Source organism: Bubalus kerabau, chromosome 4, assembly GCF_029407905.1.
Source record: "Bubalus kerabau isolate K-KA32 ecotype Philippines breed swamp buffalo chromosome 4, PCC_UOA_SB_1v2, whole genome shotgun sequence".
In the NCBI taxonomy this organism is placed as follows: Eukaryota; Metazoa; Chordata; class Mammalia; order Artiodactyla; family Bovidae; genus Bubalus; species Bubalus kerabau.
In genome coordinates this window covers 71,745,006-71,817,094 of record NC_073627.1, presented here as the reverse complement: position 1 = coordinate 71,817,094, position 72,089 = coordinate 71,745,006, and positions in this window count along the sequence as shown.

Here is a 72,089-nt window from a genome sequence, read left to right as displayed (position 1 = left end):
TTATTTTGGAGTTATATACATGTTTGCTCAAGAAAGCAAGGAGAGTTATACTTGGAATCCTTTTTATGGTGTTATTGATGGGATAATAGTATCCATCTATCCATCTTAATATTATGATTAAGTATAATTAATCATAGTAATTCCTTTTGTAGCTTTTATGTTTTGCCTTCACAGGTCTGAATGCTATGTATAAGATGATAACAAAAGTTAATACTCATTGAGCATTTACATTTTCCAAATGCTATGCTGAGCACATTGTATATTTCTTCTCATTTAACTCTCACAGCACTTTTACAGATAGGTACTATTATATATCAGAAAATGTAAGCAGCATCTCAATAGTACACCATATGTGTGTGTTAGTCGCTCAGTCACGTCTGACGCTCTGTGATCCTACAGAGCGTAGCCCACCAGGCTCCTCTGTCCATGGAATTTCCCAAACAAGAATACTGGAGTGGGTTGCCATTTTCTTCTCCACAATAATACACTATAGATGGTAGCAGAACCAGAATTGCAACAAAGTGTGTGCGATTCTAACACCTATATTCTGAATCACCAACTTAATTGCCTCATAACTGCACCATTTTGGCCATTAGAAAGTGGTGAAAGTGATGTGGCTCAGTTGTGTCCTACTCTTTGAGACCCCATGGACTGTAGCCTACCAGGCTCCTCTGTCCATGGGATTCTCCAGGCAAGAGTACTGGAGTGGGGTGCCAGTAGAGGACCCGACAAAGTAAGAAGGGTTAAGAATTTTATCAGGAGGGCCTAAAGCTTGGGAAGAAGGAAGGGAGGGGACACAAAAGAGAAAACAGAAGTAGTTTCCCTATCTCCCGTGCTCTGTTAGAGATTTCTGCTCATCCACTGCTGGGCTGTCCTAGCATGATCTTGGCGCAGGAGTCCTTTTGGACCTTCCCTAAACCACTTAGGACATGTGTCAGCACTTGGAATACAGACAGAGACACAAGTTGCCTCCTGCCCTGGAAGGTGTGAAGGGAGCAGAGTGATGATTAAATGTTGGCATAGCTGGATCTCTCCAGGCTTAGGACACATGGTGACGAGATGATCGGAGGTCCAGATTGTGGTTGTTGTTTTTTTTTCGCGGAGGCTTAGTGACACCCCCTTTACTGGTGCTCTTTCTAATATAAATAGAATAAAAGAGGCGTTCATCCTCTGAGGTCTTTAGTTCCTTCTATTCTGTGGGTCTTCACTTCTTTCAGTCTTTCATTTATAAAACTCTGTGGAAAACCACAGAAACCAAATGAACCTCTCTGATAAACATTCAAAGCCTTTACCAGTGCCTGTATAATATAAATTATAAGTGAAAAAGTCAATTTAGTAGAGAGGGCTTTTATTAACCTAAAAGTCTGTAAAGCCATAAAAGCAACATCTTCTGGTGCATGTCTTTAAAAAGGAAATTTGCTCCTAGTGAGGAAGAAAAGCTTTATTAAACTGTTATACACATTTCAAACTATACTATAAGCTAAAACTAGAAGTTGAAATGGAACACAGCCCTGCCAGCGCATTGATTTTAGCATAGTGAGACATCTGTCTGATTTCCTTACTGTAAGATAATAAATTTGTGTTTTTTAAGGCAAAAAAAAAAAAAAAAAAAAAAAAAAAAAAAAAAAAGGAAATTTGAATCTACATATATTTTCTCCTTCCTACATTTCTAACAAAAATGTAAAAGATTTTGAAAAGACATTGCTAGAGATATTAGAATTATAGGTTCAAAAGAAATGTTGATTCTTATTTAACTAACACTATAGCAAAGTGATTTAGTAAAAAAATCTTCTGCTTGATTCATTAATCAGTACAATGGAGCTAATGACTCAGATTGAATTATCAACAAACTGCTCAAAAATCAATAAAAATAGTATATAATATGAACGGTCTCTAATTATGCAATCATTTATACTGTTAATGGGATTGCATGCATGCTCAGTCACTTTAGCTGTGTCCAACTTTGCGACCCTATGGACTGTAGCCCACCAGGCTCTTCTGTCCATGGAATTCTCCAAGCAAGAATACTGGAATGGGTTGCCATGACCTCCTCCTTCAGGGGATCTTACCCATCCAGGAATCGAACTCACTTCTTTTGCATCTCCTGCATTGGCAGGTGGATTCTTTACCCACTGGGAAGAGCCACTGGGAAGCCCGTTAAGGGAACTATTTTGAACCAAATTTAACTGAGACTTTGTGTTAGTTGACTACAATTCAATGTAGAAATTATCTGTTCAGTGTGTGTTGTATCTATGTAATACATATAATTTTGAAATGATGATTATATTGACTTTAGATATTGTAGCTTAATATTCTTTTGTATAAAGCTGATGAGATCAACTAGGGGTGAAATTTAGGGCCCTGTTCATTATCCTAAAAAAAGATCTTTTCTTTAATTGAGTAATAAAATGTCTTTGCAGTTATCCTTATCAGGACCACCAGGGGATAAAGACAATTAGGGTTGCCAGTGTCACGGGATCAAAACAAAGATAAAAGATGTCAGACACGTGAAACTACATTTTCCAGAAGAAAAAAAGAAGAGATGTGACCACAGATATTAAATGGCTAATATCAAGTAGTAAGAGCATCATCCTGGTGTGATGTCTATATACAGCACACAAAATGCTGTAGAAAGTTGTGACTTCATATTTTGCAGCCTGAAATATTTGGATAGTTTATTTTAAAAAGTTTTGTTTTTTCCTACTCTGGTTGTTTAAATTATCTGGGTAATTGATAAAACTATTAGCTCTGCTTTTATGAGAAGAGGCAATCCATCAGCTGAGATAGAAATGCTAATTTGGGACCTCCATTAGAAATAAAAGTTCCAAGATAAAAAAAAAAAATATGAAAGCACATGCAACATTAAGAAGTTTATACTTTGGCAGAGGGAACTGACTGTAATCTGTTTTAAAACAAATAGATTGTGTTCAGCTGTCCCCATATTCCTGGCAGAATGATGATTTAATGTTGATTAAGAGAGAAAACCTTTGAAGTGCAGGAGGCAGCAGCTCTGAGTATGTCTTTAGTGATCATTATCAGTCTTCCCTGAAGGATGCCTTGGTGCCAAAAGCTCTTTTCTCCAAACTGGTTAAGGTGGATTCGGGAGCGAAGTCTTTGTATGTCTGAAAAGGCCTTCTCATTCACAGGCCTCTGGTGTCTTATTCCTTTAGGATTGTGAATGTCTGAGAATAAACAGATGCAGTCCTTTTCACAAGCAAGGCAAGGTCCACAACTCCACAGCATCCTGGCATTATTTATTCATCATGAGGAGGGCACATGAACATGGATCCTGCAGAAAAATCAAATCAGTGTTCATTCTGTCGAGCAGCTGCCTCTGGAACAGAATAAGCCTTTGGATCTGACTTTGGTAACTGGACAATTAGAGGTGTTATTAAATTGAAGATGCAAATGAGTAACCCTGTTTTCTTCTGAGTTCGCTGTGTTTCACTTGTAGTGCTTAAATTAAAACCAGCTCCAAAATTTGTAAGAGCTGACTCCTGACAGCTCGGAACAGTTCTGGGCTAGTTCATGTATCAGTAATTTCATTGAAAATATTTACATATCAGTTAACCTCAAAGGACCAAATCTGTACTTCTTCACATTTGCAGATTAAATGGATTTAGTGCCAAAGTTATCATGTTTATGGTGCCTTGCACTGAAGATTTGTCCACAGGCAGAGATTCAGATAGTGTGAAACATAGGCTTTTACACTTATAAAATAAGTTAATAAGTGTTAATAAGTGTATATGGTAAGAATATCTATAGATAATTAAAAGTCTCTGTAATTTCAGTGTGTGTGTATATATATATACATATATATATACATATAGTCTGGTTTGTGAGATAGACCAATATTACATTATATTCTGCAAACTTTTCATAAATTGCTTAGTTTTTAAACCTGATCCTCCATTTACAAGTTCTGGAAGGTTGGACAGGCTTTACCTCTGTATCCTCAATACAAAATGAGAACAAGAATAGTATCTACATCTGAAGTTGTGAAGAGGATTAAATAAGCTTATATTTATTTATTTATATAATATATATAAAGTGTTTAGAATAATATATATTATTTATAATATAGAATTAAAATAATTCTGTTATGTGTGGTGTTTAGTAATTTCTGGGGTGTGTATAAATTTAATAGTTTTGTCAAAAGATAGGTTGACATATAATAATGACCTCTCTCTCTCCTATTTTCTTATCAATCACCTGCCTTTTCCTCGATATTTCAGTTTAGTACAGTTACTTTTGAGAAAATGTTATTCACATTATATTTCACAATGTCAATGAGCTTGTGTTTATGCAAATTACAAATGTCCATTTTGATGTATGTACTGTAACTTTCAAACTGTAATCCAAAGTCTGCCCTGACCGCATAAATCCAAAGATTAAAGCTAGAAATTTTTTTACAGTATTTTATCCATACATTCTCACCCTTTGAAGTCCATTACAATATGTAAAAAAAAGAAAGAAAGAATAGTTAAATAATGATGAAATTATAGCAAAGTAAGCCCACTGAACCAGACAGAAGCCCCAGGCTCTTTGCCTGCTTCCCATGGGTGTCCACTGGCACGGTTGACCTCACCAAGTTCCAGGAATAAACCCTCACCAAATTCCTTTAAATGACTGGTTCCTTTAGTCTAGGCGCTGAGCTGGTGCATAAATCTCTCCTGTAGCATCTAAGGATTTTCAATGACTTTGCTTTTCCCATGGTTTATTTCTTATCCTCAACAACTAATCAGTCTTCTTCTTTTTTTCCTTTCATTTGCAGTCATTTGGGTCTCATCTCTGAATTTGCCAGGACTATATTTTACTTTCACTTTGAGATTAAGCTTGAAGCTATCAGCATGGAAAATCCCCAATAAAATGCTCAAGAAAGTGTATATTGTAGAGTTGACTCTAAGATGTCCTTAAACAGGGGAATGCAAAGCATTTATGTACAAATGGAAATATTTTAGAATTGTACACAAATTAAAACAGAGCATCTCAATCCCTTTGTGGAGAGGTGAAAAAAGGCTACTGCTGAAATGTGCATCCCAGTGTTGGCACATATTTGTGATGGTCTAGCTATGAACATCTCTTAAAAGTGCTGTCCATACTGTTACCATTTTGTGTGATTTTTGGATTTCTCAGTGATTTCTCTTGGTGACCAGATAGACATGTATTTGCATATGTGCCCCCTGAAATGTGAGTTTATTTTATTTCCTTGTTTCAATTTGCATTTTAGAAATTAATTTAAAATCAAAATTGTTTTATCATTATTAAGCCCCTTTATGTTCTTATGCTTTCCAAAGAAAGCCCAAAATATTATCTTAAAAAAACACACATTCAGTCTAAAATTAAGGCTTATTATCTCAATAAATACACTTCATTTAAGAGATGGAGTTGAAAGATGATTCAGATCTCTTTTTAAAACTAGATGTTGTTACGGATAAACTGATGTTTAATTGTTGTTTTTTAGAAGTCCAGCAATACAAATTCCACATCTGCTTCAACTGCAGACATATAAAACCAGTGTGACAAAAAAGGATCATTAAACAATCTGATTTTCTTGTTGGGAGGGTTTAAAGCTGTTGGGTATAGTATTAAAATGTAGAATTTGATAGCATGTCTTAAACTTTTAATGATGTGTCCATGAATATAAAACATGCTTCTCCCAGTAACTTTATGACTTCTCCTCTGCATAATTAGTGGTATCTGTTTTATGAGCTTACTGTTGTTTCCTTGATCCCATGAAAATGTGAAACCACTGTAATGATTTACACCATTCCAGAGCTTAAAAGATACGAGCTGTTCTTAAACTAAATAACCAAAAACAAAAGAAAAAAAAATCAAAAAGTACAATACTAAAATTAAAGTCGTAGTGGGTTCTTGAACGTTAAAAAATCCACTTATGATTTGGAAATCATTCTTGACATTTTCTTTAGTAACATTTGATTTTTAGTAAATACTAATACAAAATATTTTATCTTTTATTGTTTACATAAAGCTCTCCTCTTATTATGTATGTTTTCCTTCCTCACAGTTGAAACATTTAGGGAAAATTTTCTTGAAAAATGTTCTAAAAGTGATTGTTTAGATCATTTGTAACCTTAAGAATTGTTATTGTATAATGGAGAAACATTTCTACTAAGCATTAGTGAAAGTCGCTCAGTCATCTCTGACTCTTTGTGACCCCATGGACTCTACAGTCCATGGAAGTCTCCAGGCCAGAATACTGGAGTGGGTAGCCTATCCCTTCTCTAGGGGATCTTCCCAATCCAGGGATCAAACCCAGGTCTCCAGCATTGCAGATGGATTCTTTACCAGCTGAGCCACAAGGGAAGCCCAAGAATGCTGGAGTGGGTAGCCTATCCTTTCTCCAGAGGATCTTCCTGACCCAGGAATAGAACCAGGGTGTCCTGCATTGCAGGCAGATTCTTTACCAAATGAGCTATCAGGGAAGCTCACTAAGCATTAGAGATCCACAATATTTACAGCAAATTATATTATTCATTAAAAAAGAATTATAATTAGTAAATGCAAAAATTGGTGTTTCTATGCCTTTGATTTTTAGATTTAATCCGGTTATTTTACTTTTCATTGTTGTTCAGTTGCCAAGTCGTGTCTGGCTCTGCAACTCCATGGACTGCGGCACGCCAGGCTTCCTGTCCTTCACCATCTCCTGGAGCTTGCTCAAACTCATGTCCATCGAATTGGTGATGCCATCCAACCATCTCATCCTCTATCACCCTCTTCTTTCACCCTCAATCTTTCCTAGAACCAGGGTATTTTCCAAAGAGTTGGCTCTTTGCATCAGGCAGCCAAAGAATTGGAGCATCAGTCCTTCCAATGAATACCCAAGGTTGATTTCCTTTAGGATTGACTGGTTTGATCTCCTCAAAGTCCAAGGGACTCTCAAGAGTCTTCTCCAGTACCACAATTCAAAGTACCAATTCTTTGGTGCTCAGTCTTCTTTAGGGTCCAGCTCTCACATCCGTATATACTATTGGAAAAAAACATAAAGCTTTGTCATCTTGCCTCAATAAATGAGATAGCATGGCTTTTTTTTTTTTTTTTTTTTTGGTAAATTTTATTATTGTTTAGTACCTTGAAGTGTAATTTTCCTTAAAGATTCTTAATTAGATTATGTTTTTTCTTAGTTTTATTACTGGTAGGGAAATTCTACAAATAAATAAATAAAGAAACATATATTATAGATTCACATAAGAATTTTGTACAAAAGAGGAAAAGAGATAAACAGTTGGCTTAATTTGAATATATGTTGGATTATTGTTAAACTTTTTCTATCACTGTTGAAACTAGCTGTGTGTCTATGTCTCAGGGAAATGTGTAATCAACATGCTTTTGCTACTGTAAGACAATTGGTTTGGATTGTTTTATTTGAATTGATTTTTTTAAATGTATTAATCAATTATTTGATAACTCATGCAACCTATTTAATAATTTAAATGTTTTTATAGCTATTGTAAGTAATCCTTAAGGTGGTATTTATTTTTTCAGATGAAATCTACAGAATAGGCTTCAAGTGGTGGGTTTTCATTACACCCACCAAATAAATATAGCATACTAACTCTTAATTTTAAATATTGAGACTTCAATCAACAGGTATTCATATAATTGCAAGACCTGTGCACCTTTTGTCCTATCTTTATAGATAATTTGTCAGTGTTATATTGAAATATTTGGTTGAAACAATCACAATGGTAAGAAGTAGGGATCCCCTGCTTTCAATAGTACAAATGTTCCAGCAAGAATGATTATAAAATAAATATTGGAAACGTGAATGCATTTTCTATTTAGTTTCCATTAAGGATATTTTCATTCGAAAAACAACTTCCAGCAGATTGGCTTAAAAGCTTTTTGATGTAAAAATCTTTAAGATAGAAGTATTGGTTCATTTATTCTAGTTTCATGTTCTTGGAAGTCTTAAAACATTTGGGGGGATCGTTTCTTTGGTCTTTGCTCTGTATCAGCCAAGGCAATATTCCAGTACCTGGGGTCACAGGAATCTCCTGCTTTTAAACTAATAACTGTTCCCACTCATCTTTTATTTGGAAATTTACTATCATTGCTCATTTACTAATAGGCCATCTGAAAATGTCCCCTTTGAAACTTAAAGAGATTAGAGCTTTACATTTACTCAAAAGAAACATATCCAAATTTAGTGACATGATGACCAAGGAGATTTGTGTGAGCTGTTATTTTTTGGCTCCAACCTCCAGAATTTATTTCGTTATGCCTCACTCCCTCTTTTACAAGAACATTGAATGACCATTGTTCAGGCTCATTATAACATACCTTCAACTTATCCAGGTTCTGAGTTTCGGTCTTGAAGTCTGTCTTTATGACTGGAGAAACAACAGGAAGAAAAGAAAATTCTAATGACTATGATACAAGTTCAAATGAACTTTAAGTAAGATTTGGGTTCCATTGAAGTGGGCTGAATTTTATGATAAATAAGTTATTCACCAATTTCCAGCACCCTGACTTCAAAATGCAAATTTAAATGATAGAAAGGAGTTATATTTTTAGTACCGTATAACGTTTTCATTCTAGTCAATCTTTATATTGTGTTACCATAATCCGTGGGCTTCCTTGGTGGCTCAGCAGTAAAGAATCCTCTTGCCATGTAGGAGATGCAGATTCAATCCCTGGGTTGGGAAGATCCTCTGAAGAAGGAAATGGCAACCCATTCCAGTAGTCTTGCCTGGAGAATCCCATGGACAGAGGAGCCTGGCAGGCTACAGTCCATGAGGTGGCAAAAAAGTCAGACACAACTTAGTCACTAAACACAAACAACCACATCCCGTACATTTAATTTTGTTAAAATAGACTAAGGAAAAATATTTTGAGCTAATTTCTGTTCCAATATACACAAGCTATACACACTTCTGATTTTCAAATACCAGTTATGTTTCTGACAAAGTATATATGTAATAAAAATGTACTCTTCCATTAAATACATGATTTTTAAATTTTTTCTAGAGGAACCTGGTGGGCTACAGTCCAAAGGGTCACAAAGAGTCAGACATGATGAGTGGACTGAGCGCGCAACTCAACAATTAATTTTGGAACCCCTCTTACATTCAATTTTCTAGGTACTGAAAAAGCTGTTGCAAGAGATATAGAAGTAACTCTCTTGTCAATATAGATCTGAGGTTGTAACAATTAGCTTCAGCCCTCTGTTCTCCAAGCAGCAGCCTAATGAATGGTACCCTTGAATTTCCCACCTATAAGGGGACTGGGACCATGTTTATTCATCCTCTATTGGAGTATCTGGCACAGTGTACACATTCAACACATATCTGTCTCATTAGTGTGTGAATGACTTCATTGGTTCCTCTGTATCTCCTGAACTGAACGTCACACACATAGTGGTTCATGATAAATAATCACACTGACAGAACTATCTCCTGGGACTTCATACCATTTTACCTGTGTGTTCTTTATCGTCCCTCCTAGAAGAATGCTCTTTTAAATAACACCTGAATTTCCAAACACCATCCCACTCACTCCTTCCAGAGTTACCTGAAGATTTACCATCTGTGTGAATACATATTTTATTTGAAGAAAAATGAGAACATTAAGCTTATGAATTGAGAAAAATTGCCCTAGATTGAGAACCATAAGAAAGTACAACAGTTGTTTGAAATGGGCAATTCATTCAAATGATAGATTAACACAATAGAACCAGAGATAGATAGTAGACTCTTAAGGGTACCTGATATTTGATCAATGGGAAGATTATATTTTGGAATAGACGTCATGGTACCTGGAAATGGCTGATACTAACCTGACTTTTAATCTAGTGAATCCAACAAGCCCAACAAATTGGATCACCATTAGAATCTCATCTTTTTGCAGATTTTCTCTCAGATTTGGTCTTTCTCCCTGTTATTGTGTGACCTGCTTTTATATGGATTTCCCTGATTGCTAGCTCTATACAGTCAGCAAAAATAAGACTGGGAGCTGACTGGCTCAGATCATGAACTCCTTACTGCCAAATTCAGACTTAAATGGAAGAAAGTAGGGAAAACCACTAGACCATTCAGGTATGACCTAAATCAAATCCCTTATACAGTAGAAGTGACAAATAGATTCAAGGGACTAGATCTGATAGAACTATGGATGGAGGTTCATGACATGGTATAGGAGGCAGCGATCAAGACCATCCCCAAGAAAAAGAAATGCAAAAGGCAAAATGGTTGTCTGAGGAAGCCTTACAAATAGCTATGAAAAGAAGAGAAGCAAAAGACAAAGGAGAAAAGGAAAGATATACCCATTTGAATGAAGATTTCCAAAGAATAGCAAGGAGAGATAAGAAAGTCTTCCTCAGTGTTCAATGCAAAGAAATAGAGGAAAACAATAACAGTCTTATGGACTCTGTGGGAGAGGGAGAGGGAGGGAAGATTTGGGAGAATGGCATTGAAACATGTAAAATATCATGTATGAAACGAGTTGCCAGTCCAGGTTCGATGCACGATACTGGATGCTTGGGGCTAGTGCACTGGGACGACCCAGAGGGATGGTATGGGGAGGGAGGGGGGAGGAGGGTTCAGGATGGGGAACACATGTATACCTCTGGTGGATTCATTATGGTATTTGGCATAATTAATACACTTTTGTAAAGTTTAAAAATAAAATTAAAAAAAAAACAATAGAATGGAAAGACTAGAGGTCTCTTCAAGAAAATTAGAGAAACCAAGGGAACTTATCATGCAAAGATGGGCTCGATAAAGGACAGAAATGGTATGGACCTAACAGAAGCAGAAGATATTAAGAAGAGGTGGCAAGAATACACAGAAGAACTGTACAAAAAAGATCTTCACGACCCAGATAATCACGATGGTGTGATCACTCACATAGAGCCAGACATCCTGGAATGTGAAGTCAAATGGGCCTTAAGACAAAACGAGTGGAGATGATGGAATTCCAGTTGAGCTATTTCAAATCCTAAAAGATGATGCTGTGAATGTGCTGAACTCAATATGCCAACAAATTTGGAAAACTCAGCAGTGGCCACAGGACTAGAAAAGGTCAGTTTTCATTCCAATCCCAAAGAAAGGCAATGCCAAAGAATGCTCAAACTACCACACAATACAGTGACAGACTTTATTTTTTGGGGGTTCCAAAATCACTGCAGATGGTGGCTGCAGCCATGAAATTAAAAGATACTTGCTCCTTGGAAGAAAAGCTATGACCAACCTAGGCAGAATATTAAAAAGCAGAGACATCACTTTGCCGACAAAGATCCATCTAGTCAAAGCTATGGGTTTTCCAGTAGTCATGTATGGATGTGAGAGTTGGACCATAAAGAAAGCTGAGCACTGAAGAATTGATGCTTTTGACCTGTGATGTTGGAGAAGACTCTTGAGAGTCCCTTGGACTGCAAGGAGATCAAACCATTCAGTTTAGTTCAGTTCAGTTCATTCACTCAGTCGTGTCTGACTCTTTGCAACCCCAGGAATTGCAGCACGCCAGGCCTCCCTGTCTATCACCAACTCCCAGAGTTCACTCAGACTCACATCCATCCAGTCAGTGATGCCATCCAGCCATCTCATCCTCTGTCGTCCCCTTCTCCTCCTGCCCCCAATCCCTCCCAGCATCAGAGTCTTTTCCAATGAGTCAACTCTTCGCATGAGGTGGCCAAAGTACTGGAGTTTCAGCTTTAGCATCATTCCTTCCAAAGAAATCCCAGGGCTGATCTCCTTCAGAACAAACCATTCAATCCTATAGCAAATCAGTCTTGAATATTCATTGGAAGAACTGATGCTGAAGCTGAAGCTCCAATCTTTTGGCCACCTGTTATGAAGAACTGCCTCATTTGAAAAGACCCTGATGCTGGAAAAGATTGAAGGCAGGAGGAGACAGGGACGACAGAGGATGAGATGGCTGGATGGCATCACTGACATGGACATGAGTCAATGGACATGAGTTTGAGTGAACTCCAGGAGTTGGTGATGGACAGGTAGGCCTGGCATGCTGCAGTCCAAGGAGTCGCAGAGTTGGACATGACTGAGCGACTGAACTGAAATAAACTGACCTTCCTTATTGCTACTTCAGCACCTTTGTTTAGTGCCTGGCTGAGGACCACGGCACTTCCTATGGACTATGAGATTTGAATCAGGTGGGCAATTAGGAGGGTATTTCATTCACTGAGGCAAAAGACAAGGAACATGCATTATGGGAATGAGAAGAGTGGACAGGATTGAGAGCATCTATGCTTAGGAGCTGGTATCTACCTGATATGGTACGTTTTAGACCCTATTACACTGACCTTCCCTATGGCTCAGACGGTAAAGCGTCTGCCTGCAATGCGGTAGACCGGGGTTTGATTCCTGGGTCGGGAAGATCCCCTAGAGAAAGGAATGGCAATCTACTCCAGTATTCTTGCCTGGAGAATCCCATGGACAGAGGAACCTGGTGGGCTACAGTCTGTGGGGTCACAGAGTCGGACACAACAGAGCAACTAACACTAACACTACATACTGACATTAACCAACTCTTGAGAAAGTCAATATTTCCAATATTTCTTTCATAAAGTTATTATTCCAAAATATTTCAAATGAAGATAAAAATCAAGAGACTAGAACAATGAGCCACATGGAATACATTTCCCAGATGTAGCAGTTGTCAAGATTTTGCAATATTTGTTTCTTTTCTTTTTTCCTTTTTTTTTGCTGAAGCATTTTTTGGTAATTTCCAACATTATGTCGTTTTATTCCCACATTTTATTAGGTGTGATTATGCATAATCACACCTAATAAAATTAACAGTAATACCTGTGTCATTTAATATGCAGTCTGTAATCAAATTGAAGAAAATAATGGCAACTCACTCCAGTATTCTTGCCTGGGAAACCCCATGGACAGAGGAGCCTGGCAGGGGCTCCATGGGGAAGTCCATGGAGTCACAAAGAGTCGGACACATGGCTGAGCAATTGAACAGCAAGGATCTAGCGCCTTAGTTATAGAGTAACTAAAAGGTCTCTTCAAGTTATTTTGGTTTTTTTTGGTGGTAACACAACAAACTTATTTTTAAAATATTTATTCAATTGATTTCATTTACTTTTTTTGTTGTTCAAATAGCTCCAACTTTGACCAATGAAAGCAGTATTCTTAATTCATGTTTATTGCATGATTATTTCCCTTTTGTACAGATGGGTTGAAGCGAATATAAAACATGTATTCTTCCATACAGCTATCATAATACTCAGTTCAAGAAGAAATAATAGCTTCTAAAACACATGATCCACCATACTGTGTAATCATCATTTGAGCTTCAAAACTTTGTTAAAATTTTGATAAAAAATTAAATAATTTAAGCCTACAGAATAATCAAATTAGAGATGGATCAAAGTGAAATAACAAAGGTCTGAGGTCACATTAGCGAGTTTGGTCTCTATCCTGAGAACAAAGGCAAAACATGGGGAAAAAACGTTAAAATGTTAAAGTCAATAGAGACAGGATTTTTTTTTTTTTTTTGGAAAGTGATAGCATGGAGAGCAGATTGAATGGGTGCCAGCCTGGAAGCAAGACCATCCCAGGGGCTGAGCAGTAATGTGAGTTAAGGAAGCTGGGGGAAGTGTGCCTGATCAAACCAGGGAAGTGGCCAGGCCAATGGTATAAAGTGAAGAGACTTAGGAAGTGTGCAGGAGGTGCTGTAAATTGGACTTGCATGGGGTTTGATATTTAGGTAGAGATGGGCAGGGCAAAGAGAAGAGTTCAAAATGACACCACATGTCTGACTTGATCCATTTTGTGGATGGTGGTGCCTTGAAACACTGGAGGAAGGGCAGGTTCTGGGGAAGAAGATCAAATTTCTTTCAGAGATGTTAATATTTAGGCATCTGTTTGGAATAATGTTAGGGGAGTAGCAGGAAAAGGGAGAGAAAGGATGAGAGAGGATGAAAGAAGAGAATGTTGTTAGTTCTGGGCTGGAGACATAGATTTAGAATTTATTAGCATCTTAAGATGGTATATAGGACTTCCCAGGTTGACACTAGAGGTAAAGAACCTGCCTGCCAATGCAGGAGATGGAAAAGACATGGGTTCAAGCCCTGAGTTGAGAAGATGCCCTAGAGAAGGAAATGGCAACCCACTCCAGTAATTTTTGCCTGGAGATTTCCATGGACAGAGAAACCTGGCGGGCTACAGTCTAAGAGTCGGACATGACTGAAGTGACTGAGCACACAAGATGGTATATAAGACATTGAGCGTCACTGGAAACATCACATAAGAAGGGTATGTGGAGGGACTTTCTTGGGGTCCAGTGGTTAAGACTCTGTGCTTCTACTGCAGGGGACACAAGTTTGATCTCTGGTCAGGGAACTAAGATCCCACATGATGGCCAAAAGGAAAAAGAGAGAAGGGTATATGGAGAGGACAGAAAAAAGAGCAGAGACCTGGAAACCCAATACCACCATGGAGGACAGGAGGACAAAAGGACAGAAGGACACCCAAAATGGAGCAGAGAAAGAGTGCCAGAGACACCACAGGGAAAGGTCAGGCCTGTGAGGCACCCGCCACCACGAGCAGCAGTAAAAGGTGTAGCTCAGATTTGACTTGTGAGATTGCCTATCACTTCCTTCAGCCAAACGCTCAGGAAAGTGGAGAGGGAGAGGACATTTGATTGGGGTGGGAAATTGGTACTTTGTTTGGGACCAATGAGTTTGAGGTTTGTGAGACATCCAGGTGGAACCAGTGAATATTTGAGTCCCCAGAGGAAAAAAGTCTTGATCCTTATGTGAATAATGTGGCAAAATAATATCCTTGATGTAAAAATATTTTGTTGAGAAATACTATAACTCTGTTGTAACATTTCTTAAGTCATTGTGATTAAAACTGCAACTCCTCTCACAAACATGCAAAAAACAAATAAGCATTACAGCCCCTGTGAAGTATGAGAAGTGCTTTCTGGGGCAGAGCTGAAATCAGGAACATGGGGTCTGGCAGGTCTGGGTGTGTGTGCTGACTGATCACTTACTTTCATGGTGACCTTGGACAAGTCAATCTCTGCAAAGTTAGATTATTTTCATCTGAAAAATCAGGCTAGTAAAAGCTAATATTGTTCAGTGTTGATGAAAATGAAATTAGATGATATATGAAAATATCTTGTATAGTAGTTTACACCTAATCAGAGCTTAGTGAATAGTGACTTTATAATTATTGAAAATCATCAGGCACAAAAAATTTAACTTCTCACCCTTACGTTAATGACTTCCACATTTCTTCATGACATTGACTTTCTCTCTCACCTAGAGGTAGTTGTTAGGCTCCTTCTAGAATTAGCTTCATTCCATGCATGATAAGCTCAGGATTTTGTCACTCTTAGAATTTGTTCTGGGGAGAAATTACTACTTGTGGGTGATGGTGAGAAGGGTACGATAGAGGAGATGTAAGGAAGCAGCAAATAGCACCACTGCCTCTAACGTAAGCTGCCTCCACCACCTTTAGGTATAAACCTATGTATGTTCTTAACAAGCATACCTCAGCTTACTGTTTCTTCATTTGCATCTAGACTGTAGCCATGATTTTCCTCCAATGTCTGGAAGGATGTGGGTATAGACCAGTATTAGAAAGATGGTTTTGCTTAAAAAAAATAACCTTTATATTAGTCTAATATAAAGGTTCATTAAATCTGGAGGCTGCTGCCAAGTATTGGGTTGGCCAAAAATTTCATTCGAGTTTTTTCTGTAGCCTCTTATGGAGAGAACTTTTTGGCCAACCCAATATTTCTCCATCATGGCACCTTCTGGTTCAGACAGGGTTAACTAACTTCCAGTAGAAATATGGAGGCAACCTTCCTATGTTTTCTGCTCATCTGCCCTCGTGTGTGTGTGATCAGTTGCTCAGTTGTGTCCAACTCTTTTGCAAGACCATGAACTGTAGCCTTCCAGGATCCTCCGTCCTTGGGATTTTTCCAGGCAAGAATACTGGAGTGAATTGCCATGCCCTCCTCCAGGAGATGTTTCCAATCCAGGGAGCAAACTGGCATCTCCCACATCTCTTGCATTGGCAGGTGGACTCTTTACCACTGAGCCACCTGGAAAGCATCTACCCTTATCCTATCCCCTGCTCCAAGCTCCTGGCTTCCCTTTAGCAACATGTCAAGATGGAAGCCTCTGGCTCTATTTGTACAGATAGATGGATCTCTTATAGGAAAAAGCTTAGGTTGTTCTTTGAGATTTCTCCAGAGGGAACTATTTGCAAAACAAAAACATCAACAACAATAAAACAACCTCTTTCTCAGGCTAAGTTTTATCATGTCTAATGGTTTAACTGTAATGTGTTTTTATGCTAAAAAAGTCTTCTTTCTATAGGTAAAGAAAAGAAGAAATGAAGTATTTGATGGGCACTTAAAATTTCATCCTATTCCATAATATTCTGAAAATGGAAGGAAGAACTTCTTGATTCTTGCCTCTGACCTCATTCAAGGAGACATCCTGTTCATTACCCCATCAGAAGTGTTTAATAAAATTCAGAAAAAAAAAACACAACAAAAAATGTCAATAAGGGACTTCCTTGTTGGTCCGGTGGTTATGACTTCACCTTCCAACACAAGGGGTGTAAGTTAGATCCCTAGTTGAGAAGCTAGGATCCCACATGTCTTGTGACCAAAAAGCCAAAACATAAAACAGAAGTAACATTGTAATAAATTCAATAAAGATTTTAGAAAACAGTCCACATAAAAAATATTTTTTAAAAAAGACAGTAGAAAACTTTTTTCTCTATACTCTGAAAATAATACCAAGGAAAGTGGTATTTTCTAGTAGCTCCAAATGGGATAGGAGAGTACTTCATTTATGAAACGTGCTATGGAAAATACACGTCCCCTTTGCAATGAAAAGCAAAGAGTAAGATAGAATCATCTGGTACATTTATTGAAGGCACACACAGTACGTTCAATTTCATCAAGGTTTTCAAAATGCCTATTATATGCCAGTGTTAGTGGTAGGTCCTAAGTTTAGTAAAGATTAGTCTCTGTCTCCTACAATTAACAATCTAGTGATACAGACAAGTAAACCTACATTATAAAGGACTGAAGTTTTAAATAGAAGTATTATGAAGATACAGGGTGGCATAATGAAATGCTAGGTACAATTGTGTGCATGTCAGGGTGTCTACCAAAGATAAAGAAAGGAGTTGAAAAAATAAACTAATAAAATACAGTGATAACATGCTTGAGAAAATTATTTCTCATTGCATCAGCAATACTCGCCATGATTCTCATCTCCAGTCCTTCTGTGTGTATTTGGAGGGCTAATGTAGACACTATTCCTTGTTTATCCTTGTCTCATATATTTTCTTTTATTTATTCTTTTAATTTTTTTTGCAGCTCTGTGCAGCATGGAGAATCTTACTTCCCTCACCAGGGGTCAAACGCATGCCCCCTGCGGTGGAAGGTGAAGTCTTAACCTTTCTACTTTTAATTTTCAAAAGTCCTTTACTTCCCTCACCAGGGGTCAAATGCATGCCCCCTGCGGTGGAAGGTGAAGTCTTAACCTTTCTAATTTTAATTTTCAAAAGTCCTAATCTTAAGTTTTTCATTGAAATAGGGTTGATTTGCAATGTTCTAGGTGTATAGCAAAGTGATTAGGTTATACAAACACACACACACACACACACAGATATTCTTTTCCATTGTAGGCTATCACAGTATATTGAATATACTTCCCTATGCTATGCGGTACTTCCTTATTGTTTATTTTATATATAACAGTGTGTATCTGTTAATTTCCAAGTCCAGATTTATCGTAAATTTTCTATTCTCTGGTTTGAAGGAAATACTGATTTTCCTCCACACTTAATTTCAGATATGACATGCTGTGATGTCAATAGTGACCACAGAAGGCAAGAGTATAATCTCCAGGCTGGCTTCTTAGAGCAAATCAACATGTTCTTGCATGAACCACTCATGCTCTCTAGGAAGCTATCTGCTACTCCTGCTGCTGCTGGAGGAAGGGATGAGGGACAAGGCTTTGGTATGGAGGAGGCCAGATTTCTAAATGAAAAGCCTTTCTGCAGATAATTCTTGACACTGTTCAAACAATGGTTTGAAGAAATGGTACTGTCTTTCCATCACATTTGGAACAATTCATATATTATTTTAAGAAAATTTTCTTCCTTTTGTAATTAAAAAAATCTTAACATTCTTATTTCTAGCTGTGAAAAGAAGGGAAGTGAAAAGCAAAGGAGAAAAGGAAAGATATACCCATTTGAATGCAGAGTTCCAAAGAATAGCAAGGAGAGATAAGAAAGGCTTCCTCAGTGATCAATGCAAAGAAATAGAGGAAAACAATATTATGGGAAAGACTAGAAATCTCTTCAAGAAAATTAGAGATACCAAAGGAACATTTCATGCAAAGATGGGGGTAATAAAGGACAGAAATGGTATGGACCTAACAGAAGCAGAAGATATTAAGAAGAGGTGGCAAGAATACACAGAAGAACTGTACAAAAAAGATTTTCACGACCCAGATAATCATGATGTGATCACTCACCTAGAGCCAGACATTATGGAATGTGAAGTCAAGTGGGCTTTAGGAAGCATCACTATGAACAAAGCTAGTGGAGGTGATGGAATTCCAGTTGAGCTATTTCAAATCCTGAAAGATGATGCTGTGAAAGTGCTGCACTCTATATGCCAGCAAATTTGGAAAACTCAGCAGTGGCCACGGGACTGGAAAAGGTCAGTTTTCATTGCAATCCCAAAGAAAGGCAATGCCAAAGAATGCTCAAACTACCGCACAATTGCACTCATCTCACATGCTAGTAAAGTAATGCTCAAAATTCTCCAAGCCAGGTTTCAATAGTACATGAACTGTGAACTTCTAGATGTTCAAACTGGTTTTAGAAAAGGCAGAGGAACCAGAGATCAAATTGCCAACATCCGCTGGATCATTGAAAAAGCAAGAGTTCCAGAAACACATCTATTTCTGCTTTATTGACTATGCCAAAGCCTTTGACTGTGTGGATCACAATAAACTGTGGAAAATTCTGAAAGAGATGGGAATACCAGACCACCTGACCTGCCTCTTGAGAAACCTATATGCAGGTCAGGAAGCAACAGTTAGAACTGGACATGGAACAACAGACTGGTTTCAAATTGAGAAAGGAGTATGTCAAGGCTGTATATTGTCACTCTGCTTATTTAACTTATATGCAGAGTACATCGTGAGAAACACTGAGCTGGAGGAAGCACAAGCTGGAATCAAGATTGCTGGGAGAAATATCAATAACCTCAGATATGCAGATGACACCACCCTTATTGCTGAAAGTTGCTGCTAAGTCACTTCAGTCGTGTCCAACTCTGTGCGACCCCATAGACAGCAGCCCACCAGGCTCCCCCGTCCCTGGGATTCTCCAGGCAAGAACACTGGAGTGGGTTGCCATTTCTTTCTCCAATGCATGAAAGTGAAAAGTGAAAGTGAAGTCGCTCAGTCGTGTCCGACCCTCAGCAACCCCATGGACTGCAGCCTTCAAGGCTCCTCCGTCTATGGGATTTTTCCAGGCAAGAGTACTGGAGTGGGTTGCCATTGCCTTCTCCATGGCTGAAAGTGAAGAACTAAAGAGCCTCTTGATGAAAATGAAAGAGGGGAGTGAAAAAGTTGGCTTAAAGCTCAACATTCAGAAAACTAAGATCATGGCATCTGGTCCCATCACTTCATGGCAGATAGATGGGGAAACAGTGGAAACAGTGTCAGACCTTATTTTTCTGTGATTTCTCCAAAATCACTGCAGATGGTGACTGCAGCCATGAAATTAAAAGACACTTACTCCTTGGAAGGAAAGTTATGACCAACCTAGACAGCATATTAAAAAACAGAGACATTACTTTGCCAACAAAGGTCCGTCTAGTCAAGGCTATGGTTTTTCCAGTAGTCATGTATGAATGTGAGAGTTGGACTATAAAGAAAGCTGAGCACTGAAGAATTGATGCTTTTGTACTGTGGTGTTGGAGAAGACTCTTGAGAGTCCCTTGGACTGCAAGGAGATCAAACCAGTCCATCCTAAAGGAGATCAGTCCTGGGTGTTCACTGGAAGGACTAATGTTGAAGCTGAAACTCCAATACTTTGGCCACCTGATGCGAAAAGCTGACTCATTTGAAAAGACCCTGATGTTGGGAAAGATTGAGGGTGGGAGGAGAAGGGGGCGACAGAGGATGAGACGGTTGGATGCCATCACCAACTCGGTGGACATGGATTTGGGTAGACTCCGGGAGTTGTTGATGGACAGGGATGCCTGGTGTGCTGCGGTTCATGGGGTTGCAAAGAGTCGGACATGACTGAGTGACTGAACTGAACTGAACTAAAGAATAGGCTGCTTATTAGGAGATTAAGTGGGCTTCCCTGATGGCTCAGTGGCAAAGAATCTGCCTGCCAATACAGGAGACTTGGGTTACATCTCTTTGTCTGGAAGATTCCCTGGAGAGGAAATTGCAACCCACTCCAGTATTCTTGCCTTGACAAGAAGAGCCTGGTGGGCTACAGTCCATGGGGTTGCAAAGAGATGGACACAACTGAGCATGCACACAGGAAACTAAATATTTGAAACAGCTCAGATTAACTGCTGGTTTGTTTTTTTGTTTTTAAAGGATTTTCTTTTCTCAATTAATTTATTTTTTAATTGAAGGATAATTAACTGCTGGTTTTTAATGCCTTTCCTAATTATTGTTAACAGGGTCACCCCTGGATATATATTATTAGTGAAAGTGGGATAAAGGATAAATTACATTTTATACTATCTGAGAAATACTGCTACATAATCTGAAACTACACCTCTCTTCCTCTTTGAGGAATAGTTTACTTGATTTCAAAGGGGAAGGGGACTATGTGAATATTTGTGTAAGTTAGAAAAATGTATTACAATATTACCAGTGAGGTTCACAGAAGTTAAGAATTGTCATCAAGGGCCTATTTACAGCAAGCATCTGATCATGTGAAGTAGCAGTAAAGAAGGGCTTGGAATGGAAGTGGAGTCTGTAAAATGAGACTGGGAACGGATTGGGGGTGTGGAAAGCATACTATGTCACCGAGCATTTGGCTAGTAAAGTTGGTGGTTTGACTTTGTCATAAAGGGCTGCATTTGATAAGAGTAGGCTTATTACCTGGTCTGTGGCTTCCTTTGAAACATGGGATTTCAGAGCACAACAGCAGCTTAAAGCCCATGTACCTTACCCCTTTATGGAAGAAACTGATCTCTAGGTTGGCTGAGCCACCTGGTTGAAAAGAGAAATGGAGTCACTCCAGCTCTGACTCCAGGGCTCTTTAAACTCTGCCCTATGTCTTAATGCCATTGGTAGGTGAGAAATTCAAACACAAGCTTGACATTTAAATTTTAACTATTGTGCAATTTGCCAAACCAAGATTCCACTAGGTGAATGAACTCATTTGATTTTCTGAAAAGGCAAACTTGCTTTGTGGGATTAAAAGAAATGGACTTATTTTCTACCACTAGGTGGCACGATAGGGTTTTTTGTTTTTTTTTTTCCCCCTGACACTTTGAAAAGGAATCCATCCTTTCCCTTAAACCACACAAGCACATACTTCATTCTTGGCAGACTTCAGTCATTTTTACTGCTATGAAATTTGACTTGGGGCATCTGTTTATAGAATACTTACCTACAAAATTAAACTCATTTCTTTCCATTTTTTTTCCATTACATGGTTTCTGCTTCATGCATACGTATCTGTCTTTCTACTCTACATGGGAAGAGAATCCAGGTTTGGTTTCGGTTCTTGCTGATGCTTAGTTTCATAACTACCGAACTCCTGGTTTAATAAAAACCTCTTCTCTTTTTGCCTGTTGGAGAGAAGAAAAGGGACAAAATTCTAGTTGATTCTCAAGTGGCCACTTATTCATTCATTAGGTATTAGGAGATAAGTATTCAATAGGTGATTAACTAGTAATAAGACTTTAGCTAGTTACAGGGCTCACGATGATCTTTTTTCCTCTCCCAAAGAATGTTGAAAACTTGGGGTAAGAGCCATAGGAGCAGCTCCCAGTTTAACTGAACGTCACTAAGCGAGTTTGGGAAAAGGTGCTGAGGGTTCAGCTGGGAGATGAGACTGAGGGAAATTCAATCACTTCAGAGTTGCTTTGCCATCTTCTGCATTTTCTGTCATCATAAGCTTCAGTATGTGAAGCAAAGAAAACAAACAGTAGGAGCAGGACTTAGAGAATATCCTTTACAATTTACCCTTAGTGGCTTCCCTGGAGGTCCAGTGGTTAAGACTTCCATACAGGGATCATGGGATTCAATCCCTGGGTGGGGGAGCTCAGATCCCACACTGCTTGGGACCAAAATCCCAACAACAGAAGCAATAGTGTAACAGATTTAAAGAAGACTAAAAATAGTCCACATCAAAAAATACACATATAAAAAGTTAAAATTTATCCTTAATAGATTTTTACCCCATTTTTATTCCCCTCATCCTCTGTATTAATTTTCAACTACAGATTATTAAATGCCACCATTTTGAAGTTTTCTGCATAATGTTTTATATTTGTATTAATAAATAGAAAGATGTTTTAGAAATAGTGTCCTGGACCTTCCATTTTTGTGGAAGATCCAGACATTTGAAATCAAGTCTATTCTGCATGAAAATCACTGGGAGGAAGGGGTTTGAAAAAAGCACTCATGACAGAATTCACACATGACCAGTTGACTCACAATCTTCTTTATGGGTGCTTATTTTGTTTTTCTTCTTTGCTCCATAGACTAGTGTCTTGGGGCTTCTCAGACCTATGTGGTATTAGATAACTGCCCTCTGCCCCCAAAGATACATGAAACCATTCTAGTAACAATGAATAATTCACTGACTATTACCCTCATGGGGACAGAATATAGTTGACCCAGGTTCAACTAGACCAATCAACTCTGGTCAAATCAGCCCCAAGTTCATGTGCTGTGACTATAGCTGCTGAAGGTCCACCCATTATGAATGGTGTCCTCAAAAAAGGAGAGTTGAGGTAAGTGTGCAGATACCCCAAAGGTGTCTCCTACACTGACACACAGTAGGGATACAACAGGTATTTAGAATACATAAATGAATAAAAGAATAGATGCGTGGACTAAGAAACTCTGCTAGTTTGGAACAGTCTAATAAACTCAGATTGATGGATACAGAGCAATTAATTAAGGATGTATTTTGTACCAGAGACTGTACTGAGTACTGCAAGGAATAAAAACTGAAACAGAAAGACGTTCCCGACTTTAAGGAAAAAGGCAAGAATAGGTATCATTAATATATAAGAAAAATACAGGCAGTGACAAGAACAACACAAAGTATTAATTATGGATATTCAGTCAATGGAGAGATCATACTTTGGGTTATCTTAGTTAAAACAATACCAGCTAACTGACATTAGCACTACCATGTATAAAATAGATAGCTAGTGGGAAGTTGCTTATAGCACAGGGAACTCAGCTTGGTGCTCCGTGATGACCTAGAGGGGTAGGATGAGGGGTTTGGAAGGAGGCTCAAGAATGAAGGAGTATATGTATACATGTAGCTGGTTTCACTTTGTTGGACAGCAGAAACTAACAGAACGTCGCAAAGCCATTATACTCCTATAGAGAATAAAAGATAACACCAGCTCCTGAGAAATTCAGAAATCTCAAAGGATAAATGCAATAGAAGTTTATTTCTTGCTATGAAAATTTCAATTGACAACAGAAGATGGGGGATGGGAAAGGCAATGGGCTCAGCTTCACAGGGTCTTCAGGAACCCAGCTCTGCTACCAGCAACACGACGATGATAATGGTGATGCTGCTGCTGCTGCTAAGTCGCTTCAGTTGTGTCCGACTCCCACTAGCTAGCTATTTTATAGACAGCAGCCCACCAGGCTCTGCCGTCCCTGGGATTCTCCAGGCAAGAACGCTGGAGTGGGTTGCCATTTCCTTCTGCTTTGCGTGAAAGGGAAGTCGCTCAGTCGCGACCGACTCGTAGCGACCTCATGGACTGTAACCCACCAGGCTCCTCCATCCATGGAATTTTCTAGGCAAGAGTACTGGAGTGGCTTGCCATTGCCTCCAACCAGCAGTAGAGAGAGCGTCTCTCACCCAGAAGGATACCAGGGCTTCTGCTGATAGTCCATCAGTCCCTCCTTCATCACCTGACTGCCCATCATTGAAGAGGAGGCTGGGGGAGGTAACCTGCTACGCTCGGGAAGAAAGGCAAACACATTTTGAGACCTGAGAGCCAGTGACTACCCTAACAGCGCTGTAGTCATGGCAGTGGAAGGGAGTAATAACCAGAAAAAAATGCGTGAAAAGAATACTATGTGAGATCATCTTTGAAGCATAGATCTTAACTGTTGGAAAGAGAAAAGCTGTTCTTGGAAAAAAAAAATAACAGCAAAGATCTGAGGTTTGGGGAAATAACTGGGGAGTGATGAATATAGAGTCGAGTGAAAGTGTAATAAAAACTGAAGAGATAGTTGATTTTATTTGGCTCTTCTTTTCAAAAAAGCTTTCTATTGATCTGAGAACATCAGTTTCCCAGACAATGGATTTTGGCTAGAAACTATGCTGCTAATTAAATAATGAGGAGGAACTAAAGTTAGAGAATGAACTTAAAGTTGCTGAGGGGGGAGATGGGGAAAAGGATAGTCAGGAAATTTAGGATAGACATGTACACACTGCTATATTTAAAATGAATAACCAACAAGGACCTACTGTAGAGCACAGGGAACTCTGCTCAATGCTATGTGGCAGCCTGGAAGGGAGGGGAGTTTGGGGGAGAATGGATCCATGTATTTGTGGCTGAGTCCCTTTGCCGTCCCCCTGAAATTATCACAACATTGTTAATCAGCTATGCCCCCATACAAGATAAAAAGTTGAAAAGAAAAAAGCTTTCTATCTACTTGAGAACATCAGCTTGGATTTTGGCTAGAAATGATGCGGATAATTAAATAACGAGGAGGAACTGAAGTCTGAAGGAAAAGTAATGAGCAAAACCTGATTAGTGGTTAAGACTTCGCCTTCCAATGCAGGGGACACAGGCTTGATCCCTGGTTAGAGAGCTAAGATCCCACATACCTTGGGGCCAAAACACCGAAACAGAAACAATATTATATAAATTATAAATATTATATATATTATAAAACAGAAACAATATTATAAACATTCAATAAAGACTTTAAAAATAGTATACTTTTAAAAAAATCTTAAAAAATACCTACTTTGATATGTTGTTTTCCTGTACTGACCTCCTGCATTCTAAATGGGAAGAACCACCCATATTTTCATTTACTCTTTAAAATATCCAGTTGACTTAATAAAGGTGTATGAAAGAAGTACAAATTTATTGATCTGGATGAGGGTTTAAAACAGTCAGGATCAATATTCATATATTTTAATTTTTAGCCCATACATCTTCTTACTTAAGTTAAATATATCCATGCAACTGGACCAATATATAAATGTATTTTTTCCTTGGATGGTATTAGTCTTAACCACATATTTTAGAATAATGGGAGAGATTTTCTTTTTTGTTCAAAATTTCTTTTAAATCAGACATCTGGTATTTGGCACTCGACTTTTATTAGACCGGTTGAGCACTTTTAAAGGGGGATAAATCATGTGACTTTCATTTTAATTTTTTACTGTATAGCCAACATATGCTGAGTAATAGCATTAAATAAGATCAGTAAATGAAGGATTATGATCTGTCTGTGTCCAATTTTGCAAAGAAACTAATTAGAGAAAGGTTTTTCAGATCAGAATTGAATTAGCCAGCAATTTTTAAAAATTGTAGTAATATAATGAGAAATGCTTGGATTTTAACATGTTGCTGGTGAGAAGGAAAAATTACAAGGAGCATTAACACTTTCACTCTAATTCTGGCTGAAGGGAGAAGAGAACAGGGCGACTTTTTGGCATAAGCCTCTCCCCACTGCCAGAAGACATTTAGATTAAAAAAAAAAAAAACAAAAAAAAACACCTCAAGCCTTTTCACAGCTATCTATTTTAATTAGAGATATTAAGTTGGAAGCTGGAATGTTGAGAGCTAACCTACGGATAATGCAGCATTCTCCACATCCTGGGGAGCATTCATTTTAATTGTCTCATTTCACTAACTTGGATATGAGAAAGGCTTTCTATCCCACTCTTTAATATTTGGCAGCCAGCCAGTTCTTTTCTATGGTTACACTTATTGAGGTACAGAACTGCGTTTGGAATTAAGTTGGGATTTTATTTATAGCTTTGGAATGTCTTGCTAAATGTCTCTAATGATGGTGACTTCTTTTTAAACTGGAATGAAAACTCCATCGTTTTTACAAAAAAATTGAGCAAAGAGAATATACAGCAGTGTTTGTTAGTTTCTTTAAATTCTGTCAGTTATGGGTAGCATAAATAAGAACATTAAATGAATTAGTCTCACCATGGCAATCTTAATTATAAATATTTTAGATTCATATATTTGACTAGTAATTCAAAGAAGATTTTGACAAGTAATCTAAACATGACAAATCATGCTATAAGAGATAATTTTATGATTTGTAAAGTTATTTGGAAAGATGCTATTCTAATTAAAAGAATAAAATGCTTTCTGCTCAGTGAAGTATAAAATCAAACACTCATATCAATATTGTGACTAGGACAAATACATATTATGCTCATTTAGTGTTTTTCAATGGATAAGCAACATGATTTGTTGTACTTTGTCATTTTTAGGCATTCACTATGGTCGTAATTTCTTTACATTCCTGAAATCCAAAACAGGATAAACAGAATCACTGGTTCAATTGCAAAATTTGCATATTTGGCATTTGAAAAACATGAAGAGCCTTCAAAATCCAAGCATGTCTGTACACCCTTTCAGTCTCCCATTCTTCCCCAATTATCCTAAATCTCAATGTCATGTTTTAGCGTTCACTTTCTGTTTTCTCTTTTTCTAGATAATCCCAAGCAAAGTGGGTAGTACACGGAGAACTTCCAAAGAGTACCACAAAGAATGCTCAGATAAAGACTACTCTTCTGCTGTTGGCCCATTTGATCTCTTTTCTTCTTATTTGGACAGTAATTTTCACAGGTAGTTGGATTAGAAATTAAGCAATAGAGCAAGGGAATTACCTTAAGAGATATAAGTATGTGCATGAGAAAGAAGGTACTGAATCTAGAGCATTCCTTCAGGCTTTCTACTTCTATATTATTTTTCATTTGTATATTGTTCTTGGTGAAGCAAAAATACCATAATATATATTTTTATAGTCTCAAAGGGTTTATCATGAGACAATCAATTCACCTGAAACAATCTATGAACAATTAAAAAGAACTAATAAAAATTGAAACACTAAATATAATTAGTTCAAATGTGTGATACAGTTAGTAGTCAGGACAAGGGAGTTCTTAATGGGTAGGGAATAATGTCTACTTTACACATGGAAGTACCGTGAGTTTGGGCTTTGGATTATTGTATAAAGGAAGAGTGCGAGTCCAGAGATTGTCACTGAACAGATGTAACAGAGGAGAAATTCCAAGCCTGGTAGCCAGGAATATGTAGAGATAAACTTGAGTGTGTTGGATTATGAAGGAAATTCCTAAGTGTTCCTACCATCCATCAGAGACCCTCGTGAGGAAGATTGGGAAACGTGCATGAATATAACCAAAAAAACAGAATCAAAAGATCAACATTTGGGTCACTTTAAAATTTTGGTTTATTCTTTGGATAAAGAAGATGTGGTACATATATACAATGGAATATTTCTCAGCCACAAAAAAGAATGAAGTAATGCCATTTACAGTAAAATGGATAGACCTAGAGATGATCATCCATTTTTCTGGCCTGGAGAATCCCAGGGATGGTGGAGCCTGGTGGGCTGCCATCTGTGGGGTCGCACAGTCGCACACGACTGAAGTGACTTAGCAGCAGCAGCAGCAGCAGAGATGATCCTATTAAGTGAGGTAAGCCAGACAAAGACAAATATCATGTGATATCACTTTCATCTTTCATGCTGCGGGGAATCTAAAAAAAAATGATACAAATGAAATTATATACAAACCAAAAATAGATGAACAGACAGAGAAAATAAACTTGTGGTTACCAAAAGGGGAAAGAGGGGAGGAATCAATGAGGAATTTGGGATTAACAGATACACACTACTGTATATAAAATAGATAACCAACCATCACGTACTATATAGTGTAGGGAACTATACTCAATATTCTGTAATAATCTATAAGGGAAAAGAATCTGAAATACAATTTATATATGTGTGTGTTTGTGTGTGTCTATTTATAGAGCAAAATCACTTTGCTGTACACCCAAAAATAATATAATATTGTAAGTCAACTATATATTAGTAAAAAGGTTTTTTGTTTTTTTCTTTTTTAAATTCAAGGGCTTCAGAAATTTTTTTTAGCTTATTCTAATGTTGGTCCAAGTGTATTTCTCTCTCTTCATTTCTACTTCCCAAGTTTAGAGACTGAGTCTGGTGACACAAAATAAGATTAGATGTTTTTCTAAATCTTCTAGGTATTCTGCTATGTTAATTACAGCTCAGTAGAGATGTCCATAGAAAGAAAGGATGGAGTTGTAACATTTTTCCAACTGCCTAGGTCATTCTTTCTCACTGACAAGAGCTTCATGTATTCTTTTATACCTGTCAGTCTTCACACCTGCCAGGGATTTGGAACATGTGGAGATTTTGTTAAATGACTCCAGCTTTCTTCTGAAAAGGCAACCATGAGTAGCCTCTAATAAAAACTATTCCCAAGTGTACGTATATATTTTGTTTAGATTACTTGAACTACTTTTTTTTTCTCAGACATGTTCTTATTACACAGCATTTAGTTTCCACATATCTAAATAAGTATCTTCCATTCCTTATTTATTATCCCTTTAGTCTCCTTATACTTGCTTTTCTCGTCTCTAATTTTTTTTTTTTTTAATTTTGAGGAGACTTTGAGAATAGATGCAAGTAAATAGAGGCATTTGACATCACAAAACCACTGGGGTTTCCAGTCAGGGGAAACCATGGTGTCATAAGGGAATCAGACATATATTCATTTTACCCTGTATTCACCTAACCCCTGTATTGCTTCTTTTTATCCATCAGTAAAGCTTTCCTTTCTCCAGTTAGGTATAAATGAGATACATAACAAAAGAAAACTTAAAGAATGATACATACCCCTTTAATGCACATTTTCTTCTATATTAGTTTCCAGGTTTTCTATCCTAGTTGTTACCAATTAACTCAGAGTGTCCACATTTGCATGGGATTGAGGAAAATTGAAGTTTTTTTAAAAAAATGTTTTATTTTATATTGGAATGTAGCCCATTAACAATGTTTTGAAAGTTTCAGATAGACAGTGAAGGGACTCAGCCATATATGTATTCATGTATCCATTCTCCACAGGCTCCTCTCCCATCCAGGCTGCCACATAACATTGAGCAGAGTTCTCTGTCCTATATAGTATGACCTTGTTGGTTATCTATTTTAATTTTTAAATATAGCAGTGTGTATATCTCCATCCTAAACTCCCTAATTATTCCTTCTCCCCTTAATCCCCCCTGGTAACCGTAAGTTCATTTTCTAAGTCTGTGAGTCTTTTTCTGTTTCATATATAATTTTGAGGAAAATTGAAGTTTTGATTACTGACAGTAATTACTCAGTGATGAAAAAGATTGGTTCTTTTCTCTGGGTAATGTTCTAGGTTAATGGCTCTAGCAGAGAATATGATGTTATTCTGTTTTCAATAACAGCCCTTACCTGATTTGACTCCTTGCAGTACAATGATGAACATGAACCATCATGAAATAGAATTTTCCTTATTCACTATATTCACATATTCAATTTAGCTTGAACAAAATCCTACATATCCCAGGGCTACCATTTCACTCTCTCAGACTGGAAGAACTGACTGAGGTTTGCCATCAGAATTTCCTTCATAGACTTTCCCAAAAACCCAATAAAAGGAAATAGAAGTGGCTGAGCCTATTTCATTGACTGTAGGCCCACTGCCTGGTTTCTGTTAAGTTTGACAGTATTTATTTTTGAGGCTAGAATAATGTTCGAGACGGTGGGGTAAATATTTCCCCCCATCCAAATCAAATATCTAACCTGCAAAAATGAAATAATAGTGAAAAGGGTGGAAAGTGACAGAATTGAAGTTCTTCTCCCCTTTGATAAGCATCAGAAATTTTGCTGAGTGGACAGAACCTCTCACTTCTTATCTCTGAAAAGTCTGTTTTGCTTAAATCTGTCTTCATTTTTAGTCCATGGTAGCATATATTACTGTTTCAATATACTGTGTCATCAGCTAAAAAATTAGGGCATATTTTATGAAGCAATGAATATTTTAAGAAAATTCTAGAAAATTTAAAGGAGTTGTTTTTTCCCCTCTCACAGTCTAGGTTATGATATTTTCAGTGTAATAGTAAACCTGTCTTCAAAAACTATCACTCATAAACACTTTCCCTTAGGATATACCCAAATTCTAAGTCCTGTTCAAAACTTAACATTTTTATCTTACTTTTTTTTTTTCTTTTCATAGCCTGTCATGTGAAAAACAAAAAAGCTGTTATGTTTCCAGTAGGATGATTTTCCTACTGAATAAAATTTCAGTCTAATGTTCCTCATAGAAGCCTGAAGAAGCAACCGTCTTTGTATTTGTTACAGAAGTCTTAGGGGCAAAATTTCCTCAAAAATGTAGCAAAATCATTGTTCCTACTTTTCAGCTTTTTAAAAAAATTTTCTAAATTGTGGACTTGAAACTACCAAATCTAATTTTTTTTTTCTTATGAATTGTACTTACTTTAGTACATGGTTTAAAACATTAAGTTTTGGAGTGACTCAGTGACAGTTACCTCTGATACTACCTTTTAGGAAAATGGTCTTCATTTAAATTTGGGTTCTGTGACTTTTTGATTTTACAAGAACCCTTTGACTTTAGGAGGAGAGTGAGAATATCTCTGGATCCTTTTCCCATCTTTAACCGTGGTGTTCCATATACTTTCAGTGTAGGGAGTGAGCATTGTCGAGTAGGTAGCATAAGTGATAGGAAAAATCACCGAATGTTGTATGGCCAGAATAATTGCACACAAATGCATTCAGGAATCCTATGGAAAATATAGTGCTGTTAACTGGCATGGTTACAGCACAATTTAGCAAGTATGTTAGAACAAATTACCCCCTGTAACCGTAAGCCATTCTGTTTCACGCTTTTTAATGAAGGCCTGTACCACACACTAGAATCCTTCTCACCTCATTACTACTCATAAAAAGCAATGATCCGTTCAAAGGCTCCTCATCTCTCCCATATGAGCGGTAAAGAGCCTCGCCTCTCCTTCTGGCACAGAAGACAGGAAAGCTTCTTCCCCAGCTGCCTTTGAAGTCCATCATTAGCATGTTTGCTAGATAAAAGAGAAGAAAATTTATCTGTGCAATCTCACTGTTGTCACGTGTGTTAACGTTTCACCCTGCCTCTAGAAACAAAGCAAACAAAACAAAATAAAATCCGAATACATCTCTGTCCTTGTTTAGAGAATACAGATTTGCAAGACTGTTAGTGCAATTGCTCCTTCCCTGTTCACGAGGTATTTTCAAAGAAACTCTAAAACATGGGAAGAATTTAAGGGGCCACTGAATGTAAAGTATGGAGTCAATAAAAAGGCAGGCGGAGAAGTAAGACGATTGGTCCATGCAGAAGAAACAGTTCGATTTGAATTAAAATACTTTTTCTCTCTCCCCAGAATATCATAAAAAAAATTGATTTTTTAAAAAAAAATATACTATTTTCATTTTAGTTACTGATGAAAAGATTTAGCCGAGACTGGCATACTTACTTTCTCTCTATAATTTCAGAGACAATATATAATATTGAAGATACACTGAGTACATTCAGTAAAAGTGAGGTGAATGAATGTATGCTCTTCAAAAAGAGGTGGTGATACACACACATATACACATATACATAAATGTATAAAACTGGGGAGGCGATATTACAAATCTAATTCAGCAAAAAAAAAAATTTGTACATTTTTTTAAGTTCTACATAGTAGGAATGAAAAAGCTTGTACAAGAGAAAGAACATATTCAAAAATATTGTTTACACACCATAACTGTGTTTGAGCCAGCAGGAAGAATAGTTGTTCATCTCTATTACATGAGGATTTCCAGTCAGGCCATTCTGTTGAAGAGTGTGCAACAGAATAATGTTTGTATTTCAAGCAAGAGTCCATACCTGGTACTCAAATAATTTGAAAGCGGAGACCGGGCATCTAAATTCTGTAATGTAACAAAACCCTGGAAGCTGGCACATGTTATAAATTTAAATGATGGTTAAAATCAATTCCGTTGCAGGAAAAATGCATTTAACATAAACTTTTGGGTGACGTTTCTAACTTTTTCTGTAGTAGCTCTGAAAATATACCGGATCACCTGATGCAATGCTGTCAAACCCTAGCAAACACTTAAGCGGGGCAGTTTCTAAATGAAATTGGTATTCTCCAGGCGCTGTCCCGAAACGCAAGCCCTGGGCGGCTCACACTCTCAAGCTACAAGAGAGAAATGCTGGTACTGTACTTTAATAGGGTCAGGGAAGCACATGCTTGCAGAAACTGAGCGACCCCTGCAATAATAACAGCACAGCTTTGTTTCATTTGAAAACATAAATCTGTACACACATACTTAGTGAGACATATATCCATGTATATAGAAAAAAGTTCAGCTAATAATAAAAGAAAGGATGAACATTGGCACGGGAGATGTTGACAGCATTATGCAAACTTTTCAGTATTTCCTTGCATGCTCGACTTTAACTTTTGTTTATAAAGTCCACTTAGACATAATTTACAACTTCTGTTAGCTTAAGCTGGGTTCTGTAAAATCTGTCTAAAAAAATCAACCCAGAGTGCTTTGAGATGTTACAAGTATATCTAGATATCAAACACTGAGCCTTGCAAATTATATCCATTTTGGAAACTCTGGGTTGGTATTCATGTACACAATGTATTTTAGTTCTGATGTTTTAACATGATGAAGCAAGTCTTGCTTTTCTTTTCTTTTTTTCCTTGCCTTTTCCAACTCTTGCTCTAGTATCTGTGAAAAAGACTTAGGAGCCCAAACAAAATAAAATGAGAAATTCTGAAGGTTTTTATGGTTTAACAGATTTTTGAAATTCAGACTTTGTCAGGTGATTTAGCAAGGAAAAAATACCCAGTTCAGGCAAAACTTGCCAATTCCCTGAAGTTTGTAATTTCTACTATAATTTTGGACTTCAAGACTTAAAAATGTTATGTAACTTATATTTATTTCATCCAGGTACAGCTGTTGTGAAGCTTCCCTGGTGGCTCAGTGGTAAAGAATCTGCCTCAGTGCAGGAAACATGGGTTTGATCCCTTGGTTGGGACAATCCTCTGGAGAAGGAAATGACAACCCACTCCAGCATTGCCTGGAGAATGCCACGGACAGAGGATACAGGACGGCTTCAGTCCGTGGGGTAACGAAAAAGTGGAACACAACTCAGTGACTAAACAACAACAGCTGTTGCAGACATCCGATATCTTCTTTCTGAGTAGTTAGAAATGTCAGTCAGTCAAGATTAAGAGAAAAGGGTAAATCCCATCTCTTTATTGACTCTTGCAATGTACATTGCTTTGGGGTCAAAGACAAACTGAAGTTCTTAGTGTCCACTTCTAAAATCTCAGAACAGCAAAACACACAGCTTCATTTTTGCTCTCAATGGAAGAACAGCCTGTACTTTTTCCTCCCTAGTAGTTGTGAAGAGTGGGGTGCCATTGGTGGTGCCCCTTTAATGACATGGCTGCAAAGAGTATGCTTCATAGGCAGCACAATTTACTCTAAGCTTTGGCCAAAGTGAAATATTTCTAAGGGAACTGAAAGGATGAAATGAAAGGTAAAATAATGGAGAATAAAATAACTTGATACTATATTAGTGAATTAGTAATTTTTGACTTATGACAATATGGATGTATATCAAGTCTTAATATAACAGGGGACCAGTTCCATATCAAGACACAGCTGGGTGCCCCCATGGAGACAGTCTTATGGGGAATGTCAGATTCGTGCTTCACTTTTTCCGGCAGGAGGTGCTGGGGAGAGTTGGAAAAGAGAGAAAAGTCCCGATCCTGTTGGTTCTTCATTATGTACCAATAGTTCTTCATTCCTACAGCAGTGCGTTCAAGTCTCTAGCATTTTCCCATATCCAGTCTCCTTGTGTCCCCTCAGATGGAGTAGGCTCAACTGTCCAGAGCCCCTTCAACGGAGTCTAGATTCCAACACTAAGACAGGGGGGTTCTGCTTCTTTCAGTTAATAACTCTTATTTCCCAATGTTTGGAAGCAATTCCAACTTCTCTTTGTTAGAATAACCAGCATGAATTCTGTTTTCTTCTGGCCCCTGGCTGATACACTCTCTGCTTCAGATTTCTTTTTTTCAAAACAAACAGCTTTTTAATTGAAGTTTAGTGAATTCACAATGTTGTGTCTTTGAAGATGCTAATCAGATTTTTCATTTTTCTAATGCCTATCATAATGCATTCATTGTATATGTTGTTTTGTAGCTCAATTGTTCAGTCATGTCCCACCCTTTGAGACCTCAAGAACTGTAGCCTGCCAGCCTCTGTCCATAAAATTCTCCTGGCAAGAATACTGGAGTGGGTTGCCATTTCCTACTCCAGGGGATCTTCCTGACCCAGGGATTGAACCCATGTCTGTTTAAGTCTCCTGCAGATTCTTTACCACTGAGCCACCAATACTCCAATAAAAATTAATTTTAAAAAATTGCAGGGGATTTGCAGTACTTCTGAAGATCTTATACTTGATGGATCAAATGTAGCTTCAGAGTCCCAGATTTAACTTGCATTTCTTAACCCAAAGGAGAAGTCCAATGATGGTAGATTTTTTTTGTTTCTGTTTTTAGGTATTTTAGGCCTGATGTATTCTCTGGAGTTGGTGCTAATCTCTGCTTACTTTGCTTTGAATTAAACCGGCCAGGAAAAAAATCTTGAGTGAATATGAATATTTATTCTCTAATAAGTTCCTACCTTAGTCTCTACAAATCTGATTAGGCAGAAGAGAATACATTTTCATAATACAATTACTGATCTGCTACCTTATTCCAGGTAATGTACAGATACTAAAATTGTCACTTAGTTAAGTGGCTTGACTGGAATTTAGATCTTAACCCTCTTTGACTACAATCCTTCAATGCTCTTGCTCTTTCTATACTACATCTGTTTGTTTTTCAGGTGTAAAGTTTAATTCATAACTAAATATATGTCTTATTTGTAGGTACCTTTTAACTCAGCTTTCTGACAGGATTCAAGAACACATGATGGAATTTTGGCCAAACTCTGATCTACAAATCCAAGTATCTTGCTTACATTCTTGAAGATGGGGCTTTAGTAATTTTATAGGCTCTGGTGTTTTATACTATAAATAAATTTTGTTCTAAATGGTTTCAGTGAGACTAAGCAGACTATTTGCTTGCTACTTTTATTCTGATCACTGTAATCTGTTACAGAAACAAAGAAACAGAAAATCTTAAACTTACATAAAATGTAAACCCATGTAAATCTTCTATTGTTCTTCTGTGGTGTATAAATACACATTGGTCTAAGATGTTTCTATCTGTTAACAAATTGACTTTCAGAAGTGTTTGCCAAATTTGAACTTATTTACAAAGTGGTGTATTCTTAAGTGAAGTTAAAAGAAGTTCTCTTCTAGTAATTCCAGTAACCTTTTACCTGGGCAAGAATTTAGGTTCATGAAGCTATGACAAATGTCAAGTATTCAAGTCCTTGGTGGAATTTGAGGCAGGGGTGTGCTGGAGCTGGTCCACACTGGCTCCTAAGAGCAGACTGTTAAATATTAGGGAATTTTGTGAGCTGGTTGTTAAACACAGCCACTATTAAAAATTGGATTACATAAACTTAAAATTAAATAAATTGCATTAAAACAAAGGTAATACATACTCAAAATTTATTACTTCCTACTTAACTTTTTTAATTTAAAAATTTTTATTAAAGTATAGTTGATTTACAATGTTGTGTTTAATTTCTGCTGTACAGCAAAGTGACTGAGAACTCACTATATATATATAAGCTTAAATTTTCCATATGGTTTATCACAGGATACTGAATATAGTTCCCTGTGCTATACAGTAGGACCTTGTTGTTTATCCATCCTATATATAATGGTTTGCATCTGTTAATCCCAAGCTCCCAGTCCTTCCTACTTAATTTACTACATTGTAGTATCATCCATGTCTATGGGGTCTCAAAGAGTCGGACACGACTGAAGCGACTTAGCAGCAGCAGCAGCAGCAGCAGCAGTATCATCCATGCTCTTAAGATAATTCATGTCTATTGATTCTGTTACATGGGATTGGAGATACCACATAACAGTGTGCTGTTGAATATTTCTTCCCAACTTTGGGAACATATCCTGGTAGCATGATTTCTATCATAGAAAAATATTTAAACCACAGAAATTGGCAAATGCTAAGAATTAGGGCTTTACTTATTGCTTTTTTTTTTTTGTCTAGACTTGAAATAATAAGGAAATATTAATAATGCAGATCAACTTTAAAACTGAATTATATCTATAGCTGTTAAGTAGTGAATAGTGCAAAATTTAACGATATATCCTCAAAAAAAAAATTAATGATATATCCTCTTAGTATTTGCAAACTATTATGAGATTCAGCAAAGGCAATGCTCATATCATTGAGAATGAGTAGTTTCAAATTATTTCTTTGATGTTTTTACTTTCATCTTGTTTGTGAAGTTAAATGAGAATATTAACCTATGTTCATGTTAGAATTATATTCATCAACTGTAACCAGAGATCAATTATTAATTTAAGAGTTTGGCAAAAAGCAACCGAAGCCTCTGTGAGAATAAATTACTTGTGTGAACTCCTGGGGGTTGGGGGAAGAGGTTTTATATATTTTATTACTGTTTGTAGTTTGTGTGCTATACATTCTTTATATCAGTAAAAGGTATAATAAAGAATAAACGTAGATGCACACATTTTTCTTCCTCTGGAGAGCCTCTTGTTAAACATGGAGCATCACACCTCTCATAGGTGTGCAAGCCTGGAGATTCCAGTTTATTCTCTGTGAATTGTATAGATACTGTCTGCTGTTACAGAGCTGAGGACTGTTTCTACAACAGCCAATTAGTTTATTAGTACAGTTAGTTGAAAAAAAAGTAAGTGCCACAAAGGCTACTGCTAAAATCTATCATGGTATATTTAAAAGTCTTCTAAATGTCAATGGATGATGTGTCCAGAGACAAAAACCTAATCCTGCACATTTCTGATGAACTTCCTTCCTCCTGAAACACACATAAGGTGTGAGGTGTCTATGACATCCAGGAGAACTTTCAAATTCCTGTTGAATTTTGTTTCCCTTTGGGGATAATTAGAGAATTAAAGAATATGTGAAATTTTTCAAAATATTTATCCAAGCCTTAGAAGCTGTTGTCCCCATAGTCAATGTCAAAAATTTGAAAGTCTAGAAGGGATGCTTCATCATTATATTAAAAATGTTAAATTCCTTCCTTTCTTCTTTCTTTCATTTCTTCCCTCTTCTCCTGTAGCTTCTCTCTTTTTTGTATTTAAATTTTTTCATTCATTGATGAATTTAATTGGGAACCGAGGTATTAATGACTTAGAGATACCTAAGAATTCATGAGAAGTTACAAAAAACAGATAGAAAGCAAAGTATAATTTTAAAAATTATTCTTTTAAATATTTAAAAGGTGGGGGATTGTAAAATGACATCTAAGTCATTGTTTTTGAAATACTTCTAGCTTCTTCGTGTACATAGAAACTTTGTTGCTTTAAACACTGTAGGTATTTCATGAGAAAGTAGGAGTTGTTCCTAATGGAAGAATGATGAATGGATTAAAGGGCTCATCTTGTCCAAAATTTCAGCTATGATGCTTTGCCCAAGAGTTAACAGAATGTATTTTCTGCAGAAATGATTAGACCATGGTTTTCCTCATTTGTAAGACAGGCTGTGTGTGTATATGTGTGTGTGTGTGTGAGAGAGAGAGAGAGAGAAAACATGTATACACAAGCACCCACAATAACTATCTTGAGAATCCTAACCAGAGTCTGATGTCTGATTTATTTTTTTGGCTATTTGTGATATCCTTTTTTACATCATTTGTTTAAAGCCCGAGAAGCTTCATACTCATCATGTGGTCAGGAATGCAAAATCTGCATTATTTGTTTTTATGAATCTAAATTCTTATGATAATTCTAACACCTGATGAGTTAAATAGCAGTTTTTGTTTCCCTAACAGCATAACTGTTCTTTCAAGGATAAAAATATGTTATCTACAGTTCTTCTTTTTTTAATCTGACAGTTCTAAACAGATAATCTAAGTAATAACAAAAAGAACAAAAGTACTATAGTTCTACAATTGAACCACATCTACCAGTAAGATGTTTGATGTGTGAGATGCAGCAGCAGAATAATTTAAGGAGAAATTAAGTTACTCATTACAATCCTATTCAAGAGATATTCTAACATGGTTTTAGAAAAATTTCCTGCTATGAATATTTATGAGAATGTAACCTTTCCTTTTTAAAAAGTTTCCTTGCATCTTAAGTTCTAAAAGCAGCATTAATTTTTGCTGTTGTTATTGTTCAGTCGCTATGTCATGTCTGACTCTTTTGAAACCCCACGGACTGTAGCCCGCCAGGTTCCTCTGTCCATAGAATTCTCCAGGTAAGAATACTGGAGTGGGTTGCCATTTCCTCCTCCAGAGGATCTTCCCAACCCAAGGATTGAAGCTGCACCTCCTACATTGGCAGGTGGATTTTTACCACTGAGCCTCTCTCTAGGGAAGCTCAAAAATACATTTCATTTTATTTTGAATCATTCTTCCCTGATAGATCAGTTGGTAAAGAATCCTCCTGCAATGCAGGAGACCCCAGTTCGATTCCTGGGTTGGGAAGATTCCCTGGAGAAGGGATAGGCTACCCGCTCCAGTATTTTTTGGCTCAGCTGGTAAAGAATCTGCCCACAATGCTGGAGACCTGAGTTCGATCCCTGGGTTGGGAAGATCCCCTGAAGAAGGGAAAGGCTACCCTCTCCAGTGTTCTGGCCTGGAGAATTCCAAGGACTGTAGAATCCATGGAGTAGCAAAGAGTCGGACACAACTGAGCGACTTTCACTTTACTTTCAGTATATATTCTCTCCTTGCTTTCTTTGGAATAACTCCTTCTTGTTTTTCTATTTGAAGCTTACTAGATTTACAATATTGTGTTAATTTCAGGTGTACAGCATGGGCAAACTTTTTTACCTGAAGCTTGGTGGGTTTTAAGGCTCGAAACTCAAATTTATTTCTCCCAAGGAATGCTTACATCTCTCATTTAATTTTTCTAGTGATAGGCAAGTATGACAAATTTTTCACCTTTTCATTGATTGAAGTTACATATTTACTTTTATTCTACCTCTAAATTTTGTTAGTTTTGAGATTTGTGACATATGAATAAAACCTACCTTTTATTTTCTAAACTGAATACAAAACTTGCCCCTTTGTTTCCTCTTATAACAAACGTGATTAGGTTCAAGATAACCCAGAATACCAGTTCTTGAGGGAAATGTTCTTATAAGTCTCTGTGCTAGATTTATCTGGGATAAGCTTTCAGTATTATCTGAGTATTTGTATTCCTCAATTTGCATACCATTTTGCATAGATTCAAAGAATTCCACGATTGTCTGGCATCAAAGACCAACAAACCCAAACACTTCATCTTTAATAAAGGAACTGACATCTAAAGATCTAAAGGACTTGCCAACATCAAACAATAATTTGGGGCAGAGCACAGAATAGAACAGATTTTATATCTATGCTATTTTTTCCTACTTCATGTGGCTGCTTCTGAGGCCTCAATCATCCTATTTGTGGTTACTCTTTAGAACCTGATTAAATGCAAATCAAGAAATTTCAGTATTTTTGATATTAATTTGCTTGTCTTAGCTCACAGATGGTTAGAACTTGTTCACAACCAAAAAGCACAGGGTGGCTTAAGTTACAATCGGTGGCAATGACAGCTGACTTTCTGATCCCAGAATAACCTCTTGTGGGAAGAATAGAAATAATTGTAATTTCCCTTGGGTAGAATTAATTGTACATGACAAATTCCCAAAATAAAGAGGTATTTTGGTTCAATTTGGTTTCTCCCCATCTCCCTTTCTCCCCTTCTTTTCTTTTCTTTTCTCCCCCTCTTTTCATTCTAGTTGAGGTTCTGCCACTGAAACATTCAGTCCTTGAAGGATAAGCTCCTTAGGTCTGATGGCCTCCTAAGGACTGTCAGAACATTAGAAATGGAAAGTACTGTTGCATGGATTTCACTTTACTGAAAAGATCCAGGGAGATGAACTGACTGGCCAAAACCACAGATACTGGTGGAGCCAGCACTGAAGAGTCCTCCTGGGATGCCTACTTTATTATCAACTTCTCTTTCCATCCTTCCTTTATGTAATGAGGTAGTCCATATGTTCTTCCTTTGTCTTCCCAGGTGGCTCAGAGATAAAGAATCTGCCTGTCAATGCAAGAAACACAAGAAATGTGGGTTTGATCCCTGGGTCAGGAAGATCCCCTGACATAGGAAATGGCAACCCACTCAGTATCTTGCCTGGAAAATTCCATGGACAGAGGAGCCTGGTGGGCTACAGTCCCATGGGGTCACAAAGAATTGGACATGACTAAGTGACTGGTCAGGAAGCAAGTTAGAACTGGACATGGAACAATAGACTGGTTCCAAATAGGAAAAGGCTGTATATTGTCACCCTGCTTATTTAACTTATATGCAGAGTACATCATGAGGAACACTGGGCTGGAAGAAGCACAAGCTGGAATCAAGATTGCTGGGAGAAATATCAATAACCTCAGATATGCAGATGACACCACCCTTATGGCAGAAAGTGAAGAGGAACTCAAAAGCCTCTTGATGAAAGTGAAAGAGGAGAGTGAAAAAGTTGGCTTAAAGCTCAACGTTCAGAAAAAAAAGACCATGGCATCTGGTTCCATCACTTCACGGCAAATAGATGGGGAAACAGTGTCAGACTTTATTTTTTGGGGTTCCAAAATCACTGCAGATGGTGACTGCAGCCGTGAAATTAAAAGACGCTTACTCCTTGGAAGGAAAGTTATGACCAATCTAGACAGCATATTAAAAAGCAGAGACAGTACTTTGCCAACAAAGGTCTGTCTAGTCAAGGCTATGATTTTTCCAGTGGTCATGTATGGATGTGAGAGTTGGACTGTGAAGAAAGCTGAGCGCCAGAGAATTCATGCTTTTGAACTGTGGTGTTGGAGAAGACTCTTGAGAGTCCCTTGGACTGCAAGAAGATCCAACCAGTCCATCCTAAAGGAGATCAGTCCTGAGTGTTCATTGGAGGGACTGATGTTGAAGCTGAAATTCCAATACTTTGGCCACCTGATGCGGAGAGCTGACTCATTTGAAAAGACCCTGATACCTGGAAAGATTGAAGGCAGGAGGAGAAGGGGATGACAGAGGATGAGAAGGTTGGATAGAATCACCGACACAATGGACATGGGTTTGGGTGGACTCTGGGAGTTGGTGATGGACAGGGAAGCCTGGTGTGCTGCGGTTCATGGGGTCGCAAAGAGTCAGACATGACTGAATGACTGAATTGCCTGACTGACTGAAGCGACTGGTCACAAAAAGTAGAAACAATGAAACTAAGTGATAACTTGTACATACTGTAGACGTTTGAATTTATTTAGAAATGTGGATGCAGTTATCTGTGGGTTCATTTATCCATATGAATGTAAATATGAAAAGGTTTTTGAGTTTCACTTTATTTTGTATGGAGTCATTTCTGTGGCAGTTTTTTATTATCTCAGAAAATGTTTAATGAGCTCCTTCTTCAATTATAATAGGTACTAAAGAAAGTTTTTAGCATAGAAAACATATCCGTTATTAGGTTATGATTTAATGACAAGAAAAGCATAGTCAATTAATTTGTACTTACCTTGCTCCAAAAAACTTTGAAGCAAGTAAAAATATGTAAATACCAAAGGAATTGATTAGATATGGGTTCTTCTCATGGTCACTGAGGCAGACACAATTGTATATACTCACTTGTTCCCTTTTCTTCCTGAACACACAACTTAAGCACATCTTCCCAGCTTTCTTGCCTTCAAATGGTGTCATAGTACTGAGTTTTTGGACAACAAACTGAGGGCAGAGGCAAAAGACACTCTCAGACCTGGTACCTAAAACCAATCTTGTGACCATGATACCACCTCTGCTGGTCTTCCAGCTACACACAGAGGATGGGCAGTAAAACAATGGAGATCAAAGACATGGAATCTTGGAATGACAGCTAGAGAAGAACCATCCTTGTAAGAAGAACCATCCTCCTACTCCCTTCAAACTTCAAATGACTGTGGTTAGCAAAAGAAATCAATGCAATGGACATGAGTTTGAGCAAGCTCTGGGAGATGGTGAAGGACAGGGAAGCCTGGCATGCTGCAGAACTTGGGGTCACAAACAGCTGGACATGACTGAACACTGAACAACAACAACAGCATAAGGAACAAATGTCTGTTTTAATGAACTATTAGGCTGTTAGTTTGCGTAATCTGATTTATAGCCTGTCTAACCCCAGAGGAATTATTTGTATGGGAAATTTCTAGACTGAGAAACAGTTGCTTAAATCTGAAATAATTCCCATCAGAAATGTTGTACTGGATTAAACTTGCCTTTTAAGAAAAACTATTTTGTATGAAATGTTCTATGAATGAATAAATTAACAGACTGACCAATGTATGATATACAGATAAACCTGAAGGTGATATACATATTTGAAATGGAAAGAGGATGGAGATACTACAGGAGATGATAGTAAGTGTATGTTTTACTTACAAAAATTCCCAACTTTTCAGGTTCAGTGGTTAAGACTGTGCTTTCAGTGCAGGGAGAGTAGGTTCAATCCCCAGTCAGGGAAATAAGATTCCCCAAGCCATGGCACAACCAAAAGACTTCTATTAAAAGTCAGTTTTCCAAAGCGGTTGTACCATTTTGCATTCACTCCAGAAAGAAAAGAGAGTTTTCTTTCTCCAGGAAGTAAAGAGAGTATTCTTGTCAGCACTTGCTACCATCAGTAACTTAAATCTGAGCCATTCTCCTGGGGGTTTTGTATATTTCATTGTGATTTTCATTTGTATCTCCCTGACAAATAATATTAGACATCTTTTCATGTGTTTATTACTCATTCACGTATCTTTCCTGGTGAAGTATTATTTTAAACCTTGTCTTTGTACTTTATTATAAGAATTCCTTATATATCCTAAACACAATTTTTAAAATCAGATATGTGTTTATCTAAATCAGATATGTGTTTAAATCAGATATATGTTTATGTGTAATCTGTGGTTTGTTTCTTTTTTCTTACAGTGTCAAAAAGCAGATTTTTAAAATTATGTCCATTTTATCAATTTATTTTTTAATATTTTTTACTTTTTTGTGTCCTTTCTGAGAAATCTTCACCTAACCTAAAGTCATAAAGATTTTCTCCAATGCTTTCTTTTGGAAGTTTCATAGACTCATCTTTTATGGATTATTAGGTCAATCATCACATTTGAGTTAATTTTTATATGCGGTGTGCAGCAAAGTTGAAATTCACTGCCTAGTATATAACTATCTACATGTTCCAGTACCATTTGTTGAAAAGACTATCCATTCTCCTTTAAATTACCTTAAGTTTGTTAACCTCTATGGTTCACTAATTCTACACCGTATCCCTGGTGGCTCAGATGGTAAAGAATTCGCCTGCATTGTGGGAGATCTGGGTTCTATCCCTGGGTTGGGAAAATCCCCTGGAGGAGGGCATGGCAACCCACTCCAGTATTGCCTGGAGAATCCCCATGGACAAAAGTGCCTAGCATGCTGCAGTCCATGGGGTCGCAAAGAGTCAGGCACAACCGAGCAACAAAGCACTTATCTCTGTGATAATTCTTGAAATCAGGTAGTGAAAGTCATTTGATCTTACTGTCCTTTAAAAAGTTAATTTTTTTTCTATTCTAGTTTCTTTCCATGTCAGTATATATTTTTGAGTCAGTTTGTCACAAAAATATACAAAATACTACCCAAATTGCATTTGATTGCAATCATGCTGTATCTACAGATTAATTAACAGAAGACTGATTTCTTCAGGATATCAAATTTTCCAGTTTGTGATCATAGTATACTTCTCCATTTAATTTGTTTAATTTCTCTCCAAAAGTGTTTTGAAATTTTCAGTGTACAGATTTTGTAATTATTTAATAGTTTAACTAACTTTAATTTGTCCCTAAATATTTTATGTTTTTGAAACTGAATTGTGATTTTTTAAATAAGCGTTTCCAACTGGTAGGTGCTAACATACAGACATACAATAGATTTCTGTATGTTAACTCTGCTAAAGACATTTATTGTTTCTAGTCATGTTTTGGTAGACTCCTTAGGATTTTTATCTTGATTATCATGTTATCCACATGTAAGGATACAATTATTTCCTTTTCCCAAATTTGTCCTTCATTTTCTTTTTCTTACTTGTGCCGACTAAAATCCCCAGTACAGTATTGAATAGAAGTTTTGAGATTAGACATCCTTGAGTTGATCCTAGTATTTAGTGGGAAGGCATTTGCTCTTTTACCGTTATATATGATAATAGCTGTAGGATTTTGGTTGATGTCCTTTACCGAGTTGAAGAAGTTTCCTTAGGAGTTTTTATTGTGCACTAATGACTTTGCGCGTGCGCGTGCTCAGTCACTCTTTGCGTCCAGCTCTTTGCGACTCCATGGACTGTATGTAGTCCACCAGGCTCCTCTGTCCATGGGATTCTCCAGGCAAGAATACTGAAGTGACTTGCCATTTTCTTCTCCAGGGGATCTTCCCAACCCAGGGATCAAATCTAGGTCTCCTGCATTGGCAGGCAGATTCTTCACCACTGAGACTCCTGGGAAGGCCATTGACTTTAAGTTTTGGCAAATAATTTTTCTCCATTTATTGGGATGATAAAATGGTTTTTCTTTTGTTGTCTATTGATATAACAAATTACATTTATTGATTTTTACATGTTGAAACAAATTTCACATATCTGATATGAACTCTCTTTTGTCATGATATATTACTTGTATATTTCTTGAACTGATTTCATAAAATATTATGTAGGATTTTGGATTCATATTAATGAGACATATTGGTCCTTAGTTTTATTTTATGTAAGGTCTTTGGTTTTTAATATGAGATAATGGTGGAATCTTTCATTTCTGGAAGAGTTTGTGTATAATTAATAACATCTCTTTCTTAAATATTCAGCAGAATCCACTAACAAAGCTATCTTAAAAAAATATATATCATAGCACTCTATTAAGGTTATTTTTTCTTGAGTGAGCTTTGGAAGTGTGTGTCTTTCATGAAAACCACATGGCATTTTAGTTGCTTATTTACTTGTTCGACTTCTCCATTAGCCTATTAAAGATTCCTTGGGGGAAGGGGCACTGTATTTTATTTTTAAGACTTCAGATCTTAGTGTGCTGTAAGGCACATAGTTAGTATTCTGAAACTATATCTTAAATAAATGAAGAGGTGGATGAATTTCCAGTGGGAACACAAGGAGTTTCATAGGAGAAAAACAGAGGTGGATCAAGAGGGATTAAGATGAAAGAGGAAGAAGATGCCCACAAAGAAAGGACAGTCAGGAGGAGACAAGGACAGGGTTGATTAGGAAAGGCAGACCAAACATCTTGGGATATTGAAGTAGAGGTTAAGCTGGATTAAGATAAACTAGAACTAAGCCAAGGGATTTACTGAACTGAGGAACTTGGATATTGGTGTGTGTGCATGGGGAAGCCATGGAAGGATTTTGAGAAGGGTAGTTCTTAGGACTGTTCTGGGCTTACAGGGGTGTTTCTGGTGGCACAATGTGGGATTCATTAGAGGGCATGGGCAAGAGATAATGAGAGCAGTTCTTTTGCTACTGCAATGCTATTGGTACTTTAGTGAAGACTAGTAGTAATAGGGACTCAAGTGAGTCATGCTATGAAGGCAAGAAAAAGAAGATTTCTTTCAAAAGTAGAATTCTGAAGATTTTTTCAACTCTGTGGGTGAAAGAGATGAAGAAATGAAAGATAATACTGAGCTTGTGTGGATGATAATGCCGTTAACTGAGACAGTGCAGCAAGTGAAAGGAAAGGTTTGATACCAACCAGGGTTTGGGGCTTTCCTCAGTCAACAGAAATCCTGCGATAAATCAGTAGAAAGCCTTCCCAAATGATCAATGCAAAGAAATAGAGGAAAACAATAGAATGGGAAAGACTGGAGATCTCTTCAAGAAAATTAGAGATACCAAGGGAACATTTCATGCAAAGATGGGGATAATAAAGGACAGAAACGGTATAGACCTAACAGAAGCAGAAGATATTAAGAAGAGGTGGCAAGAATACACAGAAGAACTATACAAAAAAGATCTTCACAATCCAGATAACCAAGATGGTGTGATCATTCACCTAGAGTCAGACATCCTGGAGTGTGAAGTCAAATGAGCCTTAAGAAGCATCACTACAAACAAAGCTAGTGGAAGTGATGGAATTCCAGCTGAACTATTTCAAATCCTAAAAGATGATGCTGTTAAAGTGCTGCATCAATATGCCAGCAAATTGGGGAAACTCAGCAGTGGCCATAGGACTGGAAAAGGTTGATTTTCATTACAACCCCAAAGAAAGACAATGCCAAACAATGTTCAAACTACTGCACAGTTACACCCATTTCACATGCTAGCAAAGTAATTCTCCAAATTCTCCAAGCTAGGCTTCAATAGTACATGAATCAAGAACTTGCAGATGTTCAGGCTGGATTTAGAAAAGGCAGAGGAACCAGAGATCAAATTGCCAACATCTGTTGGATCACAGAAAAAGCAAGAGAGTTCCAGAAAAACATCTACTTTTGCTTCATTGACTGTGCTAAAGTCTTTGACAGTATGGATCACAACAAACTGTGGAAAGTTCTTAAGAGATGAGAATACTGGACCATCTCACCTGCCTCCTGAGAAACCAGTAAGAATATCAAAAAGAAACAGAACCAGACATAGAACATTGGACTGGTTCCAAATTGGGAAAGGTGTACGTCAAGGCTGTATATTGTCACCCTGCTTATTTAACTTCTATTCAGAGTACATCATGCAAAATGCTGAGCTGGATGAAGCACAAGTTAGAATTAAGATTGCTGAGAGAAATATCAGTAACCTCAGATATGCAGATGACACCACCCTTATGGAAGAATGCGAAGAGGAACTAAAGAGTCCCTTGATGAAAGAGAAGGAGGAGAAGGAAAAGCTATCTTAAAACTCAACATTCAGAAAACAAAGATTATGGCATCTGATCCCATCACTTCATGGCAAATAGATGGGGAAATAATGGAAACGGTGATAGACTTTATCATGGGCTCCAAAATCATTGTAGATGGTGACTGCAGGCATGAAATTAAAAGACACTTGCTCCTTGGAAGAAAAGCTATGAGAAACCTAGACAACGTGTTAAAAAGCAGAGACATAACTTTGCCAAGAGAGGCCCATATAGTCAAAGCTATGGTTTTTCCAGTAGTCATGTATGGATGAGACAGTTGGACCATAAAGAAGGCTGAGAGCTGAAGAATTGATGCTTTTGAACTGTGGTGTTGGAGAAGACTCTTGAGAATCCCTTGGACAGCAAGGAGATCAAACCAGTCAATCCTAAAGGAAATAAGTCCTGAATATTCATTGGAAGGACTGATGCTGAAGCTGAAGCGTCAATACTATGGCCACCTGATGCGAAGAGCCAACACATTAGAAAAGACCCTGATGCTGGGAAAGATTGAAGGCAGGAGTAGAAGAGGATGACAGAGGATGATATGGTTGGATGGCATCACCCACTCAATGGACATGAGTTTGGACAAGCTCCAGGAGACCGTGATGGATGGGGAAGCTTGGCATCCTGCAGTCCACTGTGTTGCAAAGAGTTAGACACAGCTGAGTGACTGAACAACAAGAAAGAAAAGTGAAAGTGAAAGAAAGTGCAAGTCGCTCAGTCATGTCTGACTCTTTGCAACCCTATGGACTGCACAGTCCATGGAATTCTCCAGGCCAGAATATTGGAGTGGGCAACCTTTCCCTTCTCCAGAGGATCTTCCCAATCCAGGGATCAAACCCAGGTCTCCCGCACTGCAGGCGGATTCTTTACAATTGAGCTATCAGGAAAGCCCCAACTGAACAACAACAGCCAGTCAATAGAAATTGACTAAAAGACTGACAAGATATTCAGGCAAGGCTGTCCTGGGGCCCCTCCTGCAGTAGTGGGGAGGGATCAAAAGAGACAAATTACTTTTCCTTGATTGCTGGCTCCCAGAGGGGAGGCAAGCTTGTTCTTTATATGGGGTAAGGATTGGGGTGTGTTCAGTTGTTGGGCTAGAGTGGTGGCATAAGTGGTTTGCCCACTCCCTTTGTCAGAGAAGGCAATGGCACCCCACTCCAGTACTCTTTCCTGGAAAATCCCATGGACGGAGGAGCCTGGTAGGCTGCAGTCCATGGGGTCGCTAAGAGTCAGACACGACTGAGCGACTTCACTTTCACTTTTCACTTTCATGCATTGGAGAAGGAAATGGCAACCCACTCCAGTGTTCTTGCCTGGAGAATCCCAGGGACGGCGGAGCCTGGTGGGCTGCCATCTATGGGGTCGCGCAGAGTCGGACATGACGGAAGTGACTTAGCAGCAGCAGCAGCAGCACTCCCTTTGTAATGTTGAGCGCAGGGTGCATGCACAGTACCCTGCTTTTGCCCTGACACCCAGTTTTTGCTCCAGCTTTTTAGAAGTGGTGGGCTTCCCTGGTGGCTCAGTAGGTAAAGAATCTGCCTTCAAGGCAGGAGACCTGGGTTCGATCCCTGGGTTGGTAAGATCCCCTGGAGACAGGACTGGCAACCCACTCTAGTATTCTTGCCTGGAGAATTCCATGGACAGAGGAGTCTGGCGGGCTACAGTCCATGGGATTGCAGAGAGTCTGACATGACTGAATGATTTAACATTTTACTTCAGAAGCAGTAGTTCCTGTGTGTGTGTGTGTCTTTTTGTGTCTTCTAAAACCAGACCACCTGACCTGCCTCTTGAGAAACCTATATGCAGGTCAGGAAGCAACTGTTAGAACTGGACATGGAACAACAGACTGGTTCCAAATAGGAAAAGGAGTACGTCGAGGCTGTATGTTGTCACCCTGCTTATTTAACTTATATGCAGAGTACATCATGAGAAACGCTGGGCTGGAAGAAGCACAAGCTGGAATCAAGATTGCCGGGAGAAATATCAATAACCTCAGATATGCAGATGACACCACCCTTATGGCAGAAAGTGAAGAGGGACTAAAAAGTCTCTTGATGAAAGTGAAAGAGGAGAGTGAAAAAGTTGTCTTAAAGCTCAACATTCAGAAAACGAAGATCATGACATCTGGTCCCATCACTTCATGGGAAATAGATGGGGAAAGAGTGGAAACAGTGTCAGACTGTATTTTTTTGGGGTCCAAAATCACTGCAGATGGTGACTGCTGCCATTAAATTAAAAGATGCTTACTCCTTGGAAGAAAAGTTATAACCAACCTAGATAGCATATTCAAAAGCAGAGACATTACTTTGCCAACAAAGTTCCATCTAGTCAAGGCTATGATTTTTCCAGTGGTCATGTATGGATGTGAGAGTTGGACTGTGAAGAAAGCTGAGTGCCGAAGAAATGATGCTTTTAACCTGTGGTGTTGGAGAAGACTCTTGAGAGTCCCTTGGACTGCAAGGAGATCCAACCAGTCCATTCTGAAGGAGATCAGCCCTGGGTGTTCTTTGGAAGAAATGATGCTGAAGCTGAAACTCCAGTACTTTGGCCACCTCATGGGAAGAGTTGACTCATTGGAAAAGACTGATGCTGGGAGGGATTAGAGGCAGGAGGAGAAGGGGATGACAGAGGATGAGATGGCTGGATGGCATCACCGACTCGATGGACGTGAGTTTGAGTGATCTGCTGGAGTTGGTGATGGACAGGGAGGCCTGGCGTGCAGCGATTCATGGGGTTGCAAAGGATCAGACACGACTGAGCGACTGAACTGAACTGAACTGAAGTCCAGAATTTGCCCCAACTGCACATGCACACCGTTATTTTTAGTCCCATATAGTTTCTTCGTGTTTTGTAGCTTGAGGAGTGGTGTGTCCAGGTGCAAGTTTTGCAGCACTGCAGCAAAGGGTCCCAGGTCCCAGGTCTATCTCAGGTTTGCTACAGAGCAGAGTCTACCCCAACTGAATAGAGAGGTTGCCTGAGCTCTAGAGAGTCTAGGAAGATTTGGAGCCATGTGCGCAGAAGTTAAAGTCAAAGCCAGTGAAATAAATGAAAACAGTGGATGGGAAGAAGCCCTGGGGATGGACACAGACCTAAGGAAAAAAAAAAAAAAAAACTAGAAAAAAACAGCTGGTGAATTTCTTATCGAAGGAAGAAGAGCCAAGAAAGCATGGAGATATGATTGTATTTCAAGACTGAGTTTCAATAAAGTGCCAATGAAGAGGTGGTGTAACAAAATCATTGAGAGTCTGGAGCTGAGTCAGAAAGATTTGCTACAGAATCTCTGTTTTGATATCTGTATGACTGTGAGCAAGTTATATTACCTTTATCTGTAGAGTGAAGGTAATCATAACCTGTCTCTTAAGGCTGTTGCAAAGAATAAATTATAAATAAAAATCTTAAAATGCTCCTCATTTTGTATGGCAAATAGCAAGCAATCAATATTATCTACTATGATCAATCAGAGTAAAAGATGCTTCAGGGAGGTTGAAAAGAACGAGGAAGAAGGGGATGTAAGCTTTGCTTCTCTAGAAGGCAAAGCAAAGGTTACAAACCTGTAGGATTTACTCTTGTGTGTGTGTTAGCTGCCCAGTCATATCCTACTCTTTGAGACCCCACGGACTGTAGCCCACCAGGCTCCTCTGTCCATGGGATTATCCCAGCAAGAATACTGGAATGGGTTGCATTTCCTCCTCCAGAGGATCTTCCCGACCCAGGGATCGAACTTGCATCTCTTACGTCTCCTGCATTGGCAGGCGGGTTCTTTACTGTTTGAGCTACCAGGGAAGTCTTTAGATGTGGGGTTTTTCAAGTCTTCTTGCAATACAGGCATATTTATAATCCTTATCGGTAGAATGTTTGGACAAGGGGTGTGTGTATGTGTGTGTGTGTGTGTAAAAATATTTAATTCTAAATTGGTTTGATAATTTATATGAAAAGAGGCTCCAAGAAAAATATCAAGAAGGCTACTATTTCTTCTGGAAAGATTTATGGAAAAAAAGCCTCAAAGAAATGAATCAATGGCAGATACATGCTAATTTTGTTTTCTTTCATTGCTGAAAATTACTTAGTGTTATTTTATCATAGTGTATTATGCTTGTTATTTCTTTAAAATGAATAAATAATTTAGATTCTGATCACGATTTGAACTTAAGCCAATTGGCTTATGAAACCAGCCATTAAATCAACACAGACCAGATGTTTCTGAATTTTAATGCTCAAGTGGAATGCAAAATATTAAGAATCATTTAGCACCTTGATTTATCTTGGATAGCGTACCAAATTAATGCTTAAGGAATTATCTATAGAGTTGGAAAGGAGATTGTGAAATATCAGATACAATCTCAAAAGTGTGAGCATGATTTTGAAATGTATTTTAAATGTTCTTGAATGTTAGGAAAGTCATTTTGGTAGGAATAGAGCGGCAAGTATAATAATAGAGTAGCATACACATAATACGTAACACATGCGTTATGGATACAGATTCCCTTTAAGAGTGAATGCCCATGCAGAATCCAGAACCAGACAGCTTTCAGGTTTTCCACCCATTTTGTGATTTCTGCAAAGTAAACACCACTGCTTAGTTACCTCTTTTTGTTTGTGTCCACATTTATTTCAGGAGAGCTAACTGGCTGACTTTCCTCCAAGGCACCAACCGTCCTGCCTCCAGAACCGAAACCCCTGGTTTGATTGTTCTGGATGAAGAAGATATAAACAAAAGCTATTTTTAACTTCCTTCTTTGCTACCCTCTCCAGGCACAATTGTAGACCCTACCTTTGATTACTGATGCGGGTCTACGGTGGTCATCGAATATTACACAATCAACTGTTTACATAGCAGCCCTTTTTACAGGTTTTAAATCTTCGCAAGCTGCCAGTTTCTGAAGCGGAGCCTGCCAGCTGGCAGACAGAGAGGTGCTTGTGCTCTAGTTGATTGGGGTAATTAACAGCCCAAATTGTCAGAAGGTGACAGCAGGCAAAGACTTCTTGCCCTCAGGTCACAGCTGGGTTCCAACAACTTGCTCCTGATTTACCAGTAAAACTAATAATGTAAGTAATATTGGTATTAAATTGTAAAATCAAGGGTCAAGCTGAAATTCTGGTTTGTACCCCTTATTCACTGGCAGCAAATTAGTGATAATGTCTTGTGGTTACTGAGTCTTGTAGTGACCCTGCCCTCTTAAACGACCCCTGCAGAAATCAGCACGTGCCTGTTTGGGCAACACTATGTGGATCTCCGTCACTTAAAGAAGCAAAGCCATTATCTTTCACTTGGAATTTTTCCACAAATATAGCTCTTAATAGGATATTTTTTTTTAATGCTTAAGAAAATCAACCATCAGACATAGCAGATCATGCTTAGAGTGGGGATGTATGTTCATATGTATGTGTTTGTATTTTTGATATAGAGTTTAGCTTTTAGTGTTGGGCGTTTGGCTGGATGCAGATATTAGATGATCAGCATTAGTAGTACTCTGTCTTGCTTTGCAGTTCAGGTTGAGCTATACTCTTATTCATAGTGTTTTAATTTTCTCTGACAAGCCTAGGTCATAAGTGGGGGTAGGGGATGCAGAGGGAGAGATTAGGTGTATCAATAGATGGGGAGAGATAGACAGACAGATAGATACAAGGCATAATTATTATTATCAGAGACTTTTCAAAATTTTAAGAGAAGAATACAAGGCCTTGCTCATTTGAACTGAATCTTTCCTTCCCAAATTTTATTCTACTTTTCTAGCAAAGGTCACAACTGATGTTCCAGGGGATATAAATAATTACTACTTCATGTAAAATTTTTCTCTCACCCATAAATTCCAAGAGGCTGTGTCCCCTCATGAATTTACGACTCATCTAAAAAATAATTGTTAGATTTGTTTTGTTATTTATAAAATAAATGAAAACAACTTTGGGACTTAGAGAAATTACATGAAGATGAAAGTGTAGCTTTTCTGAAAATGAGTCTTGTGTTTGTTCGGTGGTCTCACAGAGATTTTTACATGCATTTCCAAACAAATGGGCTCCTTTGATCTGCAGTCCCATCTCTGGCCTCCATCATGAAGGAGAGTAAGGGTGGAAAGCCAGAATAAGAAACCCAACAGGTTATCTTGCTTAATCTCCTTGTCTTTTACACCTGAATAAAGTGAAGAGCTAAGCTGAATCAAGTGAGCAAGTTTTTAAACCAACTAATTTGTTGACTACGTATTAGAGCATTGTGCCAAGAACCCTGAAGAAGAAAAATAACTAAGATTTGGCTTCTATTGTCTAAGAAGTTTAGTGTCAAAGTGGGGATAAGAAGATTAAATAAGTAAAAAATAAGCAATAATGTTATGATCTAAGATGTGCCATGAGGCCTGTTGGGTAAGGAGTCAGGAAGAAAACACCAGGAGGTGGATAAGATGGGACATTTGCAGATGGGGATACATCCCCATTCCTGGAACATAGCTTGAAAGATGCATAGGTTACAGGTAGATATGCCAGATAATGTGACATTCTAAGGAGTTTTCAATTTACTCTGTGAGAATGACACAACTTTGAAGGTGGATACATTGGTAGTAACATAATAACAGTAATATTTTAGGAAGGTCATTTTAGAAAAAATTTTGAGGAAAACTTACTGGAACAGTGATTCTCAAAATGAATTTTTTCCTGAACTTGAGAAGTTATCTCACTCTGATCATGGTAGGATGGTTGTCATGGGTCTTAGGGGTGCTTCTGAACTCATTGATGTAGAGGAAGAAAAAGTTTACAAGTTAAAGTTAAGGACCCTACTGGAGGAAGAATGGGAGAAGGATCCTAACTAGAGGATGGGGAAAATGGAAAACCGGAATAAAATTCAAAGGATGAGCATAAGTCACTTGAAAGAAGAAAACAGCTCAAGTCTGAGAATAGCGTAGAAGATGGAATGAAAACTTGAAATTTATAGTGATGAGTAGACACATGGAGATTGTTATAGCTGTTCAGTGATGGATGATCTGGTTCTTTGATACAGTTGCTGCTGCTGCTGCTGCTGCTGCTGCTAAGTCACTTCAGTCATGTCCAACTCTGTGCGACCCCAGAGATGGCAGCCCACCAGGCTCCCCCGTCCTTGGGATTCTCCAGGCAAGAACACTGGAGTGGGTTGCCATTTCCTTCTCCAATGCATGAAAGTGAAAAGTGAAAGTGAAGTCGCTCAGTCGTGTCTGACTCTTAGCAACCCCAGGGACTGCAGCCTACCAGGCTCCTCAGTCCATGGGATTTTCCAGGCAAGAGTACTGGAGTAGGGTGCCGTTGCCTTTTCCGTCTTTGATACAGTAGATATCTTAATCATCTTATGCTACTTGGAGAACCAATCAGAACCTGCTAAGGTATATTCATGGAATTACTCTCCAATGGCCATATTCTCCCCATGAAATTCTACAGCCAGATTATGAATGGCCTTGAAGAACCTGATGGGTCACCCAGTGGTTTTCAGCAGAAGAAGGACGCATTAACACTTTTAGAAGATCCCTTGGAAGAACAGAGGGGATAGTATTACAGAGGCATCAACAGATGTGTGAAGATCATTTGGGAGCTTAATGGGACCTGGATGGGAGATGGTAGTTCAAAAGTCAACCTGCATGGTAGTAGTAAGAGATGCAAAGAAGGAGATATGAAGTAGGTAGGACTTCCTCACTCCTCCCACTCACCCCCCGATGTGTGTGTATGGTGGAGGGGGGCAATGAAACAAAAGGCTTTTGGCTTGGGCAGCTAGTTGGTTGGTGGTGCACTAATTACTGAATAAGCCAGTTAATGATAATTTATAGAAACAGCCAGAACATAAATTTTTGGTGTCTTGACAAAATATTTAGTGTAGTGTACATGATAATTTAGGCAGTCATTGGGAGCCAAGGTAGCTTAATTATAACATGTCAACATTTAGTAGATAACTCTATCAGGTCATAAAGTTTATTTTGGCCTGAGATGTTTCCCCTAACAGTGTCACTTAATAATAGAACATAGAGGGAAAGACCAGCCACAGACGTCCACTGGAATCCCACAGTTTGCAAACTGTCTTTCACATCTCTACTCTCCTAATGTCTTTTTAGTTCACAATCCCCAATAATACCTCTCCCTTGAGGATCTCTGTGAAAGTTTATTGGGAATTTCTTTTTGCAGAATTAGAATTGCCCAATATTTTGTTAATTTTTGTGTTTGACAAACTTGTCACAATACATGTCAGCTTCTACAGTTAGGCTAAAGAGGCAGTTTTCTACTTAAAAAGCTAAGCTTTTCAGTCACCATTCATTAACACTTATCAAATATAGTATTTGTTTAGCTCATAGTTTATTGAGAACATTCATGTCTTTGTGACTCAGTCTAGACTATTGTAATTTGCTTTTTATTTGGCTTATTGAGAAAATTTAGTAGGTAAAGAAGATAATTGCTTAGCTATTTAATGTGCTTTCATATAGAGCAGTGGTTCTCAATAGTTCTATAATAAGATTTCTTTATATTACTTTTTATATTCTCTAAATATTTCAAGTTTAAAAAAATTATATTTAACTTCATTGCCAAGTTACAACTTGTTTTATATCAGAGTTTCTGATTAGCACAAAATTACCAATATTACTCAGAGTCCATAAGATTCCAATCTAAATTAAAGAAACATGACATTGGAGTTCATCTGTGAAACTTCATCTTAGGTAAACATAATATTTCAATTAAAAAATAATAGCAATGATTCACCAACTTTTACCAGTTATGATCCAATTTGCTTGAATTAAAAAGGCTCAAAATAACAGTGGCTTAAAATAATTTATTTCTCTTTTACCTAACTTCTTAAAGTAAGGACTCTGAGGCTGGTGTGCAACTCTGTTCCACGCAGCTTGGAGGGAACCATATTCACCACACTATCAGCCCTAGGCATAGTAGGCTGATAACCTCCTTCAAAGGTATCATCATGCCCTGGAACTTCCCTGGCAGTCCAGTGGTCAGGACTCTTCACTTCTACTGTAGTGGGCACTGGCTTGATCCTTGGTCAGGGAACTAAGATCCAACATGCTGTGTGATATAGCCAAAAATTTAAAAATAAATAAATAAATAAACCAAAAACAAAAATATCACACCATAACCAGGAACCCTAAATGTTACTTTATTTGGGAAGAGGGTCTTTGCAGATATGATTAAGCGAAGGAGATGGGGGAGATTATGAGGTATTAAGGTCGGTCCCAACTGTCATTGGGCTTCCCAGGCAAATAATCTACCATTGATGCAAGAGATGTAGATTTGATCCCTGGAGAAGGCCAGCACACATATCCTTATAAATGGAGGCAGAGGGAAATCACACACATACAGGAGAAGGTGATGCAAAAACAGAGATTTGAAGATGCTGGCCTTGGAATTTGGAGTAATGTGGCCACAGCACAAGAATTCCATTCTAAATTTAAAATTCACAGAGTGAATTCTTCCCTAGGCCCCTGGAAGGAGCATGAATCCAGACACCTTGATTGGATTTCTGGTCTCAGAACTGGGAGAGAATCCATTTCCGTTGTTTGAAGTCACCAAGTTTATGACATGTAATTTGTTACGGCAGACACAGAATACAAGCACACTAGCATTTGGTATATATTTTTGTGTTTCAAGATAAGCAAACCTCTCATTCATCTTCTAACTAAGAATGTGTAGAAAGAGAAATGTATGCATTCATTGACTCGCTTATTCATTCAACAATATACATGGAGAAACTGTTATATGCCAGGCACTGTTCTGGTTGTTTGGAATGCACCAATGGAAAACAAAAAGACTCCTTTCTTCTTGGAATGTTTTTTAGAAGGAGAAGATCAATGAAGATAAATCATTAAAATAAAATTAAATGTCATAATAGAAGGTGAAAGATTCAATGGAAAAAAGAAAACCTATACCAGAGTAAAAAGAATTGATAGGGTCATTTAAAAGTTGGGCAAGTTATAGTTTAAAATAGTTGGTCATGGTTGGTCTCACATCATTGAAAAGGTGGGATTTGAGAGGGTGAAATTATCCAGAAGAGCTCTCCAAGAAAAAGAAATATCTAGAGCGAGGATTCTGATATATGAAAATGCCTTACGTGTTTTGGGAACAGTGAAGAGGCCAGTGTGGTGATGGAGGACAGTAACAATGGCAGATGAAGTCAGAATGGGAACAATCAAGTGTGATTCTACAAGTTATAATAAGGTTTTTAATTATTCAAATGGGCAGTTATTGGAAGGCATAAGCTGAAAAGTGACATGATATGATTTAATTATTACAAGGATCATTCCAGCTGCTCTGTTGAAGATAGATTGTAGGAGATCTGGGGTAGCTGCAGAGACATTTTAAGGGGATTATTGTAGTAATCTGGGCAAAACAGAACAGTGGTTCAGATTAGAGCAATACAGATAGAGGGAAATGATTGATTTCTGGAAATATCTTGAAGATGAAACAAACAGAATTTCCAACTGATTGAATAGGAGGTCAAGGGTAAAAAAGAGAAATGAAAGGTGACCCCAAGGATTTGAAGTTGACCAACTAAAAGGTTGACAATATTATCAAGTGAGATGGGAATGCTATAGATGAAGGAAGGTTTTGGTTGTGGGCGGAGGGGGTGGGGATAGTAGGTGGTCAGGGAAAGGCCAGGGTTTACACACTGTTGGAACCATCAGCCACCTACATAGGAATGTAAAGTGTTCATTTGAGGTCTACCAGGGAGTGCTCCAGTCAGACTTCTGCTTCCTGAATAACAAAGTAGCTTATTTCAAACCAGTACTCTTACCAAGGGGCTTCCCAGGTGGTGCTAGTGGTAAAGAACCTGCCTGCCAGTGCAGGAGACATAGACAGGTTTGATCCCTGAGTGGAGAAGATCCCCTGGAGGAGGGCATGGCAACACATTCCAGTATTCTTGCCTAGAGAATCCCATGAACAGAGGTGCCTGGCGGGCCACAGTCTATGATGTTGCAAAGAGCTAGACATGACTGAAGTGACATCATGCATGCAGGCACCCTTACCAAGAATACCTAGAGAAATCTGGACAAAATTTAAAAATTAATTGTTTGAAGATATTTGCAAGCTCCCAAAGCAGCAAAGGTTTGAGAGGATTCTTCAGACAGAAGTTAAATGATCCAGATGGGAGCATGGAGATACACTAAAACGTTAGAAACAGTGGGTTTTGACATGCTTTCTGAGAATTGTTCAGAAGAGGGGAGAAAAGAAAAGAGATGGTAGTTGGCAAGGTAAGTAGGTTCAACAGGAAGATTCTTATAAAATGGATAAAATAGAATGTAAATTGGTGTAGCCCCTATGGAGAACAGCATGGAGATTCCTTGAAAAACTAAAACTAGAACTAGCATATACCCAGCAATCCTACTCCAGGGCAATCCCATCTTTTCATTCAGAAAAGATAAAAACTAATATGAAAAGATAATGCACACTGATGCTCATAGCAGTACTATTTACCATAGGCAAGACATGGAAGCAACCTAAGTGTCCATTGACCAAAGATAAAGATATAGAATAAATATGCAATGGAATATTATTCAGCCATAAAAAAGAATGAAATAATGCCATTTGCAGCAATATGGATGGACCTAAAGCTTATCATACTAAGTGAAGTAGTTCAGACAAGGACAAATATCATATCACTTATATGTGGAATCTAAGGAACATGATATAAATGAACTTAGAAAAGAGAAACAGACTCACAGACACAGAAAAAAACTTGTGGTTGCCAGAGGGTAGAGAGGGGGAGGGATAAACATATGGAGTGGAGTTTGGGATAAACATATACACACTACCATAAAATAAACAGAGGCCTACTGTATACATACCATAGCACAAGGAACTATACTCAGTACCTTGTAAGAATCTATAGTGAAAAATAATCTGAAAAAGAACATATATCATATACATATCATGTGTATGTGTGTGCTTAATCGTTCAGTCATCTCTGACTCTTTGCGACCCCATGGACTGCAGCCCTCCAGGCTCCTCTGTAAACAGGATTCTCCAGGCAAGAATACTGGAGTGGGTTGCCATTCCCTTCTTTATAGTGTATTCCCAATCCAGGGATCAAACTTGGGTCTCCTGCATTGCAGACAGATTCTTTTACCCTCTGAGCCACCAGGGATACCCGTATGTATTATATATATATTAATAACTAACATGACATTGTAAATCAACTATACTTCAATAAAATAAATAAACAAATATGGATGAAATATAGTCATGCTAGTATGCTTTGGAAAATGAAAAGGAAAAGTATTTCATTTTTTAGAACAGTTGCTGCTGCTGCTGCTAAGTCGCTTCAGTCGTGTCCGACTCTGTTCGACCCCATAGACGGCAGCCCACCAGACTCCCCGTCCCTGGGATTCTCCAGGCAAGAGTACTGGAGTGGGTTGCCACTTCCTTCTCCAATGCATGAAAGTGAAAAGTGAAAGTGAAATTGCTCAGTCGTGTCCGACTCTTCACGACCCCATGGACTGCAACCTACCAGGCTCCTCCGTCCATGGGATTTTCCAGGTAAGAGCCCTGGAGTGGGGTGCCATTGCCTCTTCCATTAGAACAATTGAGGGGAGGATAATTGGAATATAGTCCTGCTACAGGGGAAGTGGGACGCCTGTCCATGTGGAGCAATTGGCCAGAATGACAGATATTAAGGAGGTTCCTGAGTGCTGCCCACAACAATTTCCTTCACGTCAATGGCCAGAACTTTAACACGTGATCACATCTACTGACTGGAAGAGAGATGGAGAACTTTAATACTCATTTTCACTGGCTATCTGCCTCTGCCCAGCTTTTTTTTTTTTTTTTAATTATTAAAGAAGGAGCAGCAGACATAAGTTTAAGTGGGGAGGAATAAGGGAAGAAGTAGAATTCTCTGACACACTGACATTTTCTCAATGAAAAGGATAAATGCAAAAATATTTATTTCATCATATCTAGTTCCTTTTTTCAGAGGGACCTATATTATATGTTTTTATATGGCCACTGATGCAAATTTCATTTAAATTTATCCTGAATTGAGTTGTAATCATCTTTTCAGAAAGGTTAACATTGTTTGAGTTAAGTAGAGTGGTATATATATTTTATAGTTTATTGCTTTATTTCAAAGGTTTTTTTTAAAATTCTATTTTGAGTTTAAGGATGCTTATAATTTTCCTCTTCAGAATATATCCTCCACATAATTTTAAAGAAAACTTTCTCAAAATATGAAAAGAAAGACTGATTCCACTTTGTGTTTGAATGATGGAAAGCAAAAAAAATATTCTCTACAGACTAGTTTCCAAGGTGGAGAATGGAGTGGAGTGGTATGAGCTACAGCAACCTTTTAACAAACTTTGAATAGAAAACTGCGCTATTTATCAGGAAGGATACTTTTCCGTATTTTTGTGAATATTCAGCTGTAACAATCATGATTTGTCTGGCTCATTTAGAATCATAGATCTTTTGAGAGTAAGAAAGATTCCCCCAGAGAGAGATGAATCAACTCTTGTGCATTTGTAAGGAATGAAGCCCAATTCCTCCAATTCCTTCTTGTTTCAGTTTTTTTTTTTTTTTTTTTTCCTTCCCAAAAATTGTATAAATGAGGAAGTATTGCCAAGGGCCTATTAGTAATGGTTATTTCCTGATTGCAGCGGGAAGCATCCTGCATGTTTAAATAAATATTGTTAACTCTGACCTCTCACTTTGCCAGGACTGATAAGGCCATTGTTTGGCCTGTGCAGAGCGCATACAGTATACACAGCGTGGAGAACAGCAGGAAAACAGGAAACAATAAATCAGAAATTAGAGCCCTGATTGTTGTAGCTAATTACATCAGGCTTCTGCTTAATTTCTCACTCTGTCATTCTAACCTGATTTTCTTGCCAACAGACTTTGCAAATTGCTGGTGTCACGTACATTCAGCAAACAATAATCCTTAGTTACTGTGACTGACAAATGAATGAGCGGGAGAAGATAGTTTATTATGCAAAGATGAACAGAGACATTCACCAGATACCTGCCTGGATGCTCTTTTAATTCACTTACCTAGATGTGCTGCATGATACATTTCTCCAGGAGCAGAGATTTTGGCATCAAGACAGCTTAATTAGATTTGTGGCTTGGTTTGATAATACTGAGCAAGAAGAAAAGATGGTCCTATAAAAGGAAGGGAGGGAAGAGATTGGCTTGGACAAAGAAAGAGATAAAGTGGTAACTTAGCTATTTAAGTCAAATCTGAAAATAATATGTTTAGGGTGAGTGAGATTAGTCAGCACATTATTGAATGCTAATCTTGTCTACACATGAATTTGGTGAGCTAACTTTAGCATTTTCAACTCATTATGGTTTGATGACTGAAATTCTAAATCACATGTGTTAAGGAAGAATGATAAAAATGGATATTCTTATTCAAAATTAATTGTTGGATAACTCCCAGATGCTATTTCTGCATGTAGATTATGCACATTAATTCAGTTTTCCAGGATCCCAGTCTGGTGTGGTTTATACAGTCTAAAATCAACTTTCCTTTCCTTTAATGATTTTACAAAATTTACATGGCTTCCATACTTTAAGTAACTATGCTACAGCCTCTGAAGACAGAATAAGAAGATGTAATTGAGGAGAATTTCACTCATTATTTAATACATTTTCATATTCTGGGTATATTTTCTATCTTTGTAGTTGAGTTTACTTATTAGATCATCCAGCTGCTGAGAGGAAGCAGAGCTGGCAACCAGCTTCACCCACGTTTTTTGCTTCTTTGGTGCTTAATAAAAATCACATTATTTTGTTTAACTGAAAGTACTGTGCATGCTAGTTATTTAGAATGAAACTGTTTTTCAGTTTAAAATTGAATTTATTTCATCGTTCCATTTCCCATGGGCTCTGCTTTTGCTGCTGTCTTGCTTTTGTGTCATTTTCAGGGAAAGAGAAAGTGAACTCCACAGAGGGAAGTGGGGAGATCATGACAGACCCTTCCCCAAGTCACAAAGGATGGGGTACAGTGGTGGGGTGCCGGTCTTGGAAAGCACTGTTCCACTTGGTAAAGCAAGAGGTCAGAGTTAACTATTTATTTAAATATGAAGGTGAAGTCCTACATTCCAATGATGAAGTTGGAATGCAGGCCAATTAAGCAGCCTGGTCAAAGGGCCAAAAAATAGAGTAGAATGAGCTCACGTTGGTGCTGGCCCAAAGAAGAGAGGAAGAGGACTATTTCATTCTAAGTGTCTTTGAATACACTAAGTGTATTCTAAGTGTCTTCTGTATTCTAAGTGTATTCTAAGTCATTCTAAGTGTCTTCTGTACAACATGTTTAAACCTCTCTAACACCCAAGCTGACTTTCTAAGGGTCCTTCGTATATATTTTTTCTTTTACTATACTCCCAGGCAAATTTTATAAATAAATGTTAAACACCCATTGTGTGACTGTTGTACCCTGCCGAGGAGAAAGCTTAATACAGGAGAAATGTGTCACAAAGTCATTGCTCTCAACAACAGCTTAAGGAGCCACATTTGAATTTATAAAACACACAATAAATAACACAAACCAGAACATAATCTTCTACATACCTAAATGTGTGGCATTGACAGGGCTGTGGAAATAATAGAAACCAAATTTTTCAGAGGAGACAATGGAAATAATAGATAATTTGGCAAGAACTTGGGAGGATAAGTAGCATTTGGAAAGCTAGAGAGGAAGGAGGGATTAAGTAAGGAAATTTTTTTTTAATTTAATTGAAATATAGTTGATTTACAATGTGTTAATTACTGCTGTACAGCAAAGTGAATTGGTTACACACACACACATATACATTCTTTTTAATATTCTTTTCCGTTATGGTTTATCATAGGATATTGAATGTAGTTCCCTGTGCTACACAGTAGGACCTTGTTGTTTGTCTATTCTATATACAAAAGCTTACATCTGCCAACCCCAACCTCCCTCCCCATCCCTTCCCCAACACCCCCTCCCTTGGCCACCAGCAGTCTGCTGTCTGCGTCTGAGATTCTGTTTCTGTTTCACAGATAGGTTCATTTGTGTCATATCTTATATTCCACATAAAAGTGATATCATATGTTATTTGTCTTTCTCTTTCTGACTTACTTCACTAAGTATGATAATCTCTAGTTGTATCCATGTTGCTGCAAATGGCATTATTTTGTTCTTTTTTTATGGCTGAGCAATATTTCATTGTATATATGTACTATCTCTCCTCTATCCATTCATCTGTCAATGGACATTTGTTTAAATGTCTTGCTATAATATATAATGCTAAATGAAAAAACTCTACTAGAACAAGTGGGAGAAAAGCATGGCAAACTGGAAATAGGGAAATGAGTGGTAAGAAGGGGTAGGGATTGTGGTTGGATGGATAGAAAAGGTGAGCCAGATACTGAGCATCATGGGAAGGGTTTAGACTTAGTGTTATAGGTAATGAGACTTCTCAGTTCAATTCAGTTCAGTCACTCAGTCGTGTCCTACTCTTTGTGACCCCATGAATTGCAGCATGCCAGGCCTCCCTGTCCATCACCAACTCCTGGAGTTCACCCAGACTCACGTCCGTCGGGTCAGTGATGCCATCCAGCCATCTCATCCTCTGTCATCGCCCCCTTCTCCTCCTGCCCCCAATCCCTCCCAGCATCAGAGTCTTTTCCAATGAGTCAACTCTTTGCATGAGGTGGCCAAAGTACTGGAGTTTCAGCTTTAGCATCATTCCTCCCAAAGAAATCCCAGGGATGATCTCCTTCAGAATGGACTGGTTGGATCTCCTTGCAGTCCAAGGGACTCTCAAGAGTCCTCTCCAACACCACAGTTCAAAAGCATCAATTCTTCGGCACTCAGCCTTCTTCACGGTCCAACTCTCACATCCTCAGGGATCCCATATTAGGGAGATGAGAGACTGGAACCAGGGTACCAAATTAGAAGACTATTCAGAGAATCAAAGTTTGATGTGATCAGGGTCTAGTCCAGGTGATGACAGTGAGAGAGAAAAGAAAAACATGAATTTGAAAGCTATTTGAAAGCAGAGATTGGCAGACAGGATGAGATTCTGTGAAGAAGACAAAGGGGAAGGTTGAGTCAAAAATGACAAAGTTTTCTTTTGGTCTTAGCTGCCATGAATCTTCCAGATGCTTCATTCCTTATTGGTTGCATACATGCATATTAGCACAGACACACAAATTTGTCTGCAGACAGTGGGTGTGACAATTGTGTGAAATGCATCACACCTAGAAAGATGTGTTGAGGGGTAGTAGTCAAAGATGTGTTGACTACCTGATGAAATATTATCAAATGCTACTCTTTGAATACCAGAAACAGTACCATATTCGGGGCAGGGGAAGGAACTACAAAGAACTGTGCCTCTCAACTGGAGATGTTTCTTAGTCTCCATGCCTCCTTATCAACTATGGTCAATTCTAGCCTTTGATATGCCCCAAGACTCTGGTTCTTGCACCTGCTCTGCTTGGGTTTAGCGAATTCTGCTTGTTGACTTGTATGTGAGTAGCCTGTCTCTCACTCAGCTTTTGTTTTAAAGAGTAGGCTTTGGGGCCCAGTGTCTGACTTCATGCCACTCTCTTGTGATTGGCTTTACAGCTTTTGAGTTACCAGTCTCCATCAGAAGGGAATAAGCATTCCAGAACAGTCTCTAAATAATCTTTCATTTTCTCCCACTTCTTTGACTCCCAAACCTATAGATTAGGTATAAAAGGCTGATACTTCTGCTCGTCACTTCTTTTTTCTTTGTTTTTTCTTTTTGCTTTTACTCCCTTCATCCTCACTGCCAGATGGCTTAGGGCCAAAAATCAAAGTGAAAGCATTTGCACTTTTTGCATTTGCTTATATGACAATTTCAGACTTACGTGCAACAGTAAAAGCATCTAAGTGTGATTGTATGACTTGATTATTTGATGTGAATACAATACGGAGCTCAACATAGATCCTTATCCGAGACAGTTCATATTAACCCAGATCCCATTTGGAATTACAAGGAGATTCTGAAGATTCAGATCATTACCCAAAGGAGAGCCAAGCGTACCACCTTTGATCACAATAGGAGTGGTCGTTTCAAATTAAACCAAGGTAAAATTTGAGGTTGAATTCTGTAGATGAGCCAGTCAGAGTTTTATGGAACCCAAGGCTTTGTTTGTGGCGGTGTCTAGTTTGAAGCTGAGACTTAAGGTAAGTCATCAATTTGGTTTTATTTTCTTATCTTTTGTAAAAGCCAGTGTTCACAGAACTTGGGTCAAGATCAATGTATTGGGTGAAACTTTGAATGTAGAAAGACAGTGAGTCAAGGCTGGCCAGATTGACATTCCGGGAAAACTTGTTTTACTTCTCCTTTCCCCAGAGACTTTAAAACATTCTCTCTCTATGCAACTTTCATCGGTGAAGTCTTTGCTATAAATGAGGTACACTGTAATAGTTCAAAGTTTTTATTTTAATCATGATTCCCAGAATACTTAACTTTTGAAAGGGCCTAAGAATCTTCCCTTGTTCTTTTTTAAAAAAACATAATTGTAATATTCTTGCTTTCTTGGTCCCTGATGACACCATAAATGAGAATGTACCTAGGGTCATATGCAACTCATTACTGGAGCTCCAGCACACCTGTGCTGCACCATGTCTGTAAAAGACTGGGCTGACTGCCCGAGGAAGCACCTATGAATGAGATTGCTTCAGGCAAGATCCCTCTCGGGAGGAATATTGCTTTCTCTTTAAAAAAAAAAATTAGTTCTATGATTTTCTTCCTATAAGACCATAAGAACAGAAAGAAAAAAGCTAATAGGAGAAAAGAACAGTTTTACTAAAATATACTTAATCCCCCTCATGAAAAATATTAACAAGAATTGCAACCTTTGTATTTTGCTGACTTACTCCATGAGGGGGAAAAAAAACCCAAAACCAACCAAAAAAGCTTGATTTTAAATGTTATGTCTGGAGGTGTTAAAAGCATAAGTATTAGTAGTAGAGGTTCAACTGAGGACTCTGGGGGCCTGCAGGACTCCATTCAATGGCTCCATCAACCACTTTCTGACCCCTACTTTGCACCCCCACTAACCTTGCCATTTAAACAAAGCAGTGTACGTGCTATGTACACAGGCTTAACAAAAATTATTAAAGGAAATTAATTTCCAATCAGATTGTTACCGCAGAATCATTTCTAGATAGGAATTCCAAAGCCATCACAGTCTAGATAGGCAAACCCAAACTCAAAATGTAGGTCCCTCATGGGATGTGGGAACAGTAATCTTTATTGATAATCAGTTCTTGCTGGTTCCCAGCCAGACTTTCTTCACTGTCCTCATCTTCCAACTAACAAAAGCCCACTCTTGCCCAAGAGGGCACACCCAGCCACCAGATCACCTTCCTGGCCTCTCTTGCTGTTAACAGATGTCATGCGACACAGTTATAGCACACGAGAAGTTAACAGATACTTTTAGGACTTCTTCGAAAATTATTCCAAAAGAGGTAACTGACTTTTCTCTTTCTCTTTTTCATACCTGGACAAAAAATATAATGGTAGAAGTGGGGTAGTCACCTTGTGATCAGAAGTGAAGGGCTGCTGCTGCTGCTGCTCAGTCGCTTCAGTCGTGTCCGACTCTGTGCGACCCCATGGACGGAAGCCCACCAGGCTCCCCCGTCCCTGGGATTCTCCAGGCAAGAACACTGGAGTGGGTTGCCATTTCCTTCTCCAATGCATGAAAGTGGAAAGTGAAAGTGAAGTCGCTCAGTCGTGTCTGACTCCTAGCGACCCCATGGACTGCAGCCCACCAGGCTCCTCTGCCCATGGGATTTTCCAGGCAAGAGGACTGGAGTGGGGTGCAGTGAGGGACAAAACACATGCTGAAGCTGGCTGGACAAGAAGACAGAAGAGGCTCAGGTCCCTGAGAGCAACTCGAGTCAAAACCAGAAAGCCCTCGAACTTGTTCCAGACTGATTTTTTTCAGTTTCATGTCATGTTACCAGAATGATAAAAAACAATTCTGCATGTGTTTATATGGAAGTACTAAATCTGTTCCTGGGATAAGACCCTTAGTATTTATTGTGTACTTTTTAGATATCAGGTACTTGTTCTTACAGACTTCCCAGGTGGTGCCAGTGGTAAAGAATTTGCCTGCCAATGCAGGAGACAGAACAGACGCAGTTTGATCCCTGGGTCACGAAGATCCCCTGGAGTTGGAAATGGCAATCCACCCAATATTACTTGCCTGGAGAATTCCACGGACAGAGAAGCCTGGCGGGCTACAGCCCATGGGGTGGAAAAGAGTCGGACACGACTCAGTAACTAAACAACAACAAACCCATCTCTGGGTCTCTCCAGAGCACAAGGCGTTTTAAGACAACATGGGCTGTACTAGCGATTTAATGATGATAAGATGCCTTGAAAATACAAAGCTACACAATTTAATAAAGGTCAAGAATGGAGAAAACATGGGAAGAACCAAGCCTGGGAACAGGTTAGGAATAATTCCAGGAAAAGCTCAAGAGGCCAGGGCTCCCAGTACGGGCTTGTTTTGCACAGCAGCTAAGTCAATAGACCACCCTTAGAAGGGAAGGCTGTCTGAGGGACCCTGTGAACTTCACATTGAATAAACACAAATTAATTTGGTACAGGTGTTTCTTTTGTATGCAGAGTGAGAACATTCTAGTGTCCTACCGTAGCCTTCCTTCGCCTGAGGTGGTCTGTGCGGAGGAAACAGGAGGCTGTCATCTAAAACCTGTCAGGATACCAGCTGGGTGTAAGCAGCTTGAGCCTTGTAGGCTGACGTATGTTTGGTATTTCGAATACATTGAGAAGGGGTGTAAAATACTCAAGAAATATTTCAGAAGGATGAGAAGTTTTGCAGATCCACATTTCCTTATCTCCAAATCTCAAGGTCTCATGTGTTTCAGAATTTTGATTCTTTCTTTTTTTTTTTTTTGACTGTAGGGATCTATCTTCCTATCTATGTATCTATCATCTATCTTTTTTAAAAATTTTATTTTATTTTTAAACTTTACATAATTGTATTAGTTTTGCCAAATATCAAAATGATCAATCACCTATTAACACCACCAGTGGAAACCAAGGCATCACTGTCTAACCCAACACATTATCATCTTTACCACATGAAAAAAGAGTGACATGAGTGGCACAAATAAACATAAATCATAAATAATCTCACATCAGGTCAAATTTCACTTGTAATTGATTTATTAAAACTTTTTTTTTTGCTTTAAGAATCTGGCTCTGGCATATCATTATTGCAGAAAGGAGATTGGGATCTCTCCAAAAAATACAATTCTGAAGTTGAAATTGGAAACTTAGCCTTGTGTCGAGCAGCATGCCTTATGGTCTGCACTACATAATTTTGGGGGGGAAGCCTGTCTATTTAGATGGGGATTATAATTATAATTTAATGACTACAATTCATTTAGCTCACTATTAAATGATTTGGTGATTTTTCTTAATCTGAAATCCACGGACCCATATATAAGCTCCTGGGGGAACGTGAGCCCACTTAACTACTGACATAGTACGCACAGTCCTGTGTACGTGTGCATTTTTCCAGGGAGACGGTCCATTCCTTGCCCCGCCCCCTAAAATCTCCAAGCATTCTCGGAGAAAAATTCAAAACTTCTGCTTTAGGTCACTAAAACAGATGTTAATGAAGATAGTTTAAAAGATACCATTAAAAGGTTAATGACGATGTTAGTACTTTTGTAACACATTTCTTGCTCTTTGCCATGGCCAGGTCCCCCATCTCCTCCCCTTTCACTGGGCTCTGACCCCACAGTCATCACTGTTTCTTATCTTCATTAAACCTGTCCCGGCTGCAATGCTTTTTTTTATTAGTTGCTGCACTGCCTGGTGCCCCTCCCAAGATCTTCCCAAGGCTGGATGCTGTTTGTCATTTAAATCTCAGCTCAAATGCCACTTCCTCCAGGAAGCTTTCTATGACTGCTGCTGCTGCTGCTAAGTCGCTTCAGTCGTGTCCGACTCTGTGCGACCCCATAGACGGAAGCCCACTAGGCTCCCCCGTCCCTGGGATTCTCCAGGCAAGAACACTGGAGTGGGTTGCCATTTCCTTCTCCAATGCATCAAAGTGAAAAGTGAAAGTGAAGTCGCTCAGTCATGTCTGACTCTTAGAGACCCCATGGACTGCAGCCCACCAGGCTCTTCCGTCCATGGGATTTTCCAGGCAAGAGTACTGGAGTGGGGTGCCATTGCCTTCTTATGACTACTTAATCAAAAATCACTCCTCCCTTCCTCTCCACTGCATTGTTCTGCTTTATTTTCTTCCTGATTCTCATTGTTACAACTTGCATGGCTAGACATGGTTGCCTCAGGGTACTTATCTTTTAACTGAAATAATCTTGTTTATATATATATTGACTTTCTGATTCCCCACCCTAGAATGTAGCTTCACTCTATCCTCTATGCCTAGAATACTTATTGCTTTTTAGTAGGCCACCCATGAGTATTTGTAGAATGAAAGAATAAGTGAATTAATTACACTCATTCCAGTAGTAATGATGTTTACTGTAGAAAATAGGAATTTGGTAGGTAACAGTTACAAGTTACTGTGTTAACCAGGGCAGGTTACTTAAACTCTTTAAACTTGTTCTCCTAATCAGTAAATTAGACATAGTAGCACTCACCTTGCAAGTTTACTGTGAAATTTAAATGATTTACTGCCTTTAAAATACTTGGTACATTAGAATATGCTTGTTAAATATTGTCATTATTATTGCCATTTTACAAAAATTAGAAAATGACTTAAAATGACACAAAAGGCATATTCAGCAAAATTAAAATAGTTAAATACACATTATATTTAATACAGTATAATATAGTACATACATTTAATAGTTAAAATGCATTAGTTAATATATATGAAATCTAAAAAACAAATTAGTGAGTAATACAAAAAAGAAGCAGACTCATAGAGAAAAACAAAAAACAAAAAACTAGTGGTTACCAGTGGGGACAGGGTGTAGGGAGGAGTAGAGGATAAGAAAAAAAGGATTATTATGGCATTATAGAAAATCATTTGTATGAAATTTTTGAAAACTGTAAAGCACTGTAGAATTTAAAGAATCTTTCATTCAATAAAAAGATTTAAGAAAAAAATCATTTTAAAAATTAAAATACATTAGCTAAGATTCCAGATGAAATTATTTAACACAGTGTCATGGTTATGTAAGTTTCAATATTGAAATGTAAAACCCTAAGAATTTTGGGTTTGACTGTAAAACATAAAACCATCTTAGTGATTTAAGCATTAATTTTTTTAAACATTAATTTTGGATTTTCATTTTTAAGACTCAATAACATTTTAAAATTAAATACATGCTTTTTATTTTATACTGATACAATACGTAAGCAGGATGCCAAGTAGATAATCTTCATAATATCTAAAATGCTCCAGAATTCAACATTAGTAATTCTCTAGAGAATTTGTATATCTTGAGTATTCATTTATCTTTATAAAAGAAACACTCTAGAATATGCTGGCTGACTAGATAGATGGAAAACGTGATTTAAGATTTCTACTCCCAGAAACTAATTTTATTTTGGAGAATTTTGCTATTACCCTACCCAAGTAGAGTTAATGAGTAATTTTTCCATCTACTTAGCTCTAGCTAAAAGATTATTTCCACTTCAAATAGTATTTTCTCATTAAAGCTTTTGTCGACTAGTTCTCTATCTCATTATGCTGAAAAATGTGGTTATAAATCAAATTTCTGAAACCACTGCATGTGTCCTAATCCAGTTCATTAAGTATCACACCCTAAATATTTCTTTTCTTTGGTTTTCCTTCTAGCAATCCCTGCTCCAAGCTTCTTTATCTCAATTTTGAAGGAACTATTTTATAGCTTAATAATATTTTAGAACTGAAATATTAATAGTCCCTAGAAATCATCTAGTCCAATTCTCCACATTTAAAAATGAAGAAACAAGCCCAGAAAGGAAGACATGTCCCAGATCATCCAGTGAATTAATGGAAGAGCAGAAGATATCTGACTTTCTGAGCTCTCAAACCACTAAATCCCCAAGTGGCAGTCACCCCCTAATGAGCTCAGCACAGGCTGTGGATGGGAGTAACTTCTTAGGTAAAAAGTCATCATCACGATTGCTCTTAGGTTGTCAGTGTTTCTTGGAGCCATCAGAAAAATACTGCCCTAGAAAAGGGAGAGCCAACGCGGAGAAAAATGTTTTCAATTGGAGATAAATTCTCAGGGTCGTGTCCCGCCCTTCTCGTGATGCTTCTTTGCTGTGTGAATTTCTGGGTTAGCCTGAGGTGTGTAATTATGTTCCTGCTTTAAATATTTTTTCTTCTTTCCTCTCCTATGAAAAACGTCGTTACCCTTGGATAAAGTCTAACAGGGACGGGACGTGAGATGGCTTAACAAATACATCCGGTTAAGCAGACTGCCTTTTCATAAATTTCATTTTAAAAATTGAGTCAATTATTTGGATAAGAAGTGTAAAGAAAATGCCAAAAGCTGTTCTTCTAAAGCAACCAGAAGATTAAAATAAGAATTCCACTTTTACAGATTGTGCAATAAGTCGACTCTAAATTGTTGTACCCATCCAGATAATACCTAATCCTTTGCTTCTTATAAAAAAAAAAAAAAAGGCAAACAGAATAAACTAACAAAAACACAGGGCTTTCCATGAGTATCTGCAGAAGTCCTAGTAAAATGCTGCAAGTATATTGAAATACACCATTGACATTGTGTAAATCTTCCGTGTTTGTTCTCAGAATTTACGCCATCCTTTAAACCAGGGATTGT